Here is a 72,089-nt window from a genome sequence, read left to right as displayed (position 1 = left end):
GGGGAATGATGCCTCTAGTCAATGTATGTTAGCCAGATTTTGCTGGTATTTGAGCTATTTTCACCTTTCCAACAATGGAGAATATATATCTCTTTCATTGACTACTCCTTCAAAATACCCTGTGATAGGAGGAAGGATATTTCTTTGGCTTAGGCCCGGGCCAGGATTGGAAGGCAGAACTCCTCATTCTTATGCAACAATGGTCAAATCACTTAGGCCAAAATTTTCAAAATTAGGAGTCTGAAATTATACTCCTAACTATATATTTAGCACTAAGGGGGAGACTTTCAAATGGGAGTTGAGTGCTTACTCCTAATGACTTTAAATGGGAGTTTCCCTATGTGCCTTTTAAAATCTCTCCATAAATATGTGGCCTGATTTTTTTAACAGCATCCTGCAGCTATGCTGCTCACTGTTTAAACCATACTGAGAAGTCTGAGTAAATCATATTTCACATTCGGAAGCAAGTCCCAATAAGGTATGCAGCTGTATATATAGTTCCGGGAAAGGCTAGAAGCTTCTTGAGGGTTACTTAAGTAAGGGTGGACAGCTCCCATGGTACTTTGATGCTGTTGGCACCCTGGAAATTTGGTCCAGGCACAAACTACAGCCAAGAGTGCATTTCTAGAGCCTTGGCTACCAACAGCTTATTCACCAGTGATAGAAACTCCCTTGAGTGTAAACCATTAAATCTCAAAGCAATCCTATAAAGGGGGAAAAATATTTTATTACATGTGATAAGCAGATGGAGTTCCCACTCTACTCTGAACCACATATGCAGACTCCATGAAGCCCAAACTTAACCCATCCGTGGGGTTTGGCTTTATCTGTAACTTGAATAAGAATGACAGAACATAAATTTCAGCATTAGCTTTTTTCTTAAAATTGGCTGTTCCTAATGTAGTTTTCCCCGTAGAACCTCCTCTGTCCTGGTCCCTAGATCTTTCTGCTTGGGAGAGGGGCAACAACTGCTCTTATATTCTAAGGAAAATAAGAGATGCTCCTGCCACTTAGCACTAGCAGTAACTATCCTTTATCTTTATGCAGGGTTCAGGAACCTGACATTGGATGATTCAACAGAAAAAAACCTCTATTTCCAGACTTAGAGCACTTGCTTAGACTGTGCCACTATATTACACATCTATTTTATAGATTCATTGTCATAACTAGAACTGTAAGAGAGAACTGATTTATACTTGTTGAATATCTGATACGTGAAAAGTATATATTTTGCAAATTTTTCCATATAATAAATAATAAAATGCTGACTGGTCCCATTTATAGAGCTAAAATGTTGTCATTATTGGCATATCAGTGCTAGCTTTTCATGATGAAAATGATGTAGTTTGGTGGCTGTGACCGGATTAGAATTCTCTGGTTTGATTTTTCCAGTTAAGTTTAATATAATTCTTTTAGTTACTTTTCCTGAAGTCGAAACCTGAATTTGAAAAAGATAAAAAGCCAATCCCAAATTATTAAACTTGAGTTAGTAAAATTAGTAAAAACTGATATTTAGGCCCTTAAATAAGAATCCAATTAAGGAAAGAAGCATTTTTATTCAGAATAGGTGCATAAGCACATGCTTAAATCCCTCTGAAGTCAATGAAATTCAAACATTTGCTAAGTAGTAGAGCTGTCCAGAGGCTGACAATTCCATTTTGCAACAACCTTCAAGATTTCAAAATTTGTTTTTGTTTTGCTTTAGAATAAAAACAAAAACCTCTTGAACATTTTAATCAGGTTTTGAATTCTTCTCTTTTTCTCTCTTTGTCAGAACTGATGAAAGAGCCCTGGATAAGACTAGAGAGAGATTCTTGGCAAATTCTTCACTGACACCAATACATCTCCGCAAAAAGTTTTGGTTTTGACAAAACCGCATATTTTGACAAAATGATATTTTGAAATTGTTACCAGGCTCTGGAAAGAAAGAGTTTTTGTAAGTTGAACCACTTAACAACAAAATTACTTTGCTAAATTAGGAAGAACTAAAAGTTTAGGGAATATTTTGCACTCTCATCTATCTGTAACTATCTTCCTTTCATGTTGGGCTGGAGCTCAAATGATTTAGCTGGACAGTGAATTCTCTTTAAAGAAGAATCCAACTTGTTCTAAGCACTCTATGGACAGCTAAGCTATAGAGCCTAGGGCCAATGGAGCTTTCAACCCTTTGCTTTTTTGGGAGATAAATAGAACACATGGAGTCAGGAGAGGCAATTAAAACTAACACCACTTCAGGTTTGCTAGAGAGTGCCTGATCCTTCAGCATGAGGTTGGACTGCTCTGCAGGAGAAAAAAAAATCATTTCAAGGGTCAAAGAACATTAGATCTGTACAGCAGCAAGAGGAACGTCTTCAAATGCAGAAGCCTTCATGACATACAATAAAAGGAAGAAAGGGAGCAGTCTGGGATGCCTGTGATGACTTGGTTGCCCCTGCCTCTGACTGAAGAGTGTCTCCTTTTTTCTGGTGGGAGCCAGTGATGAGGCAAGTCAAGCTGAAGATTTTTGGAGCGGCAGAGGAAATCTAGGCCTTAGTGGGGGGTATAGCTCAGAGGCTTGAGTATTGGTTTGCTGAACTCAGCATTATGAGTTCAATCCTTGAGGGGGCCATTTAGGTATTGGGGGCAAAAATCTGTCTGGGGGTTGGTCCTGCATTAAGTAAGGGGTTGGACTAGATCATCTCCTGAGGTCCCTTCCAACCCTGATATTCTATGGTTTATTAATTGCAAACCAATTACTACATAAGTTTGGGTCAAAGGGAAAATAGCCTTTTAGGGCAGGCTTCCATTCCATCCAGTTGGGGAAACTCACAAGGGAAGAGGAGTTAGCAACTATGTAATAAGTGGGATACTTTAGATTTCTGGTGAAAAATTCAGCTAGTACAGAATAACTGACTGCCAGCTTTTGTGAATGTGTCTGCACCTGTCTTCACTTGGTGGCACTTTAGTGGGAAAAGTGAACAACCAAAACATGAAAAAAAATCAGATTTTATGTGAGTATTTATATTATTCATCTCAATATACTTTATATACATTTAAACACACTGGATTCCTTGCTGATGGCCACACTTTCAACATATATGCTCTAGCCATACTCAGAATTGTATGGTTTGACTATATTCCACAAAGTAGCACATTAGGAGGCAGTAATTTGAAATATAAAGTTGCAGGTACAGACACTCAATATTTCATCAGATGTTGCCAAATCTTCCCTCCATTATAAGCGGTAATAGAGTTAGGGAGGTAAATAATTATTTCAGTCCAACTGAAGTCCTCCAAACAAATCTCTTGGAGTGACTGGAGTACATTTGGATCAAAGGCAGTGCCTTGTCTGAAATCATGTGATGCCTGATAAGCAACCAGACTTTTCAAACTTTTTTATTTTTAGAATGTGCGATCTCTGAGTTTCAAACTCACTGTGAAAGATGGAGGAACACCAAGAGGTGGAAAACACACCCCTGAATATTAAAAGAGAAACACAGATTTCCCTCCTGATGTAGAACAGAAAAGGCTCTGGATCTGTGTCAGCTCAGAATTCTGCCAACAGATCCCTAGGGGACAGCAACTGAATAAACTTCATTTGTCTGATGAGCAAAGACTGGATTTTGAATAGACCTTTAAGCTTTCTTAACAGTGGAGTTATGGAGAAAACTGGGATATTTTACAGCTGTCACTGGCATTGTTCATGATACATCAATAAATACATGATTTATGATTATGCCCCCTATAGTGTATTATCCAAACTCCTCCTCCCCTCTTTGATTTAGCATCTCTTTCTTTCAATGTTAAAAACACTGGGTGGCAGGAGTTGATTTTTGAGTTTACATCTGTGAGCTGCCAGAAAGGCTTTTTGCAGAAACAAGAAGAACCTAAAAAATAGTTTTTCAGTGTTTCTTAATCAGCAGCAAGGGACCAGCTGTCAGCCTCCCGGAATTCAGAATTTAGATTAGCTGTGAGGTCGCACTTCTGTTACTCTGCATCTGGTTTGGAAACAAAGAACAACCTGTCTTTGGTTGCTCTCATGTTGTAAGTACAACTACAGCATAGGTAATTAACACTCTTATTGATAAGGGCTCCTTTTCCATATTTTTGGAGTTTTTTTACCCTTCTAAACTGGAAGTATCCTTCCATGTGAAATAAAAAAGACCAAGCAGACAAGAGGAAAAACTGAGGTTTTTTTTTAAGTCAAGCCACAAGTCAAGTGAATTTCTTTTCTTAGTTGATTTTTTAGAGAAAAACATTCTACAGTATACACTAGATTCAACACATCAGCAGACCTTACTCTTAAAAGGGGGACGATTCTCACCTTCCTTCCTAAAATGTTTTGAGGTGGATGAATAGAAACCACTAAGGAGTAATTAGTAGTAGCAGTATCTTTAAGAAGATCTCCAAAAGTAAATCATCTGGGAACATACTGGTGCCATATAGCAACAGCAAAATTTACATTATATAACACAGCAAAAATTGTTCCACTTAGATACTATTCTAAGAAAAGGGCACCACTGAGCTGTACCTTCCCAAGGAGAGTATACAAGTCTTTGTTCGCCTCCTGCCCACAGTTCCCTGGTCCTATGGACAAGGTGTGACACCAGGGGTGCACAGAGAGAGCAGTCACTTAGTTCTGCTCTGTGCAAGGAGAGTGATTGACCTTGGCCCATACAAATGGAGGAGTTAGACTCCTTGTGCCCCATCCTGGGTGCTCATTCAAGGGCTAAAGACAATCTGGCCCTCAGTGATTTCAGCCATTGACCTAGCAACTCAAGTCAAACCTCTTTTTATGGGCCAGAGCTCTGGGAAAGATTGTGGTAAATGGGATTCTACAAGCAAGGAAATTTTAAGGACACTATGTACGACAAAGGCAAGAAAGTCTGAGAATTGGAACTGTTCCTCATTTATTTCAACACCACCTGATTGATCTTTTTCCCCTTTGGTGTTTATTTTTGAGAAGGGAATCCAATTGTACACAAGACTGACTGTCTTGTAATGTGATTCTTCACTCCTGTTCAGATGTTTTTCATTATATTCTTCCATAGAAAGGCTTAGAAAAAAAGAGTAACTTATTGACAGTTCAGCTAAGCAAAACTCATCTATTGTCAGCTGGCTCTTCTTTGTACTTCTCTTTTCAGTTGTGTTACAATCCTTCTCCTGATAGCTGCTAATTTTGAAAATTAATGGGGAGATAAAACTGTTGTACTGTTTCAGATGACAAAAGAAATAACATTTTCCTATGTTAGGGTGCGTTGGTCTTGTGCCAGTGCTGAAGTTAAACTTATTCAATATCAGTTAGGTGCAGCAAACATTTTTTTATGGCAATGGTTGGTGTGGGGAAGGAACAGAGCTTTCTGGTTTTGCTGCTACTCCATTTCTCTGAAACAATGGCAAGAATTGACATTGTCTATTCAATGTGGAAGACGGGCTGTCAAATAAAGCAAGACAAATGTGATGTCCTGACTGATTATTTCCTTAGATACTAAATCAATGAGCTTATTATCACAGCAATTATATAACTAATATAAACAGATGCTATGTGTAGAAAACCGGTTAACAATTAGGTAGGCACAGAGTACAATTTTTTTCATCTCTAAAACTATTGAGAGAATTTTATGATATTAATCACAGCTGCTGTTCCGTATATCTGCATTTATTAACTCTAAACACACTGTAACATATACTGTTACATATATTTAAATAGTTACATATATTGTAACAAAAGTAGTAGCTCTCACTGTAATTAAGGATGAAATGTAACTTGCATTATTAACCCAGTTTTCAGTTGCTTATAAGTTTTTGTAATGTGGGGCTGAAATCATTCATGTGTGATCTCTGCCCAAAAGAAATTTAGTTTGAAAAGTTTTAAAAAACCCACAAACAAACAACAAACAAACAAAAAAACCCTTTCTACTATTTCATTTCAGTTATTCTCCTGTAGGTTTCATTTAGAAATGTTATGCACATATAATTTAGCCAGTTTTGTTCAAACATGAATTGTTTTGCAGCTCTTAATGAGATCTAAGAAAGAAGAGAGATTTGGTTTAATAGTTTTTAAATTATGAGTATTTTAATGCATGCAGTACAGGATTAGCTCTCTGTTTGTGTATCCCAATCTCAACATTTTAAAAACACAGTGGAAATTTAGCAGACCTGGAAAGAAAATGGATTTTTTTTTAATTCTAGTAATTTATTAAAATAATTGTGGAACTCCTTGATTATATTTTAGATGAGTATTTTCATAAATTATTCTGCCAGTTCTATATTATGTGGCTAATGGAAAAATATTGGTCTAGTATTTTTATTTTTTTTTAAACCAAAAAATCTAGCCAACTTGAACAGTGGTCCCAAATTTCAATCTGTAAATTATATGTTTTGGGTGATGTGTTATGCTAACTTTTCAATACAACCATGTATACAGTAAGTTACAGTAGAATACATATCAGGCCAAATCCTATCCTACACTAAGTCCCCTCTGCACTGCTCCAGTTGCTCACAGGGAACTTAATGCTGTCTAAAGGGGCTGCTGAGAATTACTGTCGTGTACGGGAATCCCCAGGTGGTGTAAACCCACATATTTGGACCTATCTATTCTATGACATCTGGTACTTGTTCTCCATGTGATATGGGACATCTGAAGATGTAAAAGAAGGTGGTGGCAGAGAAGGAAGAATCCTCACTTATAAATCAGCTTGTAAATGATGATAACAAGCCAGCAAAAGTTAAAGCAGCCATGAGGCTGCTCTAATGTTTTGGAGCCAAATCTTTTAGGACTGTTAAGCAATTAAAAACATTAATTGTGATTAATCATGCAATTAAAATAATCACGATTAATCACGTTGTTAAACAATAGCATACCATTTGTTTAAATATTTTTGGATGTTTTCTACATTTTCAAATATATTGATTTCAGTTACAACACAAAATACAAAGTGTATAGTGCTCACTTTATATTTATTTTTTATTACAAATACTTGCACTGTAAAAAACAAAATAGTATTTTTCAGTTCACCTCATACAAGTACTGTAGTGCAATCTCTTTATTATGAAAGTGCAACTTAAAAATTTAGAATTATGTACAAAAAATAACTGCATTTAAAAATAAAACTATATAAAACTTTAGAGCCTACAAGTCCACTTAATCCCACTTCATGTTCAGCCAATCACTCAGAAAAACAAATTTGTTTACATTTGCAGAAGATAATGCTGCCTCTTCTTGTTTATGTAACTCTTCTGCCAGGTGGAGCCAGGAGCAACAATGTCTGTGTTCAGTATCTAGGGGTTCCTTTTCAATAGTACAATACATAATCAGCTCAAGCCCCGCACCCAGTTACCTGGAACAATTACACACGACCCCCTGGGTGCCTCTAAGAGGCAATACTTCCCCTCTGGCAAGTGTAGCAAAACCTTTTAATAAAAGGAGGGAAGTAACTCAGCATTAATTTGGGAAAAAACGGCAACTTGAGTTCATAAATATAAACCATGAGCAAAAGACCCAGCCCCCAAGTAAGTTGGGCAGTGTCCTTTTCCCCTCAGGTTCTTAAGTCCAGCAACCCAAAAGTCACTTTAACATTCCTATCTCTTCTCTGCACCCCACTCACAGCTGCTGTCCTTGGCCAGTGCAGCCCCAGAGTTCAGAGGTTCATCCACAGAGTTCACCTCTCACCCTGGGTGGATGGGATTGGTAAGGAGGCATCTTACATGCCCTGCTGCTTGGGCACTCACTCATTGCCCCAACAGTCAATTGCCACACCTCTCTGCGGGGTTCTGCTCTGGTCCTCTCCATCAGCTGCCCTGCTGGCCACTTGCCACACCTCTCCACCAACCACCCTGCTGACCACTCACCATGCCTCTCCACCAGGTGCCTGCTGGCCACTCAGCTTGCTAAATTAGCTCTTTTATTTTACTGTGGTGAGAGGAAGGGTCAAATGATATCCCCACCCTCTCTCAACTCATTGGGCTTTGGAACGCATGTCCCCTGCCTAGTGAGTGTAATTCAGTTGAGGGTGAGCACCTCCATCAGGGTATGCCAAGTACAGTTCTGATGCCCTTGGTTCACACAACAAGGATAACAACCCTTTATTACTCCTGCCCCAATAACATGGAGACTGGGATCCAATGCCAGCCATAATTGGTCATTTGGGGAAGCAATCCCATCAAGCTGAGATTGGGTATGTCTATGCAAACAAGATCAGCTCTTGAAGTCTCTTTCCACAGCTCACCACTAGATGTCAGGGGAGAGCTCATTCAGCCTCTGCTTACATCTACAATGTCACCTGAAAATGAGAACAGGCGCTAAAGATTCATATGTCCCTTGATGCTTCAACCACCATTCAGAGGATATGTGTCCATATGCTGATGATGGGTTCTGCTTGATAACAATCCAAAGCCATGTGGACTGATGCATGTTCATTTTCATCATTGGAGTCAGATGCCACCAGCAGAAGGTTAATTTTTTTTTTTTGGTGGTTTGTGTTCTGTAGTTTCTGTTGCTTTTTTAAAGACTTATGAAAGCAAGCTCCACATCTCATCTCTCTTAGATTTTGGAAGGCACTCCATAGTCTTAAATCTTGGGTCAAGTGCTGTAGCTATCTTTAGAAATTTCACATTGTATCTTCTTTTTGTCAAATTTGCAGTGAAAGTGTTTTTAAAATGGACATGTGCTGAGTCATCATCCGAGACTACTGTACCATGAAATACACGGCAGAATGAGGGTAAAAGAGAGCAGGAGACATACAATTCTCCCCCAAGTAATTCAGTCACAAATTTAATTAACAAATTTTTTTAACGAGCGTTATCAGCATGGAAGCATGTCCTCTGGAATGATGGCTGAAGCATGAAGAAGCATATGAATCTTTAGCGCATCTGGCATGTAAATATCTTGCAACGCCAGCTACAACACTGCCATGTGAAAGCCTATTTTCACTTTCAGGTGACATTGTGAATAAGAAGCAGGCAGCATTATCTTCCATAATTGTAAACAAACTTGTTTTTCTGAGCGATTGGCTGAACAAGAAGTATGACTGAATGGACTTGTAGGCGCTAATGTTTTACACTGTTTTGTTTTTGAGTGCAGTTATGTAACAAAAACACCTACATTTTTAAGTTGCACTTTCATGATAAAGAGATTTCACTCCAGGAGTTGTATGAAGTGAATTGGAAAAAATACTATTTATTTTGTTTATCATTTTTACAATGCAAATATTTGTAATAAAAATAATATGAAGTGAGTACAGTACACTTTGTATTCTGTGTTGTAATTGAAACATATTTTAAAATGGAGAAAAATGTCCAAAAATATTTAATAAATTTCAATTGGTATTCTATTGTTTAACAGTGTGATTAATCATGATTAATTTTTTTAATTACAATTACTTTTTTGAGTTAATCGCATGAGTTAACTGCGATTAACTGAGAGCCCTAAAAATTTTAATATAGTTTCACATAGCTATACTGGAATTTACAATGTCTTAATGTCCTTTTCCATAGTAAATATGTTTCCCAATATTAATCTTTTCCACTTTCTAATCCTTGTCTCCAATTTTCTGACACATGAAATCATTCAAATACTTACAGAATGTTCTAAAAATTTGTATTCTTAATCCAAAGCAGTCTGATAAATGGTGAAAGTGAATTTATCAAGGTGTTCCAAATGTGCAGAAACTGATTAATCTTAACATTGATATGCTAAACACTTATTCATAAACTATAATGTCACATTGGCAATTCACTGTAATGGTTTGTAAAAGTCAACTTCTGAAGAATTATTTTCCTTCTAAAAAAAAAAAGAAAAAAGATGTTGGTTTAGTAGATGATAATCCCTTTAACACATCCCTTAGGAGGCAGACAAGCATCACTACTCCTATTTTACAGATGTTGTTAATGAAGGACACCTATACCACAGAGCTATTTATGCATAATCATGGGGTGAGGTTTCACTTAAAGGCTGCAGCCAGTAGAAGAGCTTTGGACAAAACTCAAATACTTCCATTCTGCTCCCCAGCTTTAAACTAAGGGGACATTTTGGTGCAGAATGTACCATGACAGGAGCACTGGATGAAGATCTGTTTTACCAGATTCTGTGGTTCCATGAAACATTTGGAAAAGGGTCCTTCAGAATAGACGAGTTCTATGGGTAAAAAACTAAGCAGCACCTGAGTGTGCCATAAAGCAATCTGTAGCTGTGCAGTTCACTAGCTTTGTATCTGATCCCACTCCACTGAAGTCAATGGGAGCTACACCAATGACATCAAAGGATGCAGGTATCGAGCACTTAAGAAATAAAATGCTTAGAAAATCTGCATATAAGAAGTTCATGATTTTCATAAGCTAATAACTGACAAATAAAAAACAGTTATTCCCAGCACATTTCCACAGTGAGGGCTATTTCCATGCCAAGTTTCAGTCCCAACTGTTTACAGTCATAATGCACATTTTTATATTGGGGAAAGTGCATGTTTTTATTTTTCTTTTTTTCAAAAATGGCCAAGCCATTTTTGCTTAAGCTTGAAAAAAGTACCTTTAGGTAGAAACCAAGTATGAAATGTTTCATTGTGAAAGATTAAAATATTGTAAAGTTATAAACAACTGAAAACAATGGTAAACAAAGTGACGTAAGAAATGCTCTGCCCTTGTGCACCTATTCAAAATAAATCACAAATGTGACCTACATTTTAAAAAATGTTTATTTAAAAAAAACTCCTGTCTTCTTTTAAAAACTATTTGTATTAAATAAACTTACAGGTCAAAAATGATACCAGAGATGATTCCAAGCATTTCACACTAATAGAGGAAAAAGCAATTTCCAAAAGTTCAAATTTCATGGACATTTTAAAATACAATATATAAACCTTGCACAATATAATTTGCAATTATCACATCTGGTAGATATATTACTGTTATATCTACTTTAATATCTACTAGCTTTGCTGCACAATATTAGTCTCTGTCTAAAAGCAATATTTTTAACCAGTTCTGTCAAAATGTGATTCTGTCACTTTTGAAATACTGGAACAGAAAAGCTCCCCTTTTAAAAAGAAATTTTTGGATGAAAAATAATTCGATATGTTTTTCTTTTAAAACCACAAATTGGGCACATCATTAGTCATCGTGGATGCTGTTGTTCCTTGTGACTGAACACTTCATTGATTTTCCATACATTGGTTTCCATAGTGAGAGATGAACTCTTTGGCCAAAACTAATTTGAGGGACTTAAGAACATCTTCACTACCCAAGCTTTCTCAAAAAATGGAGCTTAGCTTATTTTATAATACTTGCATAGAGTTGTTGCAGATTGTAATTTTTGTGCTTTTATTAAATGCCAAGTGCAATTTGAAAAAACAGTTCTAGTATTTTGTTCTCTTTTTCAAATACCTGTCTATAGTTTATGCCACCTCCGTTCTGGCATATAATTTTGAAAATCTGGAAAAAATGCTCTGTACTTAATCTTGCCACATAAATTACAGAAATATTATTTCCAAGAAATATTGCCTATAATTATTCATCATTTTATTCATGCTTTCTTTTTTCTTCTTCTAATCTTTTCAATTTGTTTAGAACCGCATTAATTCCTGGTGTAACTTCATTGATTTCAATGTTGTTACAACCACAGATGAATTTTCATCCTTACTCTGGAATTCAGAAAAAAACTTAAGCCTATGCTGAATTTTAAGCATGTGCTGAAGTATATTAGGGTTAATTTAAATTAGGGCTGTCAAGTGATTAAAAAAATTAATTGTACTTTATCGCATGATTAAAAAAAATAATCACGATTAAGATTAAATTGCACTGTTAAACAGCAATAAAATACCATTGATTTTAAATATTTTGGATGTTTACTACATTTTCAAACATATTAATTTCAGTTACAACACAGAATACAAAGTGTACAGTGCTCACTTTATATTTATTTTTGATTACAAATATTTGCGCTGTAAAAAACAACAAAAAAGATTCAATTCACTTCATACAAATACTGTAGTGCGATCTCTTGATCATGAAAGTTGAACTTACAAACGTAGAATTCTACTTCTTGATCCGCCAATCACTCAGACAAACAAAGTTTGTTACAATTTGTGGGAGATAATGCTGCCTGCTTCCTGTTTACAATGTCACCTGAAAGTGAGAACAGGTGTTCACATGGCAGGGTTGTTATGCTAAGATATTTATGCTTCAACCACCACTGCAGTGGATATGCTTCCGTGGTGATGATGGGTTCTGCTTGATAACAATCCAAAGCAGAGCAAACTGATGCATGCTCATTTTCATCATCTGCCACCAGCAGAAGGTTGATTTTCTTTTTTGGTGGTTTGGATTCTGTAGTTTCCATATCACTGTTGCTCTTTTAAGACTTCTAAAAGCATGCTCCACACCTTGTCCCTCTCATATTTTGGATGGTACTTCAGATTCTTAAATCTTGGGTCGAGTGCTGTAGCTATTTTTATAAATCTCATATTGATACCTTTGCATTTTGTCAAATCTGCAGTGAAAGTGTTCTTAAAAGGAACGTGTGCTGGGTCATCATCCGAGACTGCTATAACATGAAATATATGCAGAATGCGGGTAAAACAGAGCAGGAGACATATAATCAGGGGCGGCCCTAGGTATTTTGCTGCCTGAAGCACGGCAGGCAGGCTGCCTTCGGCGGCTTGCCTGTGGGAAGTCCCCGGTCCCGCGGATTCGGTGACACACCTGCGGGAGGTCCGCCAAAGCCACAGGACCAGCGGACCATCCGCAGGCATGCTGCCAAAGGCAACCTGCCTGCCACCCTCGCAGCGACCAGCAGAGCGCTCCCTGTGGCTTGCCGCCCTTGGCACGCACTTGGCGTGCTGGTGCCTGGAGCCACCCCTGCATACAATTCTCTCCCCAAGGAGTACAGTCAGAAATTTAATTGATGCTTCCCCCTCCCCAGAGCATCATTAGCATGGAAGCATGTCTTCTGGAATGGTGGCCAAAGCATGAAAGGATACCATATCTGGCATGTTAATACCTTGCAATGCTGGCTACAAAAGTGCCATACAAAAGCTTGTTCTCACTTTCAGGTGACATAAATAAGAAGCAGGCAGCAGTATCTCCTGTCAATGTAAACAAACTTGTTTGTCTTAGCAACTGGCAGAATGCAACATAGGACTTAGTGGACTTGTAGGCTCTAAAGTTTTACAATGTTTTGTTTTTTAGTGCAGTTATGTAACCAAAAATAATCTGCATTTATAAAATACACTTTCACGTTTAAGAGACTGCACTTGTATGAAGTACTTGTATGAAGCAAATTGAAAACTACTATTTCTTTTGTTTATCATTTTTACAGTGTATGTATTTGTAATAAAAAGTAATAATATAAAGTGAGCACTGTGCACTTTGTATTCTGTGCTGTAATTGAAATCAATATTGTAGAAAAACATCCAAAAATATTTAATACATTTCAATTGGTTTTCTATTGTTAGAAGTGTGATTAATAGTGATACATTTTTTAAATTGTGATAAATTTTTTTACTTAATCATGTGAGTTAACTGCGATTAATTGACAGCCCTTATTTAAATTATTGATTAGGTCAAGTAACCAAAGCTCAATCAGCTTTATTAGTCAAAGACAAAACAGCACAAGATGGGGAGAAAATTGATTAATATGTTATTAATCCAATTTGGGAAGCAGAGTCTCAAAGGAGTCAATTTGCCTCAAAATTATGGGTTTACTCCTGCTCATTATATACTACCATGGCTTGCTACAAAAAGAAGGCTACACCCAGTTCTTACCCATGTCATATTTTGAACATTTTCCAGAACTCAGTATACGCTGACACAGTATGCAAGCTGAACCTATAGCACTACCATAATTGGTAAGCTTCAACAGAACATACATTTATTTCTGAAAATACAAATAACTGGCTTATACAAAGTTCATTTTCATTATAAGCTTAGCATAGTACAAATGTATGTTTGGAAACATGATATCCATGAACTTAAATATAAAGAATTCAAAACTTCTAGCTATATAGATATAGATATATTGACTAACAAATGTTTTTTCAGGAATTGGGCCTAAGTGCCTTGCTGAATATGTATTGAATTAACTACATGTTTAAAGTTAAACATGTGTTCTGCTGAATCTGTGTTGGTGTTGTGATTTGCCAGCACTGCTATGATGGGTCTCGTGCTTTCTCTTCTTGGGGGAGAGGGGGTGTTCAGAGTGCCGTTTCTTGCCCCTGAACTGGGAAAGTAACTGCTCCACTAGTGTCCTAGAGGAGGGGAGTGGAGAGGGAGGGACCCGGGCCTGCCCTCTACTCCGGGTCCCAGCCCAGCGGCCCTAGGGATAGCAGTAAACCACTTAAACAAGCCTTTCCTTCCCCTGAGCTACTTCCCTCTCCTGCCCTTCAGCTTGTGGGGGCTTCCTGCCTTCCCTCTGCACAAGCCAGGTGTCCCTTTACCTAGGGTCTTGGTCTTCTTAGCCCACAGCAGCACTTCTCCAAACTATCCTCTGTTTCCCTCCAAACTGTTTTCTGCACCAACACCAATCCACTCTGCTCCAACTCCTCCAAACTGCTCTCTACTCCAACACCTTCCCTTGTCTGACTGAAGCAGGGGGGTTTTATCACATGACTGGCTTCAGGTGCTCTAACTGGTGTCAGGTGCTTTAATTAATCTATAGCAAACTTTTTTGCTCTCCAGGGAATAAAGCTCCCTTCTAACCCCCTCCTGCTGCCTGAGAAAATAACAGTGTATTTTCTCACTGCCAATTCATTTTTCTGATCATATGGTCTTATATTTAAGGGGAAATTATGAATACAAAAATGAAAGTGTTTCTAAATGTATCATTCATACACCTATGTAGTGAAAAATGCATATTTCATAGTCATCAATCATTTAGCCTTCCATTAAATAATGTATTATTTTGTTTGGTTGTTTTATAGTTATAAAGGCGGTAAATAAAATCAGCAGTTGTAGTTTCTTGTCTTTATTTATTATAAAACCATGCATTACTGCATTGAATATAATCCATCAGAAAGGTTTGTTATCTCTTCAGCTATCCAATGTAGTGCTAGTGATCAATGATGAATGAGTCCCCAAACTGCCTACTGTGTGTTCTATTCATGTACATTGGAATGCTTGTTCTAATGATACTTATCAAAAGACTAATATATATATATTGCAAGTGGAGAAGCGTTAAGACACTTTTCCAAGTAAGTACAGAGCAGTGGATGTATTGAGCTGTTCCAAGAACGAACAGTGTGGTAAACTTTATGTCCTCTCCTTATATACTGTATGAACTGATTTAGATTAATAAGGGTAACCCCATTCCCTTTAGGCTCAACTCAAGTCTGTTTTTAACTTATTTCTTATACATTCTTCTGGAGGATTTTAGCTCTTCACAGTTCACTGCATCGCAACCCCTGTATGACAGTGGCATTCTTTGTGTCCAAAGACCACATAGCAGGTCTTGTACATGACCCAGCTCTGTGAGTGCATTTTAAAATCATATGTCTAGTATAGTATATTACACAGCAGATAAGTAGTGAAGAAGATATTTCTAAAGTACTGCTTCAGAGGGCTACAAACAGTTGACATATCTCACTTTGTTGTCAGATGGTTTAAAATGGGAAGGAAATTCATCTTTCTTTGTTAAAATAAACAAAATTTGGAGGACAAAAAGTGCAAAGACATACTACAGTACTATCAAATATTTCTTTATTTATTGAACTTGGCAGACATGTGCTTCTCCGATTTATGACTCAAATCTATGCAACATAACAAAGTTAATCTCCTCAATCCATATTTTGGCACTTATATAAAAATAGCCTGGTTTTCAAAGATGCTGGACAGCTGCAGTTCCCAGGTACTTCATTTGAATTTGCTGGTGTTCAGTACTTCTAAAAATCAGGGAATTTAGAATTACATTCCTGTCACAGCATGACTGGCCCCTTTAAAAAGGCACAGGGTCCAGTGTATCTGTGATTCAACAGCTGCTGCCCAACGTGGCTTAAGAGAAAGTACCTACGCCATATAAATTGGAGAGAGATTGAGACAACGAGTGATCAAGAAAGCAGTAGGTGAGAGCTGTCTGAGAAGGACAGAAAAAGGCAGATGACAGCTGTCTGAAGAGAAAAAGAGAGACTCCAGGAGCAACTGGAGCAACAGAAGAGAGCTGGTACAGAGATCGCGTGGGAAGAACAAAAGCTGAAGAAAGGACTGGCCAGAGCTGGGGATCCCTTGCTGAACTACAGGACAGCTCATGCAGAGGCCCCTCAGTACAAGGGACAGAGCCAACCTGATTAGGGGAAGCCTAACTCGAAACGAGAGGGTTGAAGCTGGTGGGTGGATCCTAGAGGCAACAGTAGGTCTCACAGGCCTGAGTGAGTGGAGCATCATAGAAAGCCCCCTTAATAGCACACATGAGTGGAGGGCTGTGGGAAGCTGAACCCATGGCCAAGGAGTTTGGTCCTGGAAGGCAGTTCCCTGAGCAGGGGCAGGACTCACAAGTGATGAGGCCTATGGAGTGGAACACTGTGGGGATCCCTTTCACAGGAAATCTGACTCAGGAAACTGGAGAACTGTTCTGAGAGAGAAGTGAATCTGGGAACTTTCAGGTAGGAGATTTGGAGAGTGGGCCATGAAACAAAGGCCGAAAGAGTCTGTGAAGAGACTGGAGATACACTTTCAGAGAGTGAGCTGGAAATGATGTCTCAGGAGGGGTTATGCAAAACTGCTGTGATTCTGTTGTACTTTGGGGGAAAGGGTTTTATCATGAAGTTTCTGTGGACTATTGTATATGCACAATAATGAATTAAACCTAGATGAGGGCTTTTGAATTGGACATTGAAAGAGACTGTGTTCCTTTTATAGCCATACCAAGGGAAAAGTGAGGCAGGTATACCTGTTTTAACATTACAGGGGTGTTTGAGGAAGAACTTCCCAGCTACAAAGCCCAGATATGGATTTTAGGAACTATTTTTGGCACCCATGCTTAAAAATGTTGGCCAACATTTTTAAACCTAAAATAAGGCTCCTAAATCTTAGGTACCAGAATAAAGGATCTAGTTTTCAGAAGTGGTGAACACCTAGCAGCTACCATTGTTGAAAATCAGGTCACTTATTTAGATTCTTAAAGATGTATTTAGAAGCCTAACATCAGACTCCATTTTTTAAAAATCACATCTTTGAATTGTTGCATTCCCCCAGTATCTAAACCTCACGTGTGTTCAGCTATTGGATCTTAAACCCGTAACTAATTCAAGATGAATCCTGCACCTCAGTCCAGTGTATTCATTAAAGAGAAAATTATTTATATTTATGTCAGTCGTGATCATTCAAGAACCTGTAATGCTGCCTGGCAAGGGGGTTACAGAATGTCCTGAGTCTGGTATGTACATTCTGGTTCATCGAAGAATGTCACATGAGATGTTAAATAAAACCCAGGGTCACCCTGGTTATTAATATCCTTGTAAAATGTCAGTGCAGACACTATGTTAGGAAATATATATATATATATTGAAGATATGTTTTAGAGTCTTATAAAGAATTGACAAACAGTTTTCCTGTCAGACCAGGGATGTTTATTCACCTGTTTCTCTGTCAAGATATAAATTAAGCATTGTAAGCTAACACAATGGATATCCATTTACGTATGAAATCAACAGGGAAGCCGCACACTGGAGAAATAAGCGACGGGTGGTTATCCTGACTCTAAGTACAGATAATGTACACAGTGGCTACATGACTGCAGGGGGGTGGAGGTGCTGTAGAGGGCACAAGGGCAGAGGGATTCCACATTTGAAAGGGAAAGAAAAACTTATTTCCCTGTAAGGTACTTGCTTGCTTTCTTTTAAGATAACTCAGAAATTTGGATTTTGTCTCAGTCCTGGGGAAGACAGATTTTTGGGCAAGTGCACATGATGAGGTCAAACATGCATGATAGGTGTAATTGATCACATGGATATCACTATCAAATTTTCCATATTGTAACTCATTTATTAAGGTATTTTTTCATGAACCAAACCAGCTGATTCTCTTGCCCAACTCTAATACTGTGGCTCCAGCTATTTGTTACATCCCTCCATTTTGTATTTGGACTGCTTATTTCCTCTGTCTGGGTGTAATTAGGACCCAATTTCCTTAAATCACTCACTACTCTGATCTCTCCAGATCACTTTGCAATTGAACTGGAAAAAGTAATGAAAAATAGTCAAGAAAATTCTTGAATATTTGACTCGGGTGGCTAGGCCATGCTGCCACTCAACGCTGCCCATGCTACCATTACACTTTTATTTTAGCACTCTAGCTCTCATCAATCTAGCACAAGTATGTCTACTCAAGCTAGGGATCATGCTCCAGCTCCAAGTGTTATCTAGCCATAAGGACAACTTTTGATGTGATCAACTATTGGACCAAACTTGCCCCAAATGAGTCTGAAATCAATGCACAGATGCAACAATTACTGAAGCAGGACAAGGAATCCGTTTCAAATAAACATTATGACTTTATTCCCCTAAATATGTAGGAAATAAAATGCTTCTAATAAAGAGCCCACAAAATGATTACTCTGAGAATGGACTTGGTGTAGTTCTGCTCTAGAAAGGCTGATCACTATGTTATGTATTCAAGTCAGTCACGACAAAGGAATATTATGCATCAATAAAATAAGTGCAATTGTATTTGTAACTGTACTTTCATCACCATATATATATTTGCTGTGTTACAGTGTGGGACCATACATTGATTTAATCTCTTCTTTAAAAATAATCTACAGCATACTCCAGGTTGTATAGGTTTTCTAGCTTCAGAGATACAATATTCTCATTGTGAGTTATCCAGGAAAAGATACCCCTGAAGCTGACATTTTGTCAAGGCAATCTGGTGCCACTGAATGAATGTTGGAGAAATGACAATACACATTTCTAAATGTCCTAGAATAGAAGAGGACATCTATTGATAACTTTAAGTAATCTGCCCTTGATGTTAAATCAAAATGTCTGCTCAATACTCAGAACTCTCTGCAGATAAAGAGCTGAAATCTGAAACAGTGAATCCCAACCAGAGAGGTTAAAAAAAAAATAAAAGCATGACTGCAACAAATCTGTTGGACTCACTCTCAGAACTGAATACTGACTGATACAGCTACTTGAGTGAGTTGGGATTATGACTGTTGGAAACTTACTGTCATTTGAAACTAGAAAATACTGAAAGTTCATATTAAGCCTTCTCCTCAGAAGTAGGAGATTATCTTTCCAATCACCATCATTTTCTCTGGCCAGAAGAACACCCAACATTCTCCAAATCTGTTTATGAGTATGACAGCCTTACTGTTCTGGAATACAGGATACCAGAAGGTAACAAAAACATATCCACCAGACTAATATAGTTTTATACCTTTTGTCTCCAAGAACAATCACAATGTGGCTCAGCAATCCCAATAAAGTAGCAACAACTCCAATAAAACATGTCTGGCCATGAGTGCAGGAGACAAGACTAGATGACCTCTTAAGGTCCCTTCCAGTTCTATGATTCTATAATTCTATGTATGCCTGTGAAGCCATATACTACTAAATCTGCCTTAGAAAAGTTTTAGGTTTATATGCAATTTTTATGACAATTGGATGTGGATATTTTTACATTGTAAAAACCTGAAATTATTATTTTTATCTATATTTCGTGTACCATTCTTCACAATCAATAAGACTGATTCTACTCTTCACAATGATTGCTATATTAGTAAACTGTATTGGAAAGATAATTGCATTTTATGAAAAAGAGAGATAATAGAATACGCTAAGCTCATCTGCAATATTCCTTATGCATGCAGGAAGAAGAAACTTCCCCTGTCTTAATCAGCCTTATGATCTGAGTCAGAATGAATAGATTCAAATAAAGATTTCTTTTAACATATTGTGTCCTTGTAGTGTGCTTAAACATGAAACAAAACCTTGCAGACTACAATTGGTAAATGTATTAGGATAGAGTCAAATGATTTTTGGTGAAGCATAAATAACAGTCAAGTACAAAATAATTTCTGGGACTCTCCATTGACCCCAATACCCTATTATACTAATATTTCCAGGGTTGCATTTTCTAGTTTTTTTAAATGAGAGCTAAATATTTTATACCTTTATCTTATAATTTCTTAAACAGTTTTCAAGTTATCTTAAAAGCTGATTTACCAAATGAAATTTTAACTTGAATTAAACTAGCTTGTGATTTTTTGTATCCAAATTACGTTTTTGAAGAAATTCAGCTGACCTTCAAAGTTAAAAACCAGCTACTACACAACAAAATCTCTGGGCAGAAATGTGATTATGCAGATGAGTTTGTTAACGAAATTTACACATAAATGAGAACATTTTTCCATCGTAGTTCCTATTACAAAGAAACACTGGGAAGTAAATTATCTGTAGAAGAGTACAAGATAAAAAATGTATTAAAAGCTGTAAGAGCTAAATTGAAATGTCAAACATAGTTACTTATAAAAAACAGGTGATAGGCTATTCGTAAGCTACCTATTAAAAACTGAAATCAAAGTGAACTAGGATGACTTCAGTTTTCTAGCAAACTTGCACCTCAAATTCTCATGGTTTACTAACTACTTTCAGAGTATAATCCATTTCAAACTATTTAATGATTTCTGAGATCTAATACATTATAATAATAAGATTCCGTATTATACATATAGCAGTAGAATTCTGCAATACCATTGAATAAAACCCTGAAAAACACTTTTCAATACACAATTTTCTACATCTTTTAAGCAAGATCATCTGTGGCTTGCAAGGACATCATAAGCAGAACAAAGACCATTTTGACCAATACAGCTCACTCTTTCAAACAATGTTTCTTTCAGGAAACCTCCGCACCCTCCTTTCTCCTGCTCTCCTCCATGCTTGCCATTTCTTGTTGTACACTTTTGGCATAGTAGCCACGCCTCCTGCCTAGATACTTCAGTCCAAAAACAATGGAATCTGAGAGCATAAAGCATATCACTTTGACAAAAGCATACTAACAGTCAGTCCTTTTCAAATTGATGGGAAGTAGTGCCACTTGAGCAGGACATGGCTGGCTTGTTAGTTCCTGACAACAAACTGTGTTTGGTACGTGGTGCATTCATGGGCAATGTCAAGCTATTGTCCAGAGCCATGCTGCCTTTCCTTAGTCCAGATTCTGGTTTCTGCGGCTGGGCAACTGTATTGGGAAATTTAACCAAGCAGAAAAGGCCTCCCTGTTCTGTGATTTCTCACATTTAATTACTTGATTTTCCTTTCCTGCAGTCAGAGAGAAAATGGAATTACATCACGCACCATGTAGCTTTGGAAAAGCATTGATTGTTTCTAATAGAGCCACTGGTGACAGGTACAATAGATGTGTTCCTTGTTTCACATCGGATATTAGATCCTCCAAACAACTCTGAGTGTTCTTGGTCTGAAGATCTTCAATAGGAAACAAAAGGGACCAGATTTCTGCTGTGTCATCCCCAGCACCTCACAAAGAGAAAATCTTTATTTAGCCTCACTTGACTCTGCCTTGCACTTTTCAAGTAGCTCCTGAGATTCTACAAAATGCTCTGAAGTTACTGGCTTAGTAAATAAATACAGGGAAGGATTCTTTTTGGTTGTCTGGTTGATTTAAACTTGTGGGGTTTTTTGTCCTGTCCCTCCAAACTGGTTTAAATAAATATCCCTTTGGTAAGTAGAAATGACTAGGTTGCAGTCTCCCTTCACATGGGAACTTACAGTCACTAAATGGCATTTTATAGGACAGTTTTATATGTTAATGGCAACTCATTCTATCATTTGTCCCTTTCAGTCACAGAAAAAAATGCCATTATGTAAGAAATCTTTTAAACATGTTTGTGCACGATTACTATTATTATGTAATACTGCTAGTACAGGAATTCTCCAAGGCCTCAATCAGTTGTGCAAAGTGGTGTTTGGGGTGGAGGCTGACAGCTCGCGACCCCCCATGTAATAGCCTCTCGACCCCCTGAGGGGTCTCAATCCCCAGTTTGAGAACCCCGATCCAGGACATCAGCCCTGTACTAAGAATCTTGCAGGCAGACGCCTTTGCCCAGGCAGAGACTCACTCTCACTGAGCTCATATTAAATTCTGCCAGAATAAAAGCTAGCTGCTTATTCTTTAAATTAGTAGTTTCAAGATTTGATACAGACTATTTGTCTCAGATTTTGAACAGTAATAAAATAAATAATAGATGTGTTTTACCAATAAATTATTAACCAAAAATTAGTGATAAACGAATCCACTTGATGGCAGAAAGGTTGACTATCTTGGCAAAATCCATTTCCATATATTATCAGACAATGCATTTATTATTTAGAATACCAGTATTAGAGCATTCCCTCCCTACTTTTTCTATTAGTACCAATGCCTCAGTTTTTCTAAGTTACAGTAGGTAAAATTGTTCCTTCATATTGTATGTAAACAGGATGGTAGTGTGGTAAGTGAAGTCATGAGCAGAAACCAGAGACTATCCAGGATCAATGGTGTGGGTTGGAGGAGCAAGCCTCGTAGGCAGCACTCATCAAAAGGGCATTTTAAACGTTTAGTGATGCAGGATAGTCGTCACTGGCTGTTGACACCCTTGAAATGACAAGAAAACATATTTTACTTTGCTTCCTGATGTTCATAACTAGTGGATTACATGTATGCATTCATCAGAGAATTACAAAATTATTATTACATAAATAAAGCCAGAACAAACACTAAGCTATCAAGGTTATTCATCCTAATTAAAAATGAACTACAACAACTGACAGAATTCAGGGACTGATACTGCAATCCTGCACTGCCTATGCAGAGATCCTTTGAATTCAGTAATAATGAGATTCTACATATAGGCACAGGTCCAGGTTGAAATTTGTGGGTTTTCAGTGTTATTGTAGAGCAGAAAGAAAAACAGGGTCAAGTCTTACGTGTACTTTAAAGTGGTATAAATAAGTTAGTGGTGTGAGAAATGTGGGAGATGAGGTGTTTAAGTAGACTAGCTGAGAATTTTCATCTTTCAAACAGGTTCTATTGTTTGTTTGTTTCAGTTCTAGCTTTATATTGTCTTACAACAAAGAAATAGACTTGACTGGCTCCTATCTTAACTACTTAAATAATGACTTCTGTGCTTGCTAGAAAGTACCAATCTGGGTAAGTAATTTTGTTATGATGAGAGATCCAGGACTGATGCACACATTTTTAGTGCTGCACATCTAAATTGACCTGTCTACTCTACTACAGCACAATGCTTTGTTTTCAACACCATTCATTCAAAAATATCATAAGACAAAACTAATTACAAATTATTTTTTCAAATGTATAAATATGTTGGGTGCAATATCATATGTCATTGTTAATGGCATAAAGCCAGATTCATTTTAGCAACATACATACATCAGATTATGACCCCAAAAAAAGAAAAGAATAAATTTAGGAAAACTCACATCAATTCTTTTTCTTTCTTTCTTTCTCTGTGGTGGGTTTTTCAGATATTTAAGAACAGCATTTTCATGAATCCTGGACATATTCGCTCTTTTTTCCCATGACACATGACATCTGGGACATCTGAGTGAGGCTAAGATGAATTTTAGATATACTTTATGAACCATACTTTTCCCCAATTCCATTTCACTTCTTCTTCCTTGGGGTATTTTGAGTCTGCTAACTTCCAAGGGCTTATCTTCGCTGCAGATTCAACTTGGGATCTGACTTGGGTGTTGCCCCTAACTCTCCTCCTGATCATAAACAAAATGGTCTCACCCAAGAGTGGTGCTGCTTCTCAATTGGGGTAGCTGGCCTGTCCTGGGGTGTCAGCTAAATCACAAGAGCTGTTTTTCCTTGGCCTGGCAACCCATCTACATTACAATAATGAGACAAGCTGAATCACTCAAGTGCTAAGAGTCTTCCAATGCCATCCCACAATTCCTCCCATGTGTCCAGAAGGATAGACTAATTATCCCACTGTTCACGTGGAAAGAATCATAGAGCAGCTCAGATTACTGCAGTGATAAGACATATGGGATATGCCCCTCGGAACTCCCAGTGACACACGTAGTAGAGTGCAGCACCAGTGAGGACAGGCAAGTATGGCTTTGCAGTGTAGCTGCTCATGCACAAGTTCATCACTAACCATATACCCCGGCCCAGTCACCAATTAATGTGAAGACAAATCCCATGTGAGATGAGAATCACTACCATGACTAAATATATTAGGGAATTGTACTGTTTGCAGACATGGTTGAAACATGATTGAGTTGGGCAATTTGGACAGGGATAAACAGTGCTAATCTATGTTACCAAACCCTATTGAAGCCCTGCTCTGTCCAAAGCTGTGGCATGAACAAAGGACAGGGTTAGAACATAGTTTAGTCCTGTAAATCCAAACTGTTTTAACAGTGTTATAAGACAACTGCATACCACCACCGCCCCTCCTTAGCTTCCCCCCACCCCCAAGCCTCAAAAGTGGGAATGGTTTGTCTGGGCTGGCAGGGGAAATAAAACCCTTGGCCCTTCTAAGGACTGCCCCATCTCCTTTTTCCCTCTTCTCCTCATGGGCACTCAGCCTCTTTGTGGTCTTGAGTTAGCAAGGAAGGGGGCTCTGTGGCACATTAATTGGACAGTACATCATAAATCTACTGGCTCCTGCATACTCAGTGGCAGAGTTTATAACCCCTTCCCAGGGTCTGAGGAACCATTCTTCACCTGGAAGAAAAGTTTGTCCCACCCCGTCTTAGGATAAGAGAGGGGCCAAGTTTTGGGGCCTTGCTGTGGGTATCATGTTAGTCACCTTTTCAGGGCTGGGAAGGAATTATTCCCACACTGCTAGACTGATTTGGGTACTCTGGGATTGTTTCACTTTCCTGCAGCAGTCCATGAACCTATGCATAGGGCAGATTGTAAAATTCATGTTGTCACAATTTGGGAGGTGCCCAGTGCAGGTAATCTTTCAAAAGTTGGGCCACGTCTCTGATAACCCAGAATTAGAAGCAGATCAGAAGAGGGATCTCCTAAAGAAGGTGAGGAATGTGATTGGGGCTTCTAATGCCTGGTATAGAGAGGAGACAACCCCCTGTTCCCTATCCTCTTCACCCTCATTAGAAGGGAGGGCAGTTGGATCCCGACAACAGTGCTGAAACCAGGTTGGGGGTAAGATCTGGGGGACAACTTTTCACTAGGAGGTACACCTTACAGTAGGAAGGGTTACCTGCACTGGTTGAGTTATTGATGGATAGTTAAACCACATGCCTGGTGTCTTGTATTTCTTCCTGTAGATGTCATAAACAGATAGCTAAGGGTTAACGTCTTTTTCACCTGGAAAGAAGTAATCTGAAACACCTGACCAGAGGACCAATCAGGAAACCAGACTTTTTCAGGTCTGGGTGGAGGAAAGGTTGTGTGTGAGTCCTTTGTTTTTGGGTCTTCTGTCTGTCTCTCTCTCGGCTATGAGAGGATTTCTATTTCCTACTTTCTAATCTTCTGTTTCCAAGTTGTAAGTACAAATATAGTAAGGCAGTAAGGTTTCTATTGTTTTCTTTTGTATTTACCTGGGTATAGTTGCTGGAGTGTTTTGAATTGTATTCTTTTAGAATAAGTCTGTTTATTCATATTTCTTTTAAGCAATTGACCCTGTATTTGTCACCTTGATAGAGAGAGACCATTTTTATGTATTTTTCTTTCTTTTTGCATAAAGCTTTCTTTTTAAGACCTGTTGGAGTTTTTCTTTAGTGGGGAACTCCAGGGAATTGAGTCTGTGCTTACCAGGGAATTGGTGGGAGGAAGAAGTCAGGGGGAAATCTGTGTGTGTTAGATTTACTAGCCTGACTTTGCATTCCCTCTGGGTGAGGGGGGAAGAGAGATTAGCTCTCAGTACTTCTGTTTTCCAAGGCTGGGAACAGGGAGGGTGGAATCCCTCTGTTTAGATTCACGGAGCTTGCTTCTGTGTGTCTCTCCAGGAACCTGGAGGGGGGAAGGGAAAAGGTTTATTTCCCTTTGTTGTGAGATTCAAGGGATTTGGGTCTTGGAGTCCCCAGGGAAGGTTTTTGGGGGGACCAGAGTGCCCCAAAACACTCTAATTTTTTGGGTGGTGGCAGCTTTACCAGGTCCAAGCTGGTAACTAAGCTTGGAGGTTTTCATGCTAACCCCCATATTTTGGACGCTAAGGTCCAAATCTGGGACTAGTTTATGATAGTAGGGCCCCCAGCAACATGTTGAAACCAAGTCCAGAGATCCTGTGGCAAACATTGTGTGGAATCAACTCAGAGTCAATGTGTGATGAACAAAAACTTTCTTGACCTTAAGCTTCCTACACAGCTGCACCCTGAGTTACCTTTCCAGGCATCATACCAAACCATAAACATAAGGCCAAATTCATCCATGATGTAACCCCACTGGCTTCAATTTAATCTGAATTTGTTTTTGTTGAATGTGGATCATTCTGTCATGTGTGGACAAATCATCAAAACTTCCTAGAAAGCATACTATAGAGTTCAGTTCTGAGCTGTGTTGAGTTAACCAGAAATCTGACAGCATCACATGACTTACTGCAATATAAACATATTTTGCAACTAAACAGCACCTTTCATTTGAGGATCTCAATGTATGTTACAGACACACACATCAAAACAACCCTGGGAGATAGTTAAGTATTATTGTGCTCATTTTAACACATGGTACACTGTGTTATATAGCCAGGTTGAGTAAATTGTACAAGGTCATATTGACTCAATGGTAGAGCTGGAGAGTGAACTCATGAATTCCAGTAACCTGTTAGACAACTCTGCAATCAAAGTGGAAGCTCACCTACATTTTTGGCCTTTAAATTACAAGAAATGAACATAAGGAATATTATTTAATTTGTTAAATACTTATTTCCATGACACACTGAAATGTGTGAGCTCAGTACAACTGAAGATATAAAGCTGGTTTTGACTTATATCAAGTGGGTGCCATGGAAAGGCAACTTCAAAAACCAGGGATTGTTTAAAGTGGTTTAAATCTAACCCCTAAGCCAACTTTGTTACTAAAATGATGCCGAGGTTTAAAATAAAAAAGCACATACTTAGACACTTGGAATTTCCTGTTCAAAGGGATTGTTCATCTTTAATCTTAACTCTTTATCTCCAGGATCGTCAATGGGGTGAAAGGACAGAGGCTATACCAGAGCCCTACGCTCTATCAACAGATACATGGGAATTAGAAAATAACCCTCTGCTCATTTGCCAATTGCCTTTGCAAGTCACCTAATTAGTGATTAAGTCATTAAAGGGATATGTGCATCTGAAAAGCCCCTAGTCAGCCTCTGAAATCAGAGGAGATAAAGACAAGAGTCTTATTTCTTTTTTCTCTTACATTGAAAAGGTAATTAATCCATTTAACTCTGCCTAGCAGTGCATTTCTATAGTAGAAAGGAGAGACTGAAGCAGGATAGCTTTTCAGAAACACTCTTTAAAACACACCAGAATGACAAATGCCTATTTCTTTTTCATACCACATGAGGAGAGTAGTCTGAGCCCTCAGTGCTCAAAATTATTTAGACAAGAGATCATCATCAGCATATATAATACTGACTTTGGAATGTTACTACCAGCTAATCTGACTTTTTTTGTAATTCAATACAGATTTACATGGCCCCTTTCTACTGTAACCTTGTGGCTATTAAATAAAATTATGAGGACAATATTGTCCAGCAGCACCCACATCTGCCTGAAAGAGCCCCTGAACTCACATCATCTCGAGGAAGTGTTACATACAGTACAAGGAACTACTTTAAAGCAGCAAAATAATGTACAGTGATTTTCTGGCCTTTACTGTAAATACTGGAAGTGATGTGGTTGAAATGACAGACACAAACATAGGAGTTGCCCTTACAATTAACAAAAGATATGTATATCAATCAGATTTGTAAATCAACATGTTCTCTCATGTTCAGTGATACTTAGATTTCCATAGAAATAACTATGACCTCATTATTGGGGAGGGGGGTTTAAGCTTATACATTTGGAATTTAATGTAATGACCATAAAAATGAAGAAATAAATGGCTTGTCTAGAGCTCAAACAAGCAAATGCTGTACATGCTATCCTCAAAAATAATATGTAATACTGCTTAGTATTTGGTTAAAGGGCCTCTTTAGAACAGACACTGCCAATTGTGTTGAGGCAACCAACCTTTCTTTTCTGTGATATAAGAAAGGATTTGAACTGAAGGCTTTATATACGGAAAACTAGTGCACTCATTTACTACCCTCTCCTCTAGCATTAAACTCAATGAATTGGGTGGGAACAGATTGAGTGCCCAGGCCAGCTAAGAAAGACATTCCACCTGTTCCTTTACTGCTACTAATAGAGAAGAATGCATTTCACAATGATTGCAGAATTCCCAATAATGCAACATAGGAACTGGAAATATCTAACAGGGAGAGTATATTATTATTAATCATTATGAATTATGCTTATTCTAAATCTTGAAGTCTTTACTGAGGGCCAAAATCTGCTTTTAGTGACACTGGGGTAAATAAAGAGCAAACTCACTTCATTGGTTTTGGATTTACACTGGTGCAGCTGAACTCAGAATCTTAAAGGATATTAATGGGAATTTTGAGTGAGAAAGAATTTCAGAATTTGGCCTATTATTAGTTATAATATACTGATACTATTTGTTTATTCAGAGCTGTACATAGAGAAAGACAAAAACACAAATTTAAGGAGCTTACATTCTAAAAAAACAGGCGGTATAGTACAGATACTAAAATGTTGGTTTTGTCTTAAACACTGTGCAGAGTTTGTGTGTGTGTGCACGAGTGTGTTTGTGTGTGAATACACACACAAATATTTTACATTTTGTGCAGAGTTGTGTATGTATCTGTACATATACAGAGAGAGAAAGAGAGAGAGATTAAACCAGATCATCACATGTTTTTTACTCCCCATGAAAAGTTTCAACGTTTTGGTGTTTGTCATTTTTTAGGTTAAAGAGTCTAAATTTTCCATGGAAAGACATGTTTGCAAAAGCTTTTTTAGTCAAAACCCTAATTTTCTGTCAAAAAGGTAGCGATATACAGAGATAAAATAGAATTCTGCATAGCTTTTAAGATTGGACTATCATCATATGCATATCTATCTATCTATCTATCTATCTATCTATCTATCTATCTATCTATCTATCTATGTTTTTCTCTCTCTAGCAATTTAACAAATAATAATAATAACAATAATAAATAGCAATAGTACTATAATACATTGACATTTTCTTAGCATGGAGTGTCTAAAGGGCAACAAATGAAACTCCCACTAAGATATTGAAATATAAAGCTGTAAGGCTCATTTCTCCTTTTATTTTGTGGAAATAATTGTGACATTCTGAAAAAGTGCAAAGTGAATCAAGAGTCATTAGCTGACTCAGTATTCTTTACATTATAATCATTAGTTATGCACTGACTTTAATCCCTAAGGGGGTAGTTAACTTCAGCTTTTATTCTCTGCAGAACCTCCATGTAATATGACATGGGGAAACAACTACTTCTCTCCTTATATGGTCAGACAGCAAATTTCACTGAGTATTTTACTGAACTACATTGACCAATGCACAGTATTTTAAAAATAGTTTTAATTACAGACAATTACTGAAGATGTATGGTCAAATGACAGGGAAATATTTCTTTTCAACAATCTCTGGCTAATTCATTTTTCAGTTTCCTAGAAAGCATAAGCTTGAAAAAAATAGATATACAATGAATGGCTCAAAAAGGATTATGCATTATTTCAATAGCATATGAGTTTTAACAGGTAAACAACAATTGTTTTGCAGAGCCATTAAAACATGATAAATCAGAAAATTCAACATTAGAACCAGCTTCCAAATTACCTAAACAATCCTTTTGATTTTTAATCTGAGCTATCAGAAATGATTTTCCATCATCACAGAAAAAATGAAAGGTGTTGTCTCAGATCCTTGTATACCCTAGCTTTGCAAGGAAGGGGAGTAAAGCTGATAAACCTAAGGCTACAAACTTAGCCTTAAGCAAAAATAATTTATTGTGTCTAGCTTGAGTGGCCCTTGACATGTAAATTTTTTTCTTATACCAAATATTTCCTTCCCCCACATCACAATTTGCATTACATATTCCTGACTGAAGGCAGTGGCCACAGTACCAGAAAAAGAAGTAAATTTGTAAAGGAAGTTTAGGTATTAACCTCTCAATGGTTAAAATCTTTCAAAGAGTTTAACGGTAAAGTAACAATAAACTAACTTCTCCTCTTCCGTTATTGTTCAATATATACCAGTTTGAGGCCTATCTGCAATTTTCCAAGATTTCAAGCTCTATGTCTACTGAATAATTATCTTTGATTAAGGTGCAAGGTAAAGTTTTGGTGTCTTGCTCTTCAAACCCAAAGATGAAACTTTTTCTTGAAACTATTTGTAATTAACTTTTTTCAGTCTTGTCTATTTGTTCACAGATTTTAGAAAAGAGGCTAAATTTACACTTATTTTTTGCTGTGAAGTGAATTATTCACTCATCTCTAAAAATGATGTAAAATATGGACTAGATTAAAAAAAAGGAAAGAGAGATTGAAGCAAGCATTCTTGCAAACTAGTTACAAGAAAAGGAGAAGATACAGAGATGGTAATCACAGGCTGAGAATTATGGTGGCATTTGAAGAAAAAAAGTGATAGAGGCTCTGATATATATGTAAGAATAGTTAGGGATGGAAATGGTATATGCCAAAGCAGCTCATTTACCAGTGAGGACTTTACCAAGGACCTAACATGACTTTGGGGAGTAGATATCAGTGATTTGCTGTCAAAGAGGGAGAATGTACGTAGTTGGGTCCCAGAGGGGTCTGCTACTATTCAATATTTTTGTTAATGACTTGGACAATGGAGTTCAGAGTACACATTAAATATGTGGACAGAACCAAAGTGAGGGTTGCAAGCACTTTGGAAGACAGGATTTGAGTTTAAAATGATTTTGATAAATTGGAAATTGGTCTGAAATCAACAAAATGAAATTCTATAATGACAAGAGAAAAGTACTAAACTCTGGAAGGAAAAATCAAATACAATTACAAACTGGGAAATAACTGGTTAGACAGTAGTAATGTGAAAAAGGATCTGGGGATTCCAATGGATCACCAACTGAATATGAGCCACTATAATGCAGTTTCAAAAAAAGGCTAAAATCATTCTGGTGTGTATTAACAAGTTGTCATATGTAAAACATGGGAGATAATTGTCCCACTCTGCTCAGCACAACTGAGATACTCAGATGGAGTACTGTGTCCAATTTTGGGTGCCATACTTTAAGAAAGTTGTGGACAAATTAGAGAGAGTGAAGTCAAAAGCAACAAAATTATAAAAGGTTTAGAAAACCTGTGGGGAAGGGTTAAAAACATTGGGCTTGTTTAGTCTTGAGAAAAGAAGATTGGAGGGTGGAAGACCTGATAACAGTTTTCAAATTTGTTAAGAGATGTTATCAAGAGGACAGTGATCAGTTGTTTTCCATGTCCACTGAAAGTATGACAAGAAGTATTCAGCTTAATCTGCAGCAAGGCAGATGTAGCTTAGATGTGAGGAAAAATTTTCTAAGTATAAGGATAGTTAACTATCAGAATATCTTACCAAGGAAGGTTGTGGAATCCTCATCATTGGGGGATTTTAAGACCAGGTTAGATAAACACCTGCCAGGGATGGTTTAGGTATATTTGGTCCTCACACAGTGCAGATAGATACATTAGATGATCTCTTGAGGTCCCTTTCAGCCCCACCTTTCTATCATTCTATAATGTATAGAAAAGTAAAGATTCTTCTAGGATTTGTGGAGAGAGATTTGTGGAGAGACAAGAATATGTGCTGGGGTAGGAGAAGGTTTTAGGAGTCTGACAGTATGTTGGGGTCCAGTGGGAATGCTGCCTAAGGTTTGAGGTAGATAATTGTCTTCTGAGGTAGTTTGCATCCCCCCCTAATTCTTTTGCCATCACACACACACACACACAAAAAAGCTCCAGTTTTAGAAGAGTAGGTTTATCATACATCAGAATTAAAGTTCATCAGAGCTAAGTGGAGAAGCCTGACAGCACTTGCTGGTGCAAAGGACCAAATACTTCATTCAGACCCACATGCAGTTCCCATTGTAGAAAGTGGGAATTGCCTACAGGACATGACAACAATGTGTGGCCCATTCCTCACTTTAACATAAATACTCAGTTTCTAATATAATCTCGGTACATTACTAACCTGACCTGAATTGATGTTGCTGACAGAAGGTCATATGCAAAAACACAAGGCCTGAGAAATTGTTCTTAGGTATTAATTCTCTATGAAACACAGTATCAAAGCCCTCTTTTCAAGATACTGCTTACTTCTCTGTAATGCTTCAAGATATACTATTTATAGGTAAAGGAAAATGAGTTTTATTGTCTCTAGCTTAGGATTCATCTTTGCTGACCTCTAAAATTTAAAATAGTTTTGTTTCTATGACAGACTGAAAACATGAAGGAGAATGACGAGATAGTTTTGTTCTCTAAAAGGTTCATCTTTAAAAAATTCTCTATCAGAACTTGGCATACTCCCTACCTTGTCTTCTCTCCTGGATTCAGCAAGAGGCTTCCAGTATGACAACTTGTCTACTAGGCTTTCCACTGAACAAGCCACAGTATTATATTGGATAAGCCTCAACAAAGATAGCTGTGAGGAGCCTGCCATCCATGAGCTGCATGCAGATGAAAGTGAATAATGCAATATGCAGCATACAGCAATATTCTGCCAGTACTGATTCCATCTACACAACAAATACTCATCATGTGCACATAGATGGCAACTGAATCAATTATAATCTTTCAAGAAGCATAAAACAAAGACTCCCGTTTTCAAAGCAAATGTCACTAAAACAGTTAAAAGAGACAAAAGCCAGATAAAAAATATGAATAGGAAAGACCTGTTGATTATTTTTCTAGTTGTGAAATGCACTTTGGTTTTTCCCCCCCTTTTGAGGGGTCACAGAAAAAGTCTAAAAGACAAAATACATTTTAGCAATTAATCTTTAAAAGGAGCAACTTTTGGCAAGAAAAGAAAAGTGATGCTAATATTTTAACACACAGGGGACCAAACTAGCAATGTCACTCACTCTCAGAAAGTGAAATTCATTTGAAACATGCCACTCCCAAACTTTCCTGCCCTAAAGAATAAGAAGTTTTCTAGTGAAGCAGGAACAAGTGAGTGCTTAGTAAATTTAAACATAGAAACCTCAGCTGACTTTAATCTCCAGGAAAAAAATGCAAATTCCATTGTACTTTCTCCTTATTTCTTGGAGAAAGACAAGTGTCATGTGACTACAGTGTTGACACAGGTTTTACAATTTAAATATTTGTAAGATCTGAAAATGTAGAACACATAAAAAAATTATTTACACTGCACTTCCAGAGGAAGAAAACAGAAATAAGATTTACTAGCTACCACACAAAACCTTGCAAACTTAAACTGCAAGATTTCAGATTTGTACCTCACTCATTTTATCGTCCAGTAGATTCAGGCTGTGTTGCAAAGTAGTGTGTATGTTTTATCTCAGAGGATCTAGCTTCATCTCTATAAATAGGATCAAAGAATGAAATGGGTGTAGCAAAAGGGCAAGTCTATAGGTGGACTCAGTCCAGCCCTCAATCAATTTCTGCTCCCAAAGCCAGGATCTGGCCTCAGTTTTTAGATAGCAGACAGCACCCTTTTGGTATAATGCTCCTCAAGAAAGCACTAGGAGTGTATCCACTTTTGGTGTGGGGGGGCCTTGTTCTCTTTGCCAGTCACAGCAGGGTTTGTCTTGGTTTCCTGTCTCAAACTATTTTGTAGTATTGCTTACATGCTGTTAAACTGTTGCCACATTTTATTCCAGATGTGGCTGTATTTAAGTAGGCAAATTGATACCTGAATATACTGTATGTAGCTAGTAAAACAGTTTGTAATGTGCTTTGGAATCCTAAACTGGATGAAAAATTATATTTAAATGTAAATATTTTTTATCCATGATCATGATCACTATGCTTTATTCACCCACGAAAGCTCATGCTCCAAAACTTCTGTTAGTCTATAAGGTGCCACAGGATTCTTTGCTGCTTTTACAGATCCAGACTAACACGGCTACCCCTCTGATACCATGCTTTATCATTACCATTAATGAGATAGGAAAGAAAACTGAAGGCCCATGTTCACAGTTTAAGATAAGGCTGAACAAAGTCAGTTTTGCCTTTCGCTGTCTATGTTATCCAAGAAAAAAATTGCACTGCAAGAAGAACAGTAACTCTTCATTTAGCAAAGTTAAAACTATTTTCTTTCCAGCCCCTCCCTTCCTCAGGACTGGAATTTCAAGATGCTCAGATATTTCCAAACAAAAGTATTCTATTGTGATTGTGATTTAATAAGACATATTTGTTGGCTCTTGCTTCAGTGATGGAGAAATTCTGGCATTCATCCAGCCAGATATGGGTCCAGGTTTTAAAGTGTAAAAAATAAGACTGGAGGAAGACTAATCAACAGCCACAGATGTTGAAAAATAAGTTTCCTCATGCTGTTTTACTCGTCACTGATGCCTAATACTTGCCTATGGCTTAACAAAAACAAAGGAAATCTGTAAGGGAAAATCAATTCATGAGGTAGGAGATGGAGGGAGAAGAGTGGATCTAGTTGTTATATACATGCATAAAAAACAATCCCACAGTGTCCATTTTGTTTCTAATTTTCCATTTACCTTGAAAGGTATATTGGGAAATATTCCCAGATGGAATTTTAAATCTTCAACAGCACTCCGGAAGAAACCTAAGATGAAGTTTTTGGTTTGTTTTAGAAATGAGTTACCTGAGTTTACTTATTTTTCATTGTTAGATGAGCAACTGCATTATAAACAGACTGAAACTGAGCCAGAAGACAGCTCAGCAATACATCGGTCGAGTTGACAAGAATGGGGTACTTATGTTCTTTTTAGCTTTATCTGGGGAGAAAAAAGCATCATATCTCAACATGAATCAGAGTTGAAGGAATAGTTCTGTATCTACAGAAGCAGGATTTCTTCAATCTGTTAACTCATAATAAGCAGAAATCATGTCAGGTGTAAGGAGTTTTGATTTGTGCCTCAACATAATGGCATCCATTAGTACAATCTGTCTTTATTATTTTTATTTCCAATCTTTCATACACCCTTTGCCATTCTCAAAAGTCTTGCTTACAGGAATAGCACTTCTAAGAATTATGTTGTAGCCCTGAAAGAGGGAGCATTTCCACGTGCTGGGACTGTATTATAATTTCTAGAAGTATCATCTTCCATTTCCCCAGTATATACCATACAGTAACATTGACGTCTGTTATCTGGCACTGGTACCAGATAATTAGTTCCAGCTCATTTCTTCAGGGATTCTCTGTGTCTTTACCTAACTTACATATGTCTGATTGATTCCAGAGTAGAGATGCCCCTAACTAGACAATTTTCAGTCTTTTGCATAACTCGCTAAAATCATGTGACGTGATAAAAGTTTCCCGAATTATTCACAGCCGTTAAAAACATGGAGAGTATGTGGCAAATAGATTTAGATGGCAATATTGGCTATAGCCCTCTGTGCTGCTTTTGTGCAGTTAATTCTCATTATTGACTCTCATGTATAGCATGAGACAGTATCATTAGCTAGACACATAGGGCTAAATTCTATCCAGAGCTACATAACACAACCTCATTTGCTTCAATGAGGGTTGCTCCAATGTTAACCAAGACTCTTTGAGTCTTATTATTCCTACCAACACACTACAGCTTTTAGGCATTTTAATTCCTAAAGTATTTCCTCTTACTCCTTTTAATTTATATGCCTGGCTTCATTACATGCTGCAGTGAATGACTATATTCTGCCTCTTTTAGAGCCCTGTTTGCACATTAAGGTGCATCAAAGTTTATGGTATTTAGGAGGTATTTGTGTCTTGTTCAAAATGCTGAACGTCCCACAGAACCCCACATCCTTTTGAATATTGACCCTTCAATGTAGAAATAATATCATGTACATGAATCTCACTATTGGCCCTCAAGTAAAGATTGAGGATGATACCAACAATAATGACAAAGACTCTCAGGGTCACTATTTAAAAAATAAAATTCAAGTCCACAGAGCATTCTTTCAGGATCCTAGAATCATATACTTTTTCCCACCTTACATCTTTGTACAGGACAGTTAGTCAATGACATATAAACCATTAAAATGAGGAATAATCAAACAGTCAAGGTATGGATGGCATCTCCCACTACTAGTGTGGTCTATTAGTGCATGGCTCCTGGATTTCCTGAGTTCCTTTCATTTGCCTAAAATCTGCCTCAAATTTACTTCCATGAATTTCGAGTCAACTTTATAGCATATGGTGTTTCTTAAAATTGTGCACATCTACTGTGATGTAAGGAAACTCACTTTTAATTAAGATAGACACAGTAGCTAAATAGTACCACAATAATATTTGCTGAAACCTTCCTTAAATCAACACCATGCACTGCAGTTAGAACTATATGTATGCACAACAATTTTAGGCTTTCTGACATCTTCACAAACCAGTAGTAGATACCCATTTTTAAACTTTGAGAATGATTTCTTGGCAGGCCAGAATGACAGTAAGCTGTTTCTAGCTGCAATAATACGTAGTGTTTGAAAGGGAGAAAATTAAGACTTGCTTTAATGAGGCCTACAGCAGCAGGAAACTGAAGTTATAAACACATTTACACTTACTTTGAAATTTTCAGTGAATTTTTTCGTTACTTTATATACCTTGTTATCCACATTTTGCTGCTTACCTTTATACCTTCAACATCTGTTTGTGTACCATCTTTTGTAAAGTATCTGGGAGAGACTCCAGGGCTGTTGTACTGGTGGTGGTAGTGTTGTTGGGGTTTTTTTTGGTTTTTTTTTCTTGTTTATTTTGGAGGGGGCATTGTTTTGTTTTATCTTACCCTAAGTCTCCTTTGAATTTTTCCTTCAAGAAAGAAACTGTTTTCATTAAATACAACCATTTGGTTGAGTGTAAAAGTGTTAATTGGGGCATTTATTTACTCTGCCGAATTAAATTCCTCAATGATTCTACACAGGGCCTCAGCAAATCCAGTATTTTTTCTTCTGAAAGCCTGTGCAGGTGGCGTCAGTACTGGATATTCTGTTTACAAATCATTAATGAAGTGATTGTGGCTTTTTTCATTTGCTCACACTTTTGAACTGCTCAGAGCGACACATTCCTAAATAGGGAACACAAGAGTAGCGAGAAGCACACAATAGCCTTATTATGGGGGCCACACAAACACTAGTAGTGCTGAGGGTTTATATTAACCCAATCAATTAAAGATATACGGAAAGAGTTCAGCTAGTGGGGGACTGGGAAAAAACGGTACACAGCAATGAGTTGCTAGGCATGCTAATCTGGACTCTGAAATTTTCCCTTAGTGTTATATCTGAGCTTTCTTCCTGCATAATAAAAGGGTCCTTTCAAAGCTGAGGGTCCTTAGCAGTGCAACCACTGGAAGTCACTGCATTCTCTGAATGAAATAAATGGCTCACTTTAATTCCTATAAGGCTTGTGTAAATTTCCCTCAGTACAGAACCATTAGAATTCTGAGAGAAAAACGCATATATTAGACTTTACTGTATCTCTATTGTGCTCTAAACATCAACTCTCATGCTACTGATATGGAGTTTAAAAGCTTAAATAAAGTGTAGAGCTCCTGCTGGGCAAACAAGCTGCATTGGCCCAATGAAGTAACCTTTTTGTTAAGAATTCTCATTTGAATAAACAGCATGGCATAACTGGTGAATGCAGATGGCTTAAGTGTTCAGTTTCTTCTGTAAAAAAAAGAGTTTTAGTCATTTTATTCTTTTATGAACTGGATCATATTTTACAAAGAATAAATCCCCCATCTTCTCAAAGATTGTTTGACTACAATAAAACAGCCATTACTATTAATTAGCTTATGTACTGGGTCTCAAGCAAGATGAGACAGATACATTTACTTCATTCTTTAACTCCCCTTTATATGCTCATCTTCACACACACAGAGAGAGAGAAAGAGGGAGAGAGAGAGAAATGGCTCTTAGAGCTATGTAAGAAATCTCCTAGGGATAAATGAAAGGTCTGTGTTTGGATTTTATACTATTTTTATGTTCTATATTCAGCTGTGATACTTCTTGAATTGAGCACAATATCATGAGTTTAACAAGTGGCTATAGAAGATTTAGTACTCTCCATAAACAGTCTGTCTTAAAAGCCTTATTTCAACTTTTATTGCATTTCCTGTCATTTGTTGGGTAGATATTTTTCTTCCTGTCAGTTTGCATTCTTAGTTTTCGCCAGTGAGCAGATGGTGGGAGACCCCACTGATCATGGAAAGAGCTAGAGTTCTGTATTAGATAGATTATCACTGCCATAAGATATAAAGATTAATTTGGGCTGGATGCTTTTTAATAATATGCATGGTGTAAATGAAATTGCATGCTGATTGTGCTCAGCTGTACAGTAGATGTGTATTCTCTGTGTCTCTGTAATGAGTTACTAATTGTTGTGTCAAACAGCACGTAACCTGTTCCGAAGGACTTTTCTTTATGTTGTATGAACTGGATTATTTTAATTGTTACATTTCTCTATCTATTCTTCTCAAAGATATATTCTCTGCTTTGAGATATTCTACATGCACTAAAACTGTTGTGTTTTAGCTCTACAAAAGTGTGACTAATGGGTAGGTATGAAAGACCTCAGGGCCAAAATAACACATGGGGAGAAATCTGTATCTGAAAGAGTCTGCTGAACGTGGGCAATGTCTCAATGTGTACTAAATTCTAGGGACCTGTTTGAAGTATATTGAAGTCAGATGGTGAGTTACTCCAGATTTACACTTTTTAGGGAGAGCAGAATTTGTCCCCACACTTTTTGTAAAAGCACATTTGCAGAACAAATGTATATTAGAAGTTTCAGTCTGAGTATTGTAAGATACAAATCCTTAGTATTTTGGTATTCTAGCAACTGTTGAAACCCTCCTAGATCCCATCCTTCCTGATCCCTTTGGACAGCTTTCCATCCTTTATCCACTACAGAATCCTTGGTGAATCACATCCACAACCCTAACCCACTGATAAACCTGGTACTGCCCACTGCAGAAACTCCACCATATCTCAGGCCCTACACTGCCTCCTCCCACTCTCTATTCAACTAGATTAACACTTTCAGTGGTTTCAGTGCTAGATCACATGCACGATTCTTTCCTCCCATTACATTCTCTCCTCAGAATGTTTATTCCTTTCAGTTACACACCAGAGCACATGAACCAATGAACCAACCCCTCTCTTCTCATTCTATAGCAGCCTTGGGGGGCAGGGGGGAGGGGACGACAAAAAGGTTGGCTCTTCCCCCACACAAAGTTCATCAGCATCAGCAAAATATAAGCTTTAATTAAACAAATGGAGAAAAAAACAAGTCCTTATGATTGAGAAGAAACTCTTCCAAGCCTGAACTAAGTGCAAACTACTGCTTTGCTGTCCTTCAGCACTTATGTCATGCCATCGTTTATCTAATCCTTCATCTCCAGCTACTGAACTCTCTTTTTCTCATATCCTGTCCACCTCCTCCAGAGCAGCACACAAAGTGCTTTATTGAGCCAGGCCCATCAACACCTGTCTCAGCACTGTCTTCAGATGACTTTGGACTGTTTAACATCCGAATTAGCAACTAGGAAAGCAACACTGTTTTGCTGCACAAATGTTTTGCAGTGATTCCTGTAATTAAGGACTAACAGGTCTAAAACCCATTAATGTCAGAACTGTATTACAGTTATTACTATTATTATAGTGCAGTACCACCTTCTGCCACTAAGGGACTCCAGTTGGGGCTAAAATCACTCCAGACACACTCCAGAGGTGGCAATAGTCTGGCTTTCTGTGGGTGACTGCTGGCTCTGCAGCACATCAACTGCAGGCAGCAGAAGGTGGCACAGAGCCGGGAATCAGGCTTCTGTGGCACTATTTCACTTCAGCCATACAAAGGCAGAATGGGTCTGTCTGCACACACTCCCTGCTGTCTATGCTTCTGCTTTTCTATTTCCAGACTCAGGGAGGGAAGAAGGACTCAGTATTGCCAATCCCCAAAATTCAAAAATCACAAGTCAGACTCCCCTGAATAATGAAATATTTTTTACAAAATATTATCTCATGTTTTTGGTTTGTGTTCTGATTTTTGTATGTTTCCTGCCCACACTTAGCATGTGTGACAGCGCTGCCCATTCTCCCAAATGTGCAGGGTCAGGTGATTCTGGCTCCAACGCAAGGTCTCTCACTGCTACCTGATGGCGTGGAGCTTCCAGCTTCTCCCCAACCCCAACATTCTAATTCATTAAGTCTGTGACCTCCCCCCACCCAGACCCACATCCACCCATCGCTCAGCACAGCAATTAATTTTACCCCTCACCAGCTCCATGTCAGTTCAGTGCCAATATGTCCCTTCCTCCTCAGTGCTCCTCTGCCTGCTCCCCCTGCAACTCCAGGTTTTCTCCACCCTCCCTCTACCTTCCCAGCCCTTGTGTTGCAGGGATGGAGATGGGATGATGGAAGAGGAGGGAGGAGAATGACTCATTGATCACAAGAGGGGAGGAGAAAGAAAATAGTGGATCCGCCTTGAGCTGCTGGGCTCCTTCTGCTCCTTTCTCCCTCATGGGAGAACGGTGTCAGCTCCTAAGGGTAGAGGGAGAGCTATTGCTCTCTTGTTCTGAACCTGGGCATTGATGGGAGCTCAGGGGCCAGGAGGGGAGGAGGTCAGGTTGGAAGGACTGAGTGCAGAAAGGAATAGAGCAATGTTGCCAACTCTTGAGATTTCATCAAACCTGTAGGAATATAGACCCATATTAGACCTGAATGAATTATAGTTTTAAATTGAGTTTGCATATTAGCATGAGCAATAGGCCCAAAATATTTAACCAAAAAGACCGAGCCCATGAGAAAGAAAAGCATTTGTTTTAAACCTGTAGTGACCATTTGAATGCCAGCCTTTTCTTATTTAAAGTCTGTTTTTGGCTGCACAAGAAGCTTTTTAGCTATCTAAAACCTCAAAAAGATACATATAGAAAATGGAATAAGGAGTATGTCACTAAGGTAGTTTACATGGAATAGCACAAGCCTGTGGGGACAAAATCAAAAATGCCAAGAATGAGTTACAGCTGGCAAGGAATGCTAGACAACAGTAAGGGGTTCTTCAAATATGTCAAACAAAAAAGAAAGACCAAGGATGGTGTGGGTCTGGTGCTCAATATGGGTCTGCTGCTCATTGAAGTTGGTGAGCTGGTGACAGAAGATGATAGGAAGGCAAAGCTCTTCAAGGCCTACTTTTCTTCAGTATTCTCACAAAAAATAACATCAGGACCGATGACTAACTAAGTTACCATAGACAATAAAGGGGAATGGATGCAAATCGGGATAAGTAAAGAACATGGCAGAGATCATCTGATCAATTTGAATTAATTCCAATCAACAGGGCTGGATGCCATTCACCCGAGGTTCCTGAAGGAATTAACTGAAGAAATCTTGGTCCCACTGGCAATAATATTTACAAACTCATGGATGACAGGTGAGGTCCCGGAAGAAGGGCTAACATAGTGCTCATCTTTAAAAAGAGGGAAAACGAGAAGGCGGGTGTCATAAACAAATAGTTAAGGGTTAATGTCTCTTTTACCTGTAAAGGGTTAACAAACAGGGAACCAAACACATTACCAGGGGACCAATCAGGAGACAAGATACTTTCATATCTCGGTGGAGGGAAGCCTTTGTTTGTGTTTTTTGGGTTTTGCTTTGTTCTCTCTGGGTCCTGGAAGAGACTGGACGTGCAACCAGGTTTCTTGCCAATCTCCCTGCTACAGTCTTGTACAGTGAGTAATTTAGTAAGAAAGGTGGTTATAGTCTTTTGATTGTTTCTGTATTTGCAAATATGTAGTTTGCTGGAAGTATTTTAAATTGTATTTTGCTTGGGGGGAGGCTTCTTTCTAGTTTCTATAAGCTGACAGACCCTGTAACTTTTTACCATCTAAATTGAAGAGATAAACTTTTACCTTTTTTCTTTCTTTTTATTGGTCCCCTGGTCATGTGTTTGGTTCTCTGTTTGTTAACCCTTTACAGGTAAAAGAGACATTAACCCTTAACTACCTGTTTATGACACTCCTTCCAAATCGCAGACAGTAGGGAACCTCACTGGCGGTGATTTCTTCCTAGAACTTTAGAATAAACAGATTAATACAACACATGCACCTTTACATATACTACTAAGTATGTAAACTACAAGACTTTTTACATTTCAAGGACAAATTTCAACCAGTGGATTTTGGGAAGCTTTCATGAGACAGTGCATCAGCTACTTTGTTAGAAGCTCCTGAAATGTGTTGAATTTCAAAATCAAAATCTTGGAGAGCTAAACTCCATCGAAGCAGTTTTTTGTTGTTTTCCTTGGTAGTATGAAGCCACTTTAGCGCAGCATGGTTGGTTTGTAGTTGGAACTGCTGTCCCCAAACATATGGGCATAGCTTTTCCAGGGCGTACACAATGGCGTAGCATTCCTTTTCACTGACTGACCAGTGACTTTCCCTCTCAGACAGCTTCTTGCTGAGAAATACGACAGGATGGAAGTTGTGATCTGGTCCTTCCTGCACGAGAACTGCTCCTATAGCACGCTCAGATGCATATGTGGTTACTAGGAATGGCTTGTCAAAATCCGGGGCCCTTAGCACAGGGTCAGACATGAGCATTGCCTTAAGTTGGGTAAAGGCTTTTTGACACTCATCAGTCCACTTAACTGCATTTGGCTGGGTCTTTTTGGTCAGGTTGGTCAGTGGGGCAGTGATTTGGCTGTAGTGTGGTACAAATCACCTATAATACCCGGCCAAGCCTAAAAATGATTGGACCTGTTTCTTGGACTTTGGGACAGGCCACTTTTGGACAGCATCCACCTTGGCCTGTAGGGGGTTTATGGTTCCTCGACCCACCTGGTCCCAGGTAAGTCACTCTGTTTTGGCCTATTTGACACTTTTTGGCCTTAACAGTTAGTCCTGCCTGCCTGATGCGCTCAAAGACTTTTTCCAGGTGTTCTAGGTGTTCAGGCCAGGAGTCAGAAAAAATGGCCACATCATCAAGGTAGGCAACTGCATATTCTTCCAATTTTGCTAGTAGATCATCTACCAGCCTCTGGAAGGTGGCGGGTGCATTTCACAGCCTGAAAGGAAGCACATTAAATTCATACACCCCCGCATGGGTGATGAATGCTGACCTTTCCTTGGCAGGTTCATCTAGCGGTACTTGCCAGTACCCCTTGGTTAAGTCTATTGTAGAGATGAACTGGGCACGTCCCAACTTTTCCAATAGCTCATCGGTGTGTGGCATTGGATAGTTGTCTGGACGAGTTACCGCATTTAGCTTACGGTAGTCCACGCAAAAGCATATTTCCCCATCTGGTTTGGGTACCAGAACCACTGGAGATGCCCATGCACTGGTAGATGAGCGGATTATACCCATCTGTAGCATGTTCTGGATCTCCCATTCTATCGCAGCTTGGGCGTGAGGAGACACTCAATAGGGTGGGGTTCTAATTGGGTGAGCATTATGTGTGTCAATGGAGTGGTATGCCCGTTTAGTCCGTCCTGGGGTGGCTGAGAACAATGGGACGAAGCTAGTGCACAGCTCCTTGATTTGTTGCCGCTGCAGACTTTCCAAGGTGGTGGAACTTCCATGCCACCATCAGTTTTTCCTTCGTAGTAGACACCTTCAGGCCACTCAGCGTCATCTCCTCCCTAGACTGTAAACTGACAAACCTTTAAGTCTCTGGAATAAAAGGGCTTGAGAGAATTAACATGGTACACTCTGGGCTTTAGGGAGGAATTGGGAAATGCTATGAGGTAGTTAACAACTCCCAGGCGCTCTTGGACCGTGAATGGCCCTTCCCATGATGCTTCCATCTTATGGGCCTGTTGCGCCTTCAAGACCATAACCTGGTCTCCTACCTTGAAGGAACGCTCCCTGGTATGTTTATCATACCAGGCCTTTTGTTCTTTTTGAGCATCCTTTAGGTTTTCTTTAGCATGGGCTAAAGAGTGTCGGGGGTGTTTTGGAGGTTGCTTACAAAGTCTAGAATGTTAGTTCCTGGAGGAGGCGTAAACCCCTCCCATTGCTGCTTCACCAACTGTAGTGGCCCCTTAACCTCGTGGCCATACACAAGCTCAAACGGTGAAAACCCTAAACTAGGATGTGGTACGGCCCTGTAGACAAAAAGCAACTGCTGCAACACTAGGTCCCAGTCATTGGAGCGTTAATTGATGAATTTACATATCATGGCCCCCAAAGTTCCACTAAACCTTTTGACCAGGCCATTGGTTTGATGGTGGTACGGGGTGGCAACCAAGTGATTCACCCCATGAGTTTCCCACAGTTCTTTCATGGTTCCTGCCAGGAAACTAGATCCTGAATCTGTAAGGATGTTGGAGGGCCAACCTACCCTGGCAAAAATGTCTGTTAGGGCCAGACACACAGCTTTAGCCCTGATGTTGCGTAGATTTACTGCTTCCGGCCATTGGGTAGCAAAGTCCATGAAAGTCAGTACGTACTGCTTTCCTCTGGGTGTCTTTTTTGGGAAAGGACCCAGAATATCCACAGCTACTCGCTGAAATGGGACCTCAGTTATGGGGAGTGGCTGGAGAGGGGCCTTGACCTGGTCCTGGGGCTTCCCCACTTTTTGGCACACCTCACAGGACCGGACATACTTGGCAACATCCTTGCCCATCCCCTCCCAGTGGAAGGACTTCCCCAACCCGGTCTTTGGTTCTGTTCACCCCAGCATGGCCACTGGGATGATCATGGGCTAAGCTTAAGAGCTTTTCCCTGTACTTAGTTGGAACCACCAACTGTTTTTGCGGATGCCAGTCTTCCTAGTGTCCACCAGAAAGAGTCTCCTTGTATAAAAGTCCTTGTTCTACAACAAACCGAGATCGATTAGAAGAGCTGAGAGGCAGTGGGGTGCTCCGTGCCACTACCCAAGCTTTCTGAAGGCTGTCATCTTCTTCCTGCTCAGTCTGGAACTGTTCCCTTGAAGCTGGAGACACCAGTTCTTCCTTAGACTGTGGACTTGGGCTTGCTCCCTCTGGAAGCGATGTAGGTGATGGGGTTGTTTTCGTTGCTGGTGAACTGCTCTCCGCTGGTGCACCAGGTGGTATTTTAGTCTCTGGCTGAGCCTCTTGGGTGTGGTTGTCTGCTGCTTCAGCCGGTTTAGGCTAGCTGGCGCCCTCTGGCGTTGGGGTTGAAGATGGGTTTGCAAGCGCTGGTGTCGGTGCTGGCAACGGTTCTGGTGCTGGCTGCTTTTCCAGTTCCTGGTCTGGGACTGGAGGCACTGTGGCAGTTTCAGTCATTGGTAGGGAATTCGGGTCCACTACCTCAGAATGGGTCTCTGGTAACACAGACGGGGCCTCTGTGGATGGCTCAGGAACAGGAATGGGTTGGGAAGCTTGCCTGGTTTGGCTGCATGTAACCATTCCCACTCTCTTGGCCCGCTTCACCTGGTTGGCCAAGTCTTCCCCCAGTAGCATGGGGATGGAATAATTGTCATAAACTGCAAAAGTCCACATTTCTGACCAGCCTTTGTACTGGACAGGCAGTTCAGCTGTAGGCAAGTCTACAGCTTGTGACATGAAGGGATAAATTGTCACTTGGGCCTTTGGGTTGGTGAATTTGGGGTCCACAAAGGATTGGTGGCTAGCTGACACTTGTGCCCCCGTGTCTCTCCACGCAGTAACCTTTTTTCCGCCCACTCTCAAAATTTCCCTTCACTCCAAGGGTATTTGAGAGGCTTCTGGGCCTGGGGATCTTTGGTGTGATGGTGGTGTAATGAACTGCACTTGGTTGGGGTTCTTTGGGCAGTTGGTCTTTATGTGTCCCAGTTCATTACACTTAAAGCATCGCCCAGCTGATTGGTCACTGGGTCGAGGTGGGTTACTGGAGACTGGTGAGGTGGGAGAATAGGTAGTCTGGGGCTTTCCTTGGGTTGTAGGTGGGGTCTTTGGGCTGCCCTCAGTTGTAGGGTTTATTGTCGGTGTGCCCCCTGGAGTATTCGCTCCCCTTGACAGTAGCTTTTTTCTTTTCTTCCACTTCCATCCATTTGGCTCCAATCTCCCCCGCCTCAGTTATTGTTTTGGATTTCCCATCTAGGATGTACCTCTCTATATCCTCAGGAACACCATCTAAGAACTGCTCCATTTGTATCAGGAGGTGCAGCTCGTCCATATTGTTAACCTTTGTTCCTGATATCCAGGCCTTATAATTCTTTGTAATGTGGTAGGTGTGTCGGGGAAACGACACATCTGGGTTCCATTTTAGGGTTTTGAACCGTCAACAGGCATGTTCAGGTGTTATCCCCATTCTGTATCTGGCCTTGGTTTGAAAAAGTTTATAATCGTTCACATTCTCCTTAGGCATCTCAGCCGCCACCTCTGCTAAAGGTCCACTGAGCAGTGGCCTCAGCTCTATCATGTACTGGTCTTCAGAGATGTTGTACCCAAGGCAGGCTCTTTCAAAATTTTCTAAGAAGGCCTCAGAGTCATCACCTGCCTTGTAGATGGGAAATTTCTTGGGATGTGGAATCATAATTGGAGAAGTGTTGTTAAAATTGGCTGGGTTCTGTTGCTTAGCCTTTTCTAATTCCAGGGCCTGCTGGTGGGCTTCCCTCAGGAGTTACAACTCTCTCCTGTGGGCAGCCTCTCTTTCTCTTTCTCTCAGCTCCATCTCTTGTAGTTTTTTTTCCATGTTTCGCCTGTGGTCTGCGTCTCTGATTTGTGCCTCTGCATCCAGTTTTGTTCTGGAAGTCATGTTTCCTGCTTTTTTGTGTTGGGGCACCCTCTGGTGTTTTACTGCCTGAACTGCTGTTCCTCTGCTGCTTTCTCTGTTGCTAAGCAACAGAGTCTTTTTTAACTTTTCTAAGTAGCTATTCTCGATACAGTAAAAGAAAAAGAAACACTTTGATTTGCAGATGTGCTTTGCTGGTCTCTGTTGACTCACAACTGGAGTCCTTTTGTTTAACAAAAGACCCTTGTTAAACCTTAATCTCTCTGCCTTCAGTGTACTCAGAAGGAAGAGAGAAAGAAAAAAAAACCTGTAGACTTGCTTTTAAAAAAAAACCCTTTCTCTGCTTATAAGCAGCTAGCAGAGAAAAAAGAAAAATAATAATCTTACTGGCTTTTGGTTTCTTATCTTTATCCCACCAATGACACCATGTCATAGTATCTTTCCCAATTCTGAACCTTAGCGTCCAAAATATGGGTACTAGCATGAATTCCCCTAAGCTTAATTACCTGCTTAGATCTGATAAGCTGCCACCAATCAGGAATTTGAGTGCCTGATACACTCTGGTCCCCCCAAAACCTTCCCTGGAGACCCTCAAGACCCAGACCCCCTGGATCTTAACACAAGGAAAGTAAACCCCTTTCCTCACCATTGCCTTTGTCAGCCTTCCCATCCCTGGGTTACCCTGGAAGATTACTGTGATTCAAACTTCTTGAATCACAACAAAGAGAAATTAGGTCTCCTGGAGAGAGAGACAGATTCACACTCCGTGAATCTAAAACAAATGGATTCCACCCTTCCCCTCCCTTCTCCTTCCCTGTTAAGTACAGACTCAATTCCCTTGAGCCTCAACAAGGGGAAAAAATCAGACAGGTCTTAAAAGCAAAACTTTTAATAAAAAGAAAGAAAAAAGGTAAAAGTTTATCTCTGCAATTAAACGAGAAGGCGGGCAACTATGGACAAGTCACCCTAACCTTGGTACCTGAGAAGCTAATAAAGCAATGTATAAAACATTCAATTTGTCAGCACCTGGAGGATGAAGAGGTAATTACCAGCAGCCAGAAGGGATTTACCAGAACAAATAATGCAAAACCATCTTGATTTCCTTCTTTGACAAGGTAACTGATTTGGTGGACAGGGGGAAAGCAGTGAACATTATATACATGGACTTCACCAAGGCTTTTAACGCAGTCCCATATGACATTCTGATAAGTAAGCTGAAGAAACACAGGCTTGGCAGAACTACCATTAAGTGGATATATGATTGGTTAAACAACCGCAAACAAAGAGTAACTATTAATGCAATGATGTTGGATTGGAAGGAGATCTAAAGTGGGGTTCCACTGGGATCTGTTCTGGGTATGGTGTTGTTTAACATCTCTGTTAATGACCTGGATGTAGGTATAGAGAGCATATTGATCTAGTCTGTAGACAAAGCTGGGGTGATTGCCAACAGTTTGGAGGATAGAGCTAAAATTCAGAGGGATCTTGATAAATTGGAGAACTGGGCTATAGACAACAACACGAAATTCAACAAAGACAAATGTAAGGTGCTACACTTAGTGAAGAAAAATCAAATGCACAAATAGAGAATATGGGAAAACTGGCTTGGCAACAGCACTAGGTAGATCACAGGGGCACCATTTCCCTCTCCTTCAAAATGAGACTACATTAAACCACATGAGCACCTTGAAAAAAATCATTGAACAGTTTACAGCAAAGTAAATATCACCTATATACAAGGAGAAGGACAGTGATTTGGCTCAACTGATCTTGCTCTTTAAGGTTCTCTGGCCATGCAAGCACGGGGGAAATTTGCAGATGACTATGCCTCAGCAGCAGAGCTATAAACTCCGCTCAGGGAACTTCTTCTTCTGAAGAAATTCCTGCATAACGGAGCAAAGTCACAGGAGGACTCTACTGGGCAAGATGAATGCCCCCTATGGAGCATTGGAATCATTAACGGGGGAACATGGATTGTGGGATCTGGATGACTTACATGTTCCACACATCTCCACTTATACCCCCTGCCCACCATATCTCCACTAACCCTTCCAAGGGAACTCACATTTCTACTCATCTCCTTATTGCTTCCCCAAACACAATTGCTTCACCAACTCCATTTGGCTCTTTGAGTACGTCTACACTACAGGATTATTTCGATTTTACATAAACCGGTTTTGTAAAACAGATTGTATAAAGTCGAGTGCACGCAGCCACACAAAGCACAATAATTTGGCGGTGTGTGTCCATGTACTGAGGCTAGCTTCGATTTCTGGAGCATTGCACTGTGGGTAGCTATTCCGTAGCTGTTCCATATTTCCCACAGTATCTCCCTCCCATTGGAATTCTGGGTTGAGATCCCAATGCATGATGGTGCAAAAACAGTATTGCAGGTAATTCTGGGTAAATGTCTTCACTCATTCCTTCCTCCGTGAAAGCAACGGCAGCCAATCATTTCGTGCCCTTGATTGCCCTGGCAGACGCCATAGCATGACAACCATGGAGCCTGTTTTGCCTTTTGTTACTGTCACCATATGTGTACTGGATGCCGCTGACAGAGGCAGTACTGCAGCGTTACACAGCAGCATTCATTTGCCTTTGCAAGGTGGCAGAGACAGTTATCAGTCTTTCTGTACCGTCTGCTGCTGTCATGGGTGCTCCTGGCTGGCTTTCGCTGAGGTCGGCCTAGGGCCCAAAGACAAAAATGGGAATGACTCCCTGGTTCATTCTCTCCTTTATGTTTTCTAAAAATAGTCAGTCCTGCCTAGAATATGGCGCAAGTGTACTAGAGAACCAGTGTACCAGAGAACCAGAGAGCACAGCCGCACCGTGTCAGATCCTGCAGAAATGATGAGCTGCATGCCATTCTAGGGGCTGCCCCTGCAACAACCCCACCAGTTGCTTCCCTCCTCCCCCAACCCTCCTGGGCTATCATTGCAGTGTCCCCTCATTTGTGTGATGAAGTAATAAAGAATGCAGGAATAAGAAACACTGACTTGTTAGTGAGATAAAATGAGGGGGAGGCAGCCTCCAGCTGCTATGATAGTCCAGGCAGGACATTAAACAGTGTGGGGGAAAGGAGCCCAGCATCCCACTGCTATGATAATCCAGGCAGTACAGAATCTTTTCTTTAGACATGAAAGGGGGGTGGGGAGCTGATGGAGCTCAGCCCCCAGTTGCTATGATGAAGACGGTTACCAGCCATTCCGTACCATCTGCCGGGAATGACCGGGAGTCATTCCTATTTTTACCCAGGCACCCCCAGCCGACCTCACCTGAGGCCAGCCAGGAGCACTCACGGGATGATGACGAGGACGGCTACCAGTCATTCTGCACTGTACCATCTGCCACCGGGGAAGGGAGGGGAGAGGATGCTGCTGTTCAGTGCCACAGCACCACGTCTACCAGCAGCATGCAGTAGACATACGGTGACATTGAAAAAAGTCAAGAAACGATTTTTTTCCCTTTTCTTTCATGGGGAGAGGGGGGTAAATTGACGAGATATACCCTGAACCACCCCAGACAAAGCGTTTGACCCTACATGCATTGGGAGCTCAGCCAAGAATGCAAATGTTTTTTGGAGACTGCGGGGACTGTGGGATAGCTGGAATCCTCAGTACCCCCTCCCTCCCTTCATGAGCATCCATTTGATTCTTTGGCTTTCCGTTACGCTTGTCACACAGCACTGTGGTGTGAACTCTGTATCATAGCCTGGAGATTTTTTTTCAAATGCTTTGACATTTCATCTTCTGTAACGGAGCTCTGATAGAACAGATTTGTCTCCCCATACAGCGATCAGATCCAGTGTTTCCCGTACGGTCCATGCTGGAGCTCTTTTTGGATTTGGGACTGCGTCGCCACCCATGCTGATCAGAATTCCATGCTGGGCAAACAGGAAATGAAATTCAAAAGTACGCGGGTCTTTTCCTGTCTACCTAGCCAGTGCATCCGAGTTCAGACTGCTTTCCAGAGCGGTCGCAATGGTACACTGTGGGACACCGCCTGGAGGACAATACTGTCGATTTGCGACCACACTAATCCTAATCCGACATGGCAATATCGATTTCAACGCTACTCCTCTCATCAGGGAGGAGTACAGAAACCGGTTTAAAGAGCCCTTTACATCGATATAAAAGGCTTCATTGTGTGGACAGGTGCAGGGTTAAATCAGTTTAACGCTGCTAAATTCGGTTTAAACACGTAGTGTAGACCAGGCCTTTGTTCCACTTCTTTGCTGCCAGAACCCCACCACAGCTGAGAAGCTCCTTCAAACACCTAGTCAGAATTTGACCTTATATGAATTAGACACAACATAGAATAATCTGGTACACCCCACTCACTGATATCAGACAATGTATATTTTACGTATTTCACCTAGCACCAGAGTATAAATGTGAAATATTTTAATGAAGTTTTTCATATGAAACAGAACTTGAGAAAGGGCCAGGAACAGATTGCAGTATTGAACAAAAGAAGGGGAAAATATAGCTCAGATGCAATTAACATTTAGAAAAACATACTATCAGTTATTAATTAGTACAAATTAGACCATTCTGCAGTAAAGGCTCAGTTAAATATTTTCATACCAGTTTAACCTGTAATAAATGTATGAAATGACACCAACACAATTATTAATCAAAGTCATCTGACAAATAGCCAGGATTATTATGAACAAAGTCAGTCATCAAAGAGAAATATAAAACCTCACAAGTTAAGCTACTTTGCAGGTGTGGTACTCCTGCTCTTATATCTGAAAGATTCTCCAGACCCACAAACATCCTCCATCAATCCAGACTGAGTTTTAGAAGAAAGAGAGTACAATATCTGATCTCTTGCAACCATTACTGTGAAGAAATTTTTCAAGACAGTTTACATTAGAAATCTGCCAATTGTTTGTAACAAAGTCTGAAACCAGGTGAAGCTCAGCTGCTTTCAGGTTATGTTACAAATTGAAAATTCAGCCTGGTTCACAAACCAGGGCCCAGTTTCAAATAAACAATAAGGAGGAAGGCAATAGCCTCTCCCCCAGTTAGTGTGCTGCAACCTCATCTGAAATATTGTATTCAGTCTGCAAACCATATTACTAGCAAGTTATTGATAATTTAGAGGCAGTTCAGAGAGGAACATAAAACTGATCAGAAGAGAGGAGAAAACCACCTATGAGCAAGGAGGTTGTGCTAGGCAGAAAGTTAAATCCAAACTATATGCTAGGGCTTCCTAATTTATGAGTGAAACCTGCAATGAAATATATAGCAATATTCATTTGTTACAAAATAATTCAGTAATCTAGAGTTTTGTTGAAATAATTAAAAAAAAATACCACAACATGAAATATTCTTAGTTTGCAGTGTCATGGAGAAATGCATTTGTTTGGCTTCCGCACTCCACAAAAAAAGGACGGTTGCCTCCCATTTTTCCCTTTTAAGGTGTGGAGCAATGACTCGATATGCTGCCCCATGTAGAAAAAATATAGACAAATAGATATGGAATAAAAAAGGCCACATGATGGGTCGACACACTTAGGAGCCTGAAGGTGACAGAAAAAAGAACAGGTTCTAGAGATTCATGCAGTGCAAACAGATTTATTTGGCAACTTGGCCTATAAAGGTAAATTTTGTGGCATACTGCATGATTGTATATTGACCTCATATACAGGACTTTCTGATGAAAGATTAAAACACTATTTAATATTTATATTAATGACCTGAAAAAATATAAAATCATTGCTGATAAAATTTGCAGATAATACAAAAATTGAATAAATAAAGAAGAGGACAGGTCACTCCTACAGTACAGAGCGATTTGGATTGCTTGGTAAACTGGGCACACACAAAAAATATGTTTCTTTTATATGACTAAATGTAAATGTATACATCTAGAGACAAAGAAGGTAGGTCATATTTACAAGATAGGGACTCAGTTCTGGGAAGCAATGATTCTGAAAAAGATTTGCCGATCATGTTTGATAATCAGCTGAACATGAGCTCCCACTTAAATTCTGTGGCCAAAAGGGCTGATGCAATCCTTGGATGTAAAAGCAGAGGAACCTTAAATAGGAGAAGAGACATTGTTTTACCTCTGTATTTGGCGCTGGTGCAACTGCTGCTGGAATACTGTGTCCATTTCCAGGGTCCACAATTCAAGAAGGATGTTGACAATTTGGAGAGGGGTGAGAAGGTGAGAGACCCATAAGAATGATTAAATTATTCAAAAACATGCCTTATATTGCATTAAGCTCAATATATTTAGCTTATCAAAGAGAACATTAAGGGATGATTTGATTACAGTCTCTAAGTACCTACATGGGGAACAAATATTTAACAATAGGCTCTTCAATCTATCAGAGAGAAATATAACATGATCCTAAGGCTGGAAGTTGAAGCTAGACAAATGAGGTATAATTTTTTTAACATTTAACCATTCAAACAGTTTATCAAGGGTCAAGGTGGAGTCTTCATCACTGACAAGTTTTAAAGCAAGATTGGGTGTTTTCCTAAGACATATGCTCCAGGAATTATTTTGGGGAAGTTCTATGGTCTGTGTTAACATGAGGTCAGACTAGATGATCACAATGGTCCCTTCTGGCCTTGGAATCTATGAATTAATGAGGATTAAGTATGTGAATAACATGAGCTAAATCCTTAATTATTTTACTGAGAGCCAATGTTTCTTATTTCATGAGATTAACCCACATATAATTGTGGAAAGGAAACTCCAAGAGTTTCTTCTTCAACTGTAGAGAGATGGAAGTCAGGTAATGAAGTATTATGGTGTAAAACAGTCTCCCATGAGAGCTAGTAGAAAACCCTGTCTCTTGGGATGTTACAACAAGATAGTACAAAACACTAGCAAATGAACTATGAGAAACAATCCTGCACTGGCAGGAAGACAGACTGGATAATCTAATAGGAGTTGTTTTCCATCTCTCTAACTTCTTGTGATTCTATGATTTGTTTTTGACAATTACTGCATGCATTTGGCCTAGAGAGTTCTCAGCTGAAAATGAGATGTACTTTAATATAACTTGTTCAAGGTGACATGTTTTGCCTGGTAGAAAATTAAGGAGTTAGCTTTCCACCATCTCTTTTCTAGGTCTGAATACTGTATCACTTGTAACCAAGCATCACATAACTGTGTTTCTAACAAAGATTACACAGATATTTCTGTCCAGCTACATGTCCTGCAGGGCTGTTCTGCGGTCTTCCAAACAGTAAAAATGCAATAACATTTTCACATAGTCAATATTTAATTCTGTAAATGCAACTGGTAGTTGTAATCTAGGTTATTAACCACACAGTGATTTATGATGGAGGGCAGACAGTGGAGGGGAACAGAGCACTAGGAAGGTCCTGTGGTGACAATAAAAAGGTTATAAATTTCACAGCTCTGCCTGAGAAATGTATTTATATCCTATATTAAGAATAGCTTTTTATAAATTTTAATGACCCGTGTTATTAATGGTGCTGTCATCATTACTGCCTGTGCAAGACTTCAGTCTTTTTTTTCATCTCCTTTTACTTTTCCATCAGCTGAAGGTCTTGTATAAAAAAAAGCAAGCTCTTACTAGCAGTTGGCCAAAAATTCTTTAAGTGTTATAAGTCTATCTTTGTTTCACTGGACTGCAAAGACTGCAAGGAGTAGTTTGCATAAAGTTTTATGGCCAAGACTAAGGTTGGGCTAATTGGATAGGAAACAATTGCTGCTCTATCATGTTTACAAAGCCTAAGTCAATATGTAGGAATAAAACTAGCCCCATATCAAAAAGAGGAATTTATACATGGAAATTGTTCACACTCTCTATTTGGTGTACTGTATACTGTATATAAGTAACTTACACCTATACACAATATATATCTTGGAACTGGGTATATATATCAGAGTTCCTAGATATATACAGTGTAGGGCTCTAAGTTACTTACATATATGTATGGTACAATATGGATGGAATACATGTATGCCAAGAGAGACAGACAGCAATAGCATTTATGAAAACTAGATGTTTACTTAGATTAAAAAAAATGTTCTTTCAGAATGTTCTGTTGTCAAATTTAGCCAGATTCCTCAATGCAGAAGCCATCAGCGCCTCCTGTTTTCAAATGACTTCTCTTTTACCTGGTACTCATAAAGCAATCTTAGAAACACAAAAAGCAGTTCATGAATTGAGCAAAAGACAAAAATTAAACAAACAACAATGGTATTAGCAGAAGCACATTGAATCAGAAATTGAGTTACAATTCCAGCTCTGCGTATTTGCCAACGTCACCTCTGACTGCAGAAACAGAAGAGTCCTACAGCAACCACCTACTCCACTTGTATCAAGGCTGAGTCTAGGCTTTGTGGGACTCCATGAGAAGTAAAGCACATGAGACATCAGCTGAGTTCCCACAGTGCTTTCCAAACAGGGAACCACTGGAGTACAAATGGGTAGTCGGTCTCATCTGTGACTCAGGTCTGCAGAGAAGGGAAGCAGGGATGGCATTCCAGTTGATCAGTCAAGTGAATGTACAGTGCTCCTGGGAGAGCAGGACTCTATGACGCTATGTAAGTCACATAGACCCAAGGCCTCCAGGGATTTAAACCTTGAAGATTTAGAAAAGGGAAAAGTAAAAATAAAGTGTAACATAATAAGTGATCAGGCACCCAGATATTATAGTGATAGGAACCGTGTCAGGGAGAAAGAGTTCAGAGCAGAAGAGTGATGTGGAGTACAGTTCTTTGACAATGCGTATCTTGTTTATCTTTCATTTTCAAATATTTTAAAATATCCATCAAAGATGGAATAATGAACAATATTTACCTTCAAAAAAAGCAATTTAGAAGTCTGATGATGCTTCATGAACCTTATCCATGCAAATGAAGAAATGCTCTATCCTATAAGCATTATTATCAATTATTTAAAAAAACATGGGAACACAAATTTGCAAGATTGAGCCATATTCTTATAATTATAATTCACCATGTGATTGCTATTTATCAGTTTTAGTCACCTAAATGTATGTATCAGCTCTGTTTCATAGCTGTGATTTTTTTTCCCTTTTTCTTTTACTTCTTTCCATAATTTCTCAGATCGGGAAACATGAATATTTATGCTTGTTAGTTAGGTAAACTGATGGCAAGATTCCACTGCAAATAGAGTATTTCAAATCTGCAGTTCATTTTTAAATCTTCTTGCTATTATTGGTGAGACAGAGCCAAAGTACTCTTCTCTGCCTATTTTATTTCTGGCTCATGCTTGCCTCAAATGCTATAAACACTCAAAGTCACTGTTTGGAGGTAAGCACTGAACAGAAAGTGCAAGTGCCTATCACAGTCCAATCACAAGATGAGTAAGGAGCAAGATGCTAGACAAAGTGATTTCAATGAAGATAGAAAACAAATTACCCTCGGGTTAAAAACCAGACTGGAGAAGTATCACTGTAGTGATCTTACCAGAAATAAAGTTATGCTATCAACAAGCCAGCAAGAATGTAAGTGGCTAAATTCGAACTTGCTTTTACAGTGGACAGTGTTCACATACCAGTCTTAATCTCACGAAACCATCTTTTTTTGTGGTGACAGATCATTCAGTTTCCTTGCAGCCCAGTTATCTGTTTTTCCTAAGCAAATTCTGCCAACTATACCACAGTACATTTCTTCTAAGTTTCTTATTAAAATGATTTCAAATAGATCTGTTCTCATTTGCTAGAAACTGATGTTAAAAAAAATAACTATTAAGGCAGCAGAACAAAATTTAAATTCATTTACTTTGTCCTGATTTTTCTGAATTTCTTCTTTTGGTAAATATGAATGTCTGATACTTAAATTATCTTAATGCTTATTCAATTTCCAATAATTGTTTCTGCTAATGTAATAGTGAAGCTGAATACTATTTTGGAAAGATTCAAATAATAATGATGGCAAACAGCTGCTATGTCACATACAATATGCATAGGATTATAATTTCTGTCTCTCTGCAAGATTAGGTTGGAGAAAGAGCATACATTATTAGAGACTAAGCCTAATTCTTTAAACATTCTTTCAGTTTAATTTCTTACAATAAAGTTTTCCTCAAACTCAAGAATTAGGAAATTCACTGGTTTACAAGCAAAGCAAACAGAACTTGGCATTCTCCCTGCTTAGAAAAAAAACATGCATTTTGTTCTTGATGATGAGTCACTTTCACAACATGACATTATGCAATGTAAAGCATTCTAAATAGTGGGCTTTTTGATGCATGAATGAAAAAGCTTTTATTCAAGGTGCTTACAGAGTACTCTATTGATTTAAGTAGTGGGTATTCATGCCAAGTTTCTTACAAATGACTGCAAAACAAGAAGATTTTCCTACAGCCAATGGGGTGATCTAAAAATGTGAACATCTAGTTCCAGGACATCTGCACTTGCCAGTAATTACCATTATTGTATTTTATGGTTTATTCATAGATTCATAGACTCCAGGCTTAAGTTTAGACACTTAAAAGAATCAAATATCATGGGAAAAAAGACAATGAAGTTGCTCTTACTCCCATTGAAGTCAGCAGCAGTATTCCCATTGATTTCAATGGGAAAAAGTGTGGTTTTGGTTTGATAAAAAAAAAACAAAAACAAAAACAAACAAGGAAAAAGTAACTCTCTACAGCAAAGCAGCTCTTTCTATTTAAGTTCTTGTACCTTAGGTCAAATAAAGAACAACAGAAAATATTAAATTGATTTACTGATTGGCAAATAACTCCAGCACATGCTGAACATTGCAAAGCTGAGAAAAAAACAGATAAAAGGGTGAAGGGTTCCATCAATCTATCACCATATAAAGAGGTTTGAGAGAGGAAGATCCTAACTCACATCTATAAAAGAAGATAATATGTGAAATTACAGTAGATCTAAAATCCTGCTTTGAAAGTTTAGGACAATATTTTCAAAAGTGAATGCTTCAAATTAAGCAATTAGATCCATAGGATTCCAAAAAGGTGGCCTGATTCTGTGAGTTCCCACTGCTGCATTTGATTTCTCCAAAGTTTTCATTTTTTTTTCTTTTTTTTTTCCAGTGTCTGACATGGTGATGAACAGAATTTGTTTTTGGCTGTACTTACAGCTAAATCAGCATTAGTTCAGCAGTAGTCATGCTGGACATTCTGGGGATAGGTTATTTGCCCCAACTTCCTTCTTCTCCTCTCCCTCACAGCCCCACTGCTGCCAGTTTCACTTTCCATGCTCCTCTTCATCCTTACCTCTCTTTTCTCCTAATCTCTCCTTCATTCCCTGTTCCCTTTTTTTTTTTCCTTCTCTCTTGCTGCTATTAACACCCCACCTACTATTCCCTCTTACTCCACTCTGTCTTGCCACCATTATAACAGAAATGGAACCAACAGCACATGTACCAACCATCCCGATTACTTTGCTTACATGTTTTTTTTTCCATTTCACTCCGCTCCCTTTTGTCTCTTTTATTTTTTTGATTGTAAGCTTTTTAGGGCAGCGAATATCTCTATATATGTTAGGAAAAGCAGCTAGCACTCTTTGAGTAGTATCACAATCTAAATAAATCCTTCTTATCCAACCAAGCTTTTATGGACCAATTTTTTTTTTAAATACACTAAATTTCAAAACAAAATAGCACCTTCTTCAGTTATAAGAATTAAGACATGAGGAGACATCCAGACATTATAAGAAAAAAAAAGCTAAGGAATGCCAGAGTCCCACGCTGGCAATTATAAGAGGACAACCACAAATCCATGTCCTCACACGAGTAGGATACAAGAGTTTGAAGCCAAAGAAAAAGCAATTGAACCACTTATTCATAAATGTAGAAAGGTTAGGGCAAATGAATATTTTCTAAAGTTTATTGATAGAAGTTGTTACATTCAGAATATGACTGAAGCAGTATAATATCATTTAATTTATTGTTTGATTTGAAATAAGTAACATTAAAGAATAATGAAAGTGACAAATGCAAGAATGAATTGACTGCATAATGAAGAAATAGAATCATGAGTAAGAAAGAGGCATCCTGTTTGTAAGAAACTTGTGGTGAAATATTGGCCCCATTAGAGTCAATAGGAAAACTCCCATTGACTTAAATGGGGTTGGATTTCACCCTGACTGGGAAAGCTCAAAGGAAGGATATTAGGGTAACCAGATATCCTGATTTTATAGGGATACTTGGGGTTTTGTCTTATTTAAGCTCCTATTACCCCTCAACTCCTGTCCTGATTTTTTCACACCTGCTATCTGGTCATCCTAGCGGATATTAAAAAACAGCCGATATACATGGTCATAGACATTAAACATAATAGTATCTATCCTTATCCCCTGCTGCTTCCTGCATTTCTTGTTTGAATCCATGTAGGCCCTAATCCTACAAACAATTAAGCGTGTGCCTAACTTTATGCATCTGATTAGTCCAATTGAAGTCAATTGGACTGTGTGCATAAAGTTAAGCACTTGCATTGGGGTTTAAAGCTCTTCAAGTTCTTAGCCAAGGGTGAAAATCCTAGCTTCATTGAAGTTCATTGCAGAACTCCTGTTGACTTCTTTGGGGCCAGAATTTCACCCTTGGTGTTCATTTCTGCTTGAATAATATCTACCACATTGTTGGCAGATAGAATGGCAATGTTAATGATAATAAATAGACTCTGAGGGATGTTCAATACCTCCTCTCTATTCTCTGCTGTTGAGCTGCAAAATTCATCAGTCCAAAGTATGGAGTGGTTTACTTATTGCTCCCACTTTTGTGGTCCTGTGAATGTGACAGCTCTCTTAGCTCTTGAGCAATGGAGCTGGGAGAAAGAATGATTGTAGAAGGAACCTAGAGACAATTCTCCCCGAGGATGATAGACACTGAAAAATGCAGAAATAACACAGCTGACTGACTGATGGCATGTAATTCATACTGAATAATCTGTCTGTACTAACCAGTCATTGTATAGATTTGTGTAGATTTATCAACTCATTGGTAAGCTTACAGTCTATCATCCATTTCAAATTATGGTAGTACAAGTGACAGATGTCCAACACCGTTCTCAGGAAGGAAATTAATGAATGGGAGGGATTTGCTTTAATATTGCCCCATTCCAAGAAAAATATCCCCATCTCTGCTAAATATTAATCTGACTCATATAAATATAAAACCAGACACAGGTATTATAGCTAGGAAGAGAAGGAGCTTTCAAGATGATGTAGTTTTCTTGTTTGTGTTATGATATCTGTTAACATATCCCACGCTATCAAGTGAAGTATTTTTTCCAATTTTAATTTATAAAGTTGCAAAAATTTCAGTAGATTGAATTATGTATAACAGATATAAAAAAGCTGCAACCAATCAATATATGAATGGAAAACACTCAGTAATCTTGAATAAAAGCTCACCAAAATATTGACGGTACATTTAAACTGTAGAAAGAAAAGGAAATAAGTATTAGTTCCTTCTCCTCAAGCGCGCACACACACACACAGACACACACACACACATACACACACACAAAGTAGGTAACAATATCCCATTTATCTGGCTGATAAATTCAATTATCAAGAGTACTATACAACTCCTTCTTCAAAATGAGTCTCCAAATGATCTTTTTTAAAATAAATGTACAATCGGGTAAGACTGAGTCATGTACTGTTTCCTCTTTTTTTAATTGGAATGATAAGAAATGTTTAGCCTAGTGATAATCATAAAATAAGTGTCTCTTATCATCCTTAAGTAATCTGAGTTTTCCAGGAAAACTAACAGATGTATATACCTACAGTCTGAAATTCAAACTTTAAAACTGGAATTGTTTTCTTTCTGGACTGAGTAGTTTTGCTACCATTAGGAAGAAGCATTTTCTTGTCACTTAAAAAGATGTTATTCTGAGTTTTCCAAACCTCATACACAATTTGTTTATTAAAGAAAACAACAAGGAGTCCAGTGGCACCTTAAAGACTAACAGATTTGTTTGGGCGTAAACTTTTGTGGATAAAAAACTCACTTCTGGAGATGCATGGAGTGAAAATTACAGAAACAGGCATAAATATATATTGGCACATGAAGACAAGAGAGTTACCTTGGCCTCCTCATACTGTGGTTGCCTCCTGAGGCAGTCTGTTCCATTGTCTTAATGTTCTTACAATTAGGAAGTTTTCCCTGCGATTTGACCTAAATCTGCTATCCTGTAATTTGAACCCAAGATCACTTGTCCTGCCCTCTGGGGCAAAAGAGAACAACTTTTCTCCTTTTTTTATGGCAGCCTTTCAAATATTTGAAGACTGCTATTTTATCCCTATTTTTTCCAAACTAAACATACCCAGTTCCTTCATCCTTTGCTCACATGGCTTGTATTCCTTCCCTTTGGTCATCTTTGTCACTTGCCTCTGGATCCTTTTCAGTTTCTCTACATCCTTTCTATACATTGGTGACCAAAACTGGACACAGTACTCCAGCTGAGGCCTAATCAGCACTGAATTGAATGGTACTGTCACCTCCGGTGACTTGCATTCTATGCCTCAGTTAATGCAATCTAAAATTGCATCTGCTTTTTTTGAACAGCATTGCACTGTTAACTCATGTTGATGTTGTGATCCACCACAACTCCCAGATCCTTATCAGCAGTGCTGCTGTCAAGCCAGTTTTTCTCTATTCTGTATTTGCGCATTTGATTTTTCTTCACTAAGTGTAGCACCTTAGTGCTACACTTTGTCTTTGTTGAATTTAATTTTGTTGTCTATAGCCCAGTTCTCCAATTTATCAAGATTCCTCTGAATTTTTACTCTATTATCCAAAGTACTAGCAATCCCTCCTAGCTTTTGTGTCTTCTGCACACTGGATCAGTATGCTCTCTGTCCCTGCCTGCAGGTATATGGGATCTTGGGGAGCAATTACCACACAGGTGGGGTGCCAATTAATTTCTTTATTAAAGGAAAAAGGAAGTGGTGGAATTTCACAATGAAATACAATGGGATGGGGTGTATAGGGTGTTTACAATAGACAATGATGGGGAGAGTTCTTCTTATTGAACAGTGTAGGGAGTTCTACCAGTGGGGTACAGTAAGTGGGGTTCAGCACAATGGGATACAGTAAAGTCAATAAGCGTATCAAAAAAATGCAAAACAAAATGGTAGCTTCTATATAAAATGGTCAACAATCTTAGATAGAATGTATTAAGTGGTTAGTGGCCTTATTCACAATGTAACACAATGGTATCAATGCAAATACAAAGTATATCAGAAAAGTGGAAGCAACCAATGGGGTGTTATAATTACAAGTAAAACGTGAATCACAGTGCAATGATATAATATGGGTGATAAGTGAAATTCTGCAATGTAACGGTATAAAAGAAAATTAATGACTTAATTTGTGAGGCTAGGATAGCAGATAATCTGCAAGAGTGTACCTAAAGGCTGGGTCAAGGAACAGGAGGGGGGAGGGGAGTGAATGATTAGTGGCAACTGATGAGAGGAGAGTGCGGCTGGAAGCAGCGAGAGACTCTGAAGCCCTGCAGGGTAAGGACAACAGAGCAGTGTGATGGTGATCTTCGGTAGGGGAGGGGCAGCGGACAAGTGTAAAGAAGGGCTAGAGAGAGGTTTAAGCAACAAGCGGACACCAAAAACAAAGGAAAAAAGCGGCAAAGGGTTTGGAAAGTTTCACAGGGGGAGAAGCAGCAAAGGGTTTGGGAAGTTCGGAGGGTGATGCAGACGTGGTGAGGGGGGGAAGCAGCAAGGAGTTGGGAAGTTCGGAGGGAGTGCAGATGCGGGGGAAAAAGCAGCAAAGGGTTATAACAGGGAGACACGGAGAAGCTCACAGAGGGGGAGATTGGAGCGGGGGAAAAACAAACACGGGAAAGTTCAGGAAGAGATCGGGACAGCGGGAAGACGAATTTAAGCAGCAAAAATCTTATCTATCTTAACCAACGACTAGGCAAAACAACAAATATCACAATTCTAAGCAAAACTATAACAAGCAACTATACGGAGTAACAAAACAGTAAATTATAACAAGGCAGGTGAACTTACAAGCTCTACAATCTTAACAAACTATGACTTATTAAACTAAAAAAAACAAAACCTATGGTGCACCTTATGCTATGGGGAAGTCACAGAGGGCAGAGTGGTATGTGCCCAGGATACAGCTCCCAAGGCAGCCCCCAAGGAAGCCAAGGGATGATGGGTGCAGCAATGGATACAGCTGAAAGCAGGGAGCCCCGAGGCAAAGCCCACAGGAGCAGAGCTTAGCAGCGGCACAAACGTATTTTTAGCGGCAAAGTGCAGCAGAGTTTAAGAGAGGTTTTAAGACACAGACCAAGGTTTAGCTTGAGTCTGTGTGCTGGGGAAACAGAGCCAGCAACTAAAATAATAAAATAAAAGTAGGGAAAGTTTCACAGAGGGATTCTTACCAGTCCCCAAGGCAGCAGCAGAGGCAGAAGCAGCAGCAACATCAGAAGAAGCAAGGAGGGCTGGGTACAGTCTCAATAATCAGGAGATCTCTCAGGTAGCAATTCGCTCTTTGTGGGGGGGGGGTAAAAACCGGGGGTATGCTCAAAAATAAAACGAGAGCAGAGAAAGGACCCCCCAAAACTCTTGGCTGATCAGACCAGGCAGCAATGCAGGAACCTTTCTGATGTTTATTTCAAAAATGTCTGTTTTAAAAGGCAAACTCAGGCAGTTTCCCACCAGTAATCCTGACAGGGTCCCTCTGTCACAGGGGAGGAGGCACAGGGAAAAACTGCAGGTGAGCACAGAAACATGTCTGGGCAGAGTCCTGTGCAATAGGTGACTCAAAAGCACATGAGGCCTATGACTCATGCCCAGGATCTTAAAAACACAGTAAGTCTTGCAGCTCTGGACATTGCCTGCCCTACACCGAGCCCAGGTTCAAGGAGGTGATAACAGGACTAACCCTTTGAACAGGGCAGTGGTCCCATTTAGTACGCAGCACAAGTGGCCATCCCTTTGAGAAGGGCAATGGCTCTTGTTAAACAACTTAAGGGGCCCTGCCTTTGAGAAGGGCAGTGGCCCTGGTAAACAACTTAACAGCCAGGGAAGGGCAACCACAGGAGGAGAACAAAAACAAAATGGAGTATGGGGACAGCTGTAAGAAACAAAATGGAATAGGGGGATAGCTGTAGCAGACACTCTCTATACCTACATCCAGGTTATTAATAAAGATGTTAAACAACACTGGGCCCAGAACAGATCCGAGTGGAGCCCCACTTGAGAGCTTCCTCTAATCCAACAGCATTGCATTAATAGTTACGCTTTGTCTGTGGTTGTTTAACCAATCATATATCCACTTAATGGTAGTTCTGCCAAGCCCGCATTTCTCCAGCTTACTTGTCAGAATGTCATGCAGGACTGTGTTAAAAGCCTTGGTGAAGTTTATGTATATTATGTCAACTGCATCCATCTATATACCAAATCAGTTATCCTCTCAAAGAAGAAAATCAAGCTGGTTTGGCATGATTTGTTTCTGGTAAATCAATGCTGGCTGCTAGTGAATACCCCTTCGTCCTCCAGGTATTTGCAAACTGAATGTTTTACACATTGTTCTGGAAGCTTCCCAGGTATTGAGGTCAGGCTGAGTGGTCTGTAGTTCCCTACTCCTCATTTAGAAGATGACTGACAAAGGACAACTTTTTATTTGATTCTTTATGAAGTATAAAGAAAGCTTGAACTAAATTTGTTTTGTTTTGTAGGTAGTTTTTCGTTTGCCTGTTTTTTGTGTATTTAATTGTTCACATTAAAAATGTCAGGTCATGACTTCCCAGTTTTCACTGGAGAAGTCCTCGGAGGACTAGAGAAATATGAAAAAATGCTGTTACAGGAGACAAAAGATAAAACCTGAAGAGCTGAGAAAATGGAATTTTAAGTTGACTGTGTGAAACTCTCTGTTTTTTATTGGAATATGTTTAAACCTTACAAACTTTTGAGGGAAAAGCTTTCTTTTTGAAAGACTCAAACCTGCTAGCCCATCAGTTCAAGACTGGGAAAGCTCTCACTCCAGTTTTCTAGTCTGCCAAGGCATCCTCCTCCACCCCCAAAGATAAATAAATAAATAAAACAGGAATAACAAGGCTTAAGAGGTCAGAACTTCTGGTGCAAATCAACATAGCTCCATTATGCCCCTTTGTTCACTGTGCAGTTTTCCCATATACTGGGAGAGATTAGCTTACACAGCTATGTACTCTCTTCACTGTCTCCTCTGCCCCCTCCAGGCCTTTGGGTGTTATTGAAAAGGAAGGAGCAGGGAATATGTCGAAGCTTGTCTAGCACTTCAGGAGATGTATCCAGAAGCAAGTATAAGGGCTTGGCTACACTGGAGAGTTGCAGCGCTGGTGGTGGGTTTACAGCGCTGCAACTTAGTAACTGTCCACACCTGCAAGGCACATCCAGAGCTGCAATTCCCTGGCTGCAGCGCTGGCTGTACACCTGGTCTGCTTGGGGTGTAACGAATGCAGCGCTGGTGATGCAGCACTGCTCATCAAGTATGGCCACCAAAAGCGCTGTTATTGGCCTCCAGGGTATTAGGAGGTATCCCAGAATGCCTGTTCACAACAAACCAGAAGAATGGCTGAACTCCAAGCTCCCCCGAACTGCTTATTTAAAAAAACAAACACAGCTCCTGTTTGCTGAGCAAGTGGAGGCAGGCAGGGAAATTGCTTTGGAATGTTCACAGCTGTTTGCTTGAAGAGAGAAATGGCACGCTCACATGGCAGAGGGGAAGAGGGAAGTCCATGTTGAGCAGCTGCTTATGTGGTCTAAAGGCTATTTAGGAGTGCATAATTTGCATTTAGTGAATAAGAGAGGGGTGGAGGAAGGGGTCAAAACTTTTAAAATAATTGAAGGTAGGTGCTGTGTGTCTTCCAGTCCTTAGAACTTGCAAGGCGGGGAGCTGAGAACAGTGTTAGCTCCAAAAATCCACTCTCTCTGTCTTCCCCATACTCCCTGTCACACTCCACCCCACTCCCCTGTTTTGAAAAGCACATTGCAGCCACTTGAACGCTGGGATAGCTGCCCACAATGCACCACTCCCAACAGCACTGCAAATGCTGCAAATGTGGCCACAGTGCAGCGCTGGTAGCTGTCAGTGTGGCCACACTACAGCATTTTCCCTACACAGCTGTATGAAGACAGCTGTAACTCCCAGCGCTGTACAACTGTAAGTGTAGCCATACCCTAAGTCTGGCACAGAATGTCTCCCGACTACAGGGGGATATATTAGACTGTGACCGTGTGAGACACAGTCTGCTTCTTGGGCAATTCCTTGCCTAAGGCTCACAGCAAAGCCTTGAGCTTTGGAAGCTATTGGTGCTAAATGTATGAATTGTTTTTAGAAGTAGCTGCCCTTTTTCTGCTTTTAACTTGCACTAATTACCGGTAATTAATTAATTGTCATTCTTGTTGAAAACAACCCAGTTTTTTAATCCCTTAAGGAGACATGTCATCTCTAGTTACATCATTCATGTGATTTGCAAAATGAAACAGGTATTTATACACCAGTCTTGTCCATACACCTTTACACTGTAGTGTCTTCAGATCTCACAGGCTAAACAGGGTTAAGTACTTGATTGAAAAACTTCCAGAGAAACCCCCAGATATTTTGGGAAGTGGTACTAGTGAGTTAATGGGTGGCACTTAGAGCCATTACTAAACCAGTGTGCAATTCTTCAGGCATAAAAACAAGGTCTTCCAGTAAATTGTGGTTTAAAGGGATAGAAACTGTCATGCTGTTTAGGACCATTCATGTGTGTATGGGAAGGTGTATCTTTACAACCTCCCCTTCTTGTGCAACTGCAGAGCAGTGAAAGAAAAAGTTGTCTGAAGTTAGCAGGAAGAGAAACATATTAAGAGTTACTCAACTTAATGAAAGCAGTATCTTATTTTCTAGTTCTTCAATTACTGTAGCAATGGAGCTTCTTTTTAGTGAGAGCCAATTCCTATAACCATGGAAACATACATAACATCTTTAGAACGCACTGTGTTGGATGAGCTGCAACAAGGAGGCTGTTGACTGCAAACGGAGCTTCACTCCAGACTAGAGGAATCTAAAGAAAATATAGGAATGATCTCTTTTTTCACCCTCTCAAACCTCACTTTTTCCTGCTGCTCCTTTACAGCAGTTGTAAAACAGCTTCAATGACAATTAGATTGTGAGCAGCAGCAGCAGGAGAACCTATTATCTCTGTAATCTGGTAATAACTGGCATTAGTGGAGCCCTCAGGGTGACTATTTGAATGCTTTACAATCCTCACAAAATGAATGAGGTACTTTTTATTATTTGTTCCTATAACCAAACTGATAGTAAATGTGACAAGTTCAGATCTAAATCATGGGCCCTTCCCATTAATCTAGAGGTAATTAGAATGTTCAAGATACTACTGAGAACAAGTTGGCCTAATTATTATGGTATTGGTCCTTGTAATCAGCTATTAAAGAAAAATAAAAAATAGGCTTGGAAATTGCTACCTGTCTTACTGTGTGTCTGTAACTAAAGACCCAATCCAGCAGATTTTTGTTCATGTATCTTTATCTGAGTGTTTCCTCTGGTATCATAATCACAATGTGGTTTCTCAGAACGTATGTGCAAATAAATTGGCTTTTTCAATTACTATTTGGTAGCAAATGAGTAAACATTTATTCCCCTCATGCAAATAATTTAAAAAAACAAAATATAATGGATCTACTGTCAAAAATTATCCATTGTAACTGCAAACACCTGGGTATGAAAACAAGCTGGAAAATGAAAAAAAAATAGATGGCAGATGAAGCTGCATAGAGAACTTTTAAAACCATTCTGATTCTGATTTTGCCGCTCTGAGCAACAGTAAGATCCTATTCATATGAATAGTCCCAGAGACTACTCACATGAATGAGGTGACAATAAGGATGAGAGCACTGGGTCGTGTATTCATAAACCATTCGGCTTACATGACCTATTTTCTTTTGTGGGCATGGAACAAATAAATAAATATTCATTTATTTGTAATTTACAAAGCATACTTCATAAACAGAGCACCTAACTCTAATTTAATAGATTCATAGTTTCCAAGGCCAGAAGAACTGTTGTGATGATCTAGTTTGACCTTGTGTATAACACATGCCATAGAGCTTCCCAAAATAATTCCTAGAGCATATCTTTTAGAAAAACATCCAGTTTTGTTTAAAAATTTATAGTAATGTAGAATCCACAAGAATCTTGGCAAGTTATTCAAGTGGCTAATTACTCTCACCATTAAAAACATATGCCTCATTTCCAGTCTCAATTTGTCTAGCTTCAGCTTCCAAATAGTGCTCATAACACCACGGGTGTGGGTTCTATCCCTGTATGAGCCACCAAATATGTTATGTTGTATTGATCTCAAAGGTCTAAAGAAATAATGGCATTATAAACTCTTTCACTGTCCAACACTAAACAGTGTTATAAAGGTTCAGGGGTGGGTTCTACAGAGACTTTGGTTTACTTAAATATTTGGCAAACAACCAAAAGCATTCATTCTAAAGTTGAAAATTTATTGATTAAATACAAGAAAAAACAAGAAATTAAAACAAGCATTTATATTAAAATGGAAACTGAGTGATTATGCACAAGAAACAAAAAAAATAAATTCTTTCTTCTTTCAGGCAAAATATCAGTCTCTTATTTTCAGAATAAACTTTCTTTGATTAAAAGGAAAGGGTTAATTTTACTTTCAATTCTGATATGTAAAGGTGTAACTGTGCCCTAGTGGGTCACAACTGAGGATGCCAAATTCAGGACAAACTGCTGAAAAATAGGGTAGATACACCCCAAGACTGGTGACTAATCCCCCATAGGATATGCCAAACCAGCAACAAAAGTAAACTTCTGTTTTACCACAAAGGCTAAAAAGAAGTCATAAAAGCAATTTCTTTGGGCATCTCAGTCCTTGTATTACCACTGAAAACATTGGATTTAAATGTGAGTGGTTCTTTACAACTAGTCTTATCAAACAAATGGTTCTTCTGATCCCAAAGGACCAGACACACACCCAGGTTAATATATCACTTAGCTCTTACCCAAAAATCAGGCTGTTGCCAAACATTTAGTAAAATCTAAATGTTTATTTATAAAAAGAAAGAAAGGTGAGAGTTAAAATTGGCTAAAGGAATCAAATACATATAATAAGTTCTTGATTTGGGCTTGTAGCAGTGATGGAATAACCTGCTGACTTAAGTCAAGTCTCTGGCTGCTCCCAAATCATTGGAAGGACCTCAGTCCATTGGTTAGAATGCTCCCATTAGTATAGTCCATCTTCCAGAGGTTTGGGCAAGAAAGAGGCTGGAGCAGTATAGAGGCTGGAGCAGTATAGAGGCAAAATGGAAGTGTTTCCAGGGCCTTTTATAGCTTTTGCCATGTGGAAGGAATCTCATTGTTTACCGTGGAAAATTACAGCAACAAGCTGGAGTTTGGAGTCACATGGGCAAGTCTCATATCCATGCAGTTGACCTAATCACAGCATGGTCCATTTTCAGTTAAATGTTCTTTTGATGGGCCACTAAATTTGAATAGTCCTCCAAGATGTGCTGGCTAGAAACCTTGTGGGAATTACCCCAGGAGCAAACATTTGAAATCCATGTATAGTGCCAATACTTATAACTTCAAATATAAAAAAGATACATGCATACAGATATCATAATCATAACCAGCAAATCATAACATTTTCATAGACACCTCACTTGACAACCTTTGTACAAGATTTGTTGCAAATATATAACAGTTCTTGCAACAATGTTCTATATTGTCATATTTTAATCAGATAACATCACAAAAGGGTATTGACAACTCCTGTTTCAAAGGGCTTGTCTTCACTTTAAATCAGTGGTGGGCAACCTGTGGCCCGTGGGCTATACATGGCCATCAGGGTAATCCCTTGGCAGGCTATGAGACAGTTTGTTCACATTGACCGTCCACAGGCACAGCCCCCCACAGCTCCCAGGGGCCACAGTTTGACATTCCCAGATGATGGGAGCTGCGAGAAGTAGTGGCCAGCATGTCCCCTAAGCCCACGCTGCTTCCCCCAGCTCCCATTGACTGATGTGAAAGTAGAATGAATTATACTGTAGAATTAGAATGAATTAAAGAAATGTTGTATGTTCCTTTAAGCAGGAATGAGGAATGTTGTGATAAAGTTGTCAGGAAGAGGAACATTAAGGTATTGAAGAATGGGTCCACTTAAACTGATGGTGGGACATTAACAGGAGATCGGTGAGAGTTAATAAGGACACGAGATATGTGTCTAGCCCCAGATAAACTTATCAGTTCTGCTACGTTTGTAATCTTGTTAATTTCACTCCCTTTTATCTGTATAAATAAGGTAGTTGGAGCCTTGTATGGCACTCACATTTTCTGGGTGTATTAGCAGAGCGCTTTTGCTAATACACAGAGTGGTCTGACAAATTGTGAGTCCTGAGTCTGACTTTGACACCGAGAATGGTGAACTGCAGCCAGAGGGAGCTGCGGGGGGCAGTGCCTGTGGACAGTCGATGTAAACAAAATGCCTCATGGCCCACCAGTGGATTACCCTGATGGGCCGCATGCCAAAGGTTGCCAACCCCTTAAGTAGAAGATAATAAGGTCATAAGTAATAGTCAGCATGGATTTGTCAAGAATAAATCATATCATACCAACCTAATAGTTTTTTTTGACAGGGCAACAAGCCTTGCAGATTGGGGGGCAGTGGGCGGGGATGAAGGAGTACATATGATATGGCTTGACTTTACTAAGGCTTTTAACACTTATCAGAGGGGTAGTAGCCATGTTAGTCTGGATCTGTAAAAGCAGCAAAGAATCCTGTGGCACCTTATAGACTAACAGACGTTTTGGAGCATGAGCTTTCGTGGGTGAATACCCACTTCGTCAGATGCATGTAGTGGAAATTTCCAGAGGCAGATATATATATGCAAGCAAGCTAGAGATAACGAGGTTAGTTCAATCAGGGAGGATGAGGCCCTGTTCTAGCAGTTGAGGTGTGAAAACCAAGGGAGGAGAAACTGGTTTTGTAGTTGGCAAGCCATTCACAGTCTTTATTTACTCCTGAGCTGATGGTGTCAAATTTGCAGATGAACTGAAGCTCAGCAGTTTCTCTTTGAAGTCTGGTCCTGAAGTTTTTTTGCTGCAGGATGGCCACCTTAAGGTCTGCTATAGTGTGGCCAGGGACGTTGAAGTGTTCTCCTACAGGTTTTTGTATATTGTATGACTAAGTTCCTCCTCTACCTTAGTGGGTCCTGCACTTATTGGCGGATTTGTTCACCTCAGTGACCTTCCCCTCTTGTGGAACCCACAGTCTGGGTCAGCTCCTCCTATGTCTGATCAGGAGTTGGGAGGTTTGGGGGGTACCTGGGCCCGTCTTCTACTCCGGGTTCCAGCCCAGGGCCCTGTGGATCGCAACTGTCTATAGTGCCTCCTGTACCAGCTGCATGATAGGTACAACTCCCTGGGCTACTTTCCCATGGCCTCCTCCAAACACCCTCTTTACCCTCACCACAGGACCTTCCTCCTGGTGTCTGATAATACTTGTCCTCCTCAATCCTCCAGCAGTACACTCTCTCACTCTCAGCTCCTTGCCTTCTTGCTCCCAGCTCCTCACACACGCTCCTTCTCCTCTGGCACCTCCCTGCCTGACTGGAGTGAGCTCCTTTTTAAACCCAGGTGCCCTGATTAGCCTGCCTTGATTGGCTGCAGGTGTTCTAATTAAAGTAGCTATCTCTACTGCCTTCTAGAAAGATCTTAATTGGCCCCAGGTGCCTTGATTAACCTGGAGCAACTGCCATTTGGTTACCAGGGTACTAGGGATTTGTTTAGCCTGGGGCTAACATACCTGTTTCTCAGTACTTTACTGTAGCCATCTGGCCTTGCCCCATCACAATTGCCATTCCTAATATCTGATTTGTGTCCATTTATCCTTTTCCGTAGAGACTGTCCAGTTTGGCCAATGTACATAGCAGAGGGGCACTGCTGGCATATGATGGCGTATATTGCATTGGTGGACGTGCAGGTGAATGAACCGGTGATGGTATGGCTGATCTGGTTAGGTCCTGTGATGGTGTTGCTGGTGTAGATATGTGGGCAGAGTTGACATCGAGGTTTGTTGCATGGATTGGTTCCTGAGCTAGAGTTACTATGGTGCAGTGTGCAGTTACTGGTGAGAATATGTTTCAGGTTGGCAGGTTGTCTGTGGTCGAGGACTGGCTTGCCACCCAAGGCCTGTGAAAGTGTGGGATCATTGTCCAGGATGGGTTGTAGATCCGTGATGATGCGTTGGAGGGGTTTTAGCTGGGGACTGTCTGTGATGGCCAGTGGAGTCCTGTTCGTTTC

Source organism: Gopherus evgoodei, chromosome 2 (genome assembly GCF_007399415.2).
Source record: "Gopherus evgoodei ecotype Sinaloan lineage chromosome 2, rGopEvg1_v1.p, whole genome shotgun sequence".
Lineage (NCBI taxonomy): Eukaryota > Metazoa > Chordata > Testudines > Testudinidae > Gopherus > Gopherus evgoodei.
Note: the sequence above shows the minus strand (reverse complement) of the source record.